At 41.6% G+C, this 72,089-nt stretch overlaps 2 protein-coding genes across 2 annotated transcripts; both read left to right on the top strand.

Moving 5' to 3' along the window:
• Window positions 1-35,928: 35,928 nt before the first annotated feature.
• Window positions 35,929-45,135, top strand: LOC103923854 (hyaluronidase-1-like). Its single transcript, XM_009332285.1, has 3 exons — window positions 35,929-36,801; window positions 43,797-43,886; window positions 44,707-45,135. The coding sequence occupies exons 1-3, from the start codon at window positions 35,929-35,931 to the stop codon at window positions 45,133-45,135; spliced, it is 1,392 nt and encodes a 463-aa protein (XP_009330560.1).
• A 13,982-nt stretch (window positions 45,136-59,117) lies between these two features.
• Window positions 59,118-63,621, top strand: HYAL4 (hyaluronoglucosaminidase 4). Its single transcript, XM_009332284.1, is given in 5 exon segments — window positions 59,118-59,218; window positions 59,220-59,631; window positions 59,633-60,004; window positions 62,023-62,109; window positions 63,217-63,621. Coding segments are annotated over 5 exon segments (1,377 nt in total).
• Window positions 63,622-72,089: the final 8,468 nt, after the last annotated feature.

The raw sequence follows: 72,089 nt of genomic DNA, 5'->3' as shown, positions 1-72,089 counted from the left end.
ATTCTGCAATTGAAAATGGAGTAAAAAGGTGAGGAAAACTTTCTACTTAAAGTTCATTTTTCTAGCGCTATAAATCGTAATATATTTTAAAGGTTTTATCAAAGTCTGAGTTATCTAAATGCAAGAAGAAGTCAGTTCTCTAAGGATTTATTATTTTTTTTTAGTAGTGTCACTGCATTTCCCAAATCTTGATTTTTGTCCCAGTGCTGAATTTAGGTCACACACTTTGGTTTTCTGATTTTCCGTAAGATGAAGAGACGGTCATTACACCAAAGAGCAAGCAGGCTTAAAGGAGAACGCGGCTCTCCATAGGCAAAAATTTCCTACCATCTCTCTTCCATCTCATGTTATTCTCAGTGACAAGTGGAGCAGCCTGGGACAAGTGCAAACCTTGCTGCAGCGACCACATAAGCATGGCTGGGGGAGATCAGGAGTGAGAGCGTGTGATTACCGTCACCGCATGGGAGGGGTATGTCAACACGGCAGCCCAGGAATGAGCAAAAGGGAGGAAGGGCTTGTTTCCTGCAACACCCTTTTTGGTTGGGCCTGTAGAAAACACCAGTCCGCTTACTGCAAAACCGCTTGTGGTAACCGAAAAAAGGAACTGTCTTTGTGGTTGGAAGTGGGTTTTGAGCTGTGAAGACAACAGTTCTCCTTTTTTTTCTAAGTAAACCACGTTGTTTTTCTCAACAGAGACCTCATCGAAGAGGACTGGGTTTGCATCGCTACTGAATCGATGGCAAATAACATATTAGTTATTTTAATGACAAGAGGTTCATTCACTTCTGTTCTCTGTGCGCTGAACCTTTAAACGTTTAGGAATCCCAGCCCTCTCTGGAGGTAACCGAATCATCTGTTAAGTTACGGCTAATTTCAGATTCAGTCACTGCATTTCCTTTCTCACAGAGATTTTATATTTGTTTCAGGTGGGTAATAGTCTGGAAGAAGGTTCTGGAGTCTATGGTAGTTTTTTTCTCTATATTGAATTTATATCCTGTAGATTTCAGTTACAGAAGGACGTGAAGTAGCCACAGAAGTTCCAAAGTTGACAAGTTTTATTTTAATTAGTCAGGAAAGCCTCTGCTAATTCCATATGGATGTGGAAGTGTAGTGTCAGTAGGAGGAATCCTCTCCTTTTGTGGGCCGGCCGCGCAGCAGAGTGTCCTCGCCGCAAGAGTGAGCAGGCTAGAGCCTGAGAACCAATGCCGTGGGACAATAAGTGCTTTCATTTCTTGCATGAATGCCGTCTTGGGTGCCAGCTAGAACTTTTTCTCTCCCTGTAGTGCCTGTTAACGCATGTCTTTCTGTTTGCCGTATCTTTTCTAGCCCCCATTTTTGACCTCAGACTGTTTACTTGAAGGAAAGTAATTTGTGCCCTTCCATTTTGCTCAGCAAAAGACAACATTAATTTTGCTTTGGATGTAGAATCATACTTTCAGTATGCTGGGGTAAGATATGAGCAATTCTGTTTTAACTTTGAAATCAGTTATGGGGAGATCTAGCTCTTTTCAAGAGCTTCTCTACAATTCCTTTGTGGTGTGAAGCATCGGACTGTACCACTCTCCTTTTCAGGACTGTGGAGAAGATGGGCCAAACAACATACTGGAATTCGAGGCATCCTCTCTCTCCTCTTAATACTTATTTATTGATCATTGCCTGCAGTAACTGTGGAACAGTTCTGTAGCTGCTCTGCAAATTAGAGGAAACATTTTTCTTTTCCCCAGCCCAGCTAGCATCTAGCCTTGCATCAAAGCTCATCTTCAAAATTGTATACCGCAGGGTTTGTTGAAACAATTTTTTTTTTCCTGCCTTTTTTTTTTATTCTCTTTGCTTGGTTTATACCTCAGCAGAGGTGTGACTTCTGAGTATTACACCCAGCAATAACCATGAGTGGAGTAAATAAATTCATTTTGATTTATCCACAAGTATTAAAAGGAATGTTTATTCCTTCTTCTAAGTTTCCTGACAGTTTTTAAATTCAATGTAATGAAATCTCCCTTCAGCCATTAATCAGCCACCATAAAGCTCAAGAACTTTACCAGTTAAAAAAAGAAAAACATGTTCTTTCCTTATTGCGATCTGCAAATCCGTTGTTAGAGCACAGTCCCTTAACACCAGAAATCTTGCTCTGGCTTGGAAACGTCAGTTCTTGTTTGCAGCGTGACTGACCTCCCACCCTGATCAACGTGATTCTGACCAGGAAGCCTCGTCCTTACTGAGTGGAGGGGGGCACAGGCAAGCGCATTCAAAATCCACCCTTTTTACTGTAAGTGCTACATATGGTGTACATACTCTCCCTCTAAGAGCTGGCTCAAGATCAGGAGTTTACTCCCAATAGGTCAATGAACAGCTGGCAAATATGTAATGCAACAATTGCAATTTGGATCCCGATGGATGACTTAATAACTTTCATGTAGTTTTTCTTTTTTTTTTTTTTTTTCTTCTTCTGTATCCGGCATATAACAACCCTCAGGAATAGGCATGAACCGCACCTTGGTTCTTGCTGGGGTTGTGCTGGGGCTCACACTACCAGATCCTTACTGCAGCCCTGTGGTGTGTCAGGCCTGGCCGCGTCCTGCCAGTCCTGTTCCGCTGCTGCTGCCCTCCAGGAGGCCAAAGAGTGAGGTCCCATCAAAGGTCAGCCTTCATCTGGCAGATGGGTCCAGACCTGGGGCTTCACTGTTGCATCAGACAGTCTCTGGTGCGTTAGTACTTCTTTAATCATCTTGCTTCTGTGTGGTTTTGCTAGTTGATGCAAATATTTAGGGAAAAAAAAGAAAAAGCAGTCTTTATGCACCAGTGTTCTTGAAGGCGTATGGCCCCACCTCATAAAGCAAGACTGAGAACATGCGTATCTTGATCAGCCTGATTTTTGTGTTCAGGGAGTTTACTTATACCAGCTCCAGGCCAGCTAGAGCCACTGGTGCAGTGAACTATATTGTTTTTATAGGAAAAAGAGAGTATGTTTAACAAATCTGGAAGCTTAACAAATATATGCTGTAGGAGCTTTAACAAATATAAACCAAATGAAATTGAATGTGCTGCAAACTGGCTTGAGAAGACAGATGAAAACCATCTATTTTATTTTTTTCCGAAACTGTATGTGCAGTCAATTGACTTGCTTATGCATATGATGCATCAACAAGAAAATCTGCAGTCTGTCCAGTTGTTTCACCTGAGAGGTAAGTCTAAAAGTAAACCTTTGTTTCTGATTGCATCCTAGTAAGTAAAGATAATCAAATTTCCTTAAGACCTTAGGATTACCTAGAATTTAGCACAGACAGCCAGGTTACTTTAATTGGCACTTTCCTAGCTACCCTATTATTACTTTCAATTAAGGACTCTTCCCGTGGTGTGTTAAGATGGCACATACAAATAATATCCGTGCTTTATGTGGATATCTACTTTGCTCTTGCTCATTAACTCAACCTGAAGGAGAAGAAGTTGTCCTATGAGAACTAATTTTTTTTTCTTTTTTCATTTTTCTGACTAAAATACTGCTGTGTGTGTAGCACAGTAGTGCTGCTGTACAGCCCCGTACAGATTTGGTGCCCAGGTGCCCTGTAAACACATATGAGAACCCAGCAGCTGATCCGGAGGGAGGTGACGTTAAACTTGGAGAACATCCACAGGAGTCCGCCTCCTAAAACTAACCATCCTTGAATAAATATTGATTCTGTGTGCCACAACCTGAAATAGAGAAATTTAGTTAAGTTCCTTTAATCAATTTTCTTTCTCTACTTCTTTGTGACAAATTTTGGAAGATGCGTACCTCTTTTTTTTTTTTTTGTAGATGCCATGGTTCTTCAAGCCTACCATCACATTTGTTAAAAATATTTATATATATATATATATCGGCCTTAGACCTATCATTTTTTAGCTGATAGGGTATTTTTCTGAATTTTGTGGGGGCCAGAACTGATTTTATTTGAACTCTAGGCTTGGTTTTGCAGTGTTTGCTGCAACATGCGATGCTGACCTGCTTTGTCCAGTTAGGTTTCTTGGCTTTGAATTTTCTCGTTTCTATTTAAAAGATGAAACCAAACGTCTTCATTTAAAATACTTCCACAATAATTACAGTACAACGAGTTGCTGTTCGAAAGCTAGAAACTTACAGTACAGTTAAGTATTTTCCCAGAAAGCCTTATTGCTACTGCCATAGCAGCTCTTTCACAGAGGTCATGGCGGGGAGCCAGAGGAGGTTGGTAGACAGCTAGGCAACCAGAAAAGAACAAGTTTGTCAGCATGTACAGCTGATTACCGTGAGAATAATTTTCCATAAGCATAGCCTGCAGAGTGTTTGCTTAAGGGGGGGTTAATTTTTCACTGAACTTCCTAAAAGCTAAGCCATTTTTAACTGTGGTAGAAAGTAATTTGTTCAAATCAGACGGAATGAGGCTCAGTACGATTTTTATACTATTTTAATACTACCTACACATTGCAGTAGGCTGAGGTATGATATTTCAGTATATATAGGCAAGATAGGATTATTCCCATAATGATACATTATGACAATTATTTTGGATAGGTGTTTTGATTTCTACTAGCTATAGTGATCAATTCAGAACAAGAAAACATGGGAAACGTTCTTAGTGGCAGAAGAGACATCCTTTAGTTACTATGTTCTCCTGCTTGTGAATGTCATCTAGATTGCCAACGTGTTACCGTAAGAAAGAAATTCACTTGCTTTTTAAGGTTGCTTACGGTTATAACCGTAGTGTAACCCTGTGGGAATATGGGTGGTCTTATAAGTTTTACGGTGCTCTGTAACCCAGAATCTCTAACCAAGTGTAACTGAATCATAGTGCCAATCTCCAAAGCAGGTTTAGGTGTGTTCAACTGCTGCACTGTATCTATACTTCTCCTTTTTCTGTGTGCAAGGTCAAGGCTGAAAGAGAGTATTACACAGGCCTGTGTCATATGGAGACTTCCTTCATGCCAAAGTAATCCGGTGCTAGCTGGTTGCCTAAGGAATGGTATAAAGCAGATGGACTGGAAAAAATGCATGAACTCTAAACTTTCAAAAGAGAAGACAAAAATCAATTCATATTTACACTGAAAAAATGTTTTTGATTAAATAATAACCCACTAAATTTTTAGTATCATTCTTGAATATACAGAATGTTTGTCAAAGTCTGTATAATCGTGTGGTTTATCTCAAATATGGTGCAATCCATAACCTGCAGCCTGCTTAATTTTGCAATATGAGCTGTCTTTATCTGTTATTTATTGTCTGTGAATATGAGGAGGATCAGAATATTGGACAGAAGGAGCACAGTGGCTTTAGGGATGAGTCACAACAATGAGATGAAATTCAGTAGTAAAAAGCGCTGTGCTTAAGTGTCTCGGTTGAGAACGACCGAGGGGGGAGGCCCGAGAATGGTTGGGAGCTGCCCTGGCAATGTGGCCTTGGAAAAGTGAATGCAAATCCCAGGGGCTTTGGGGGAGAGAGTCCCGCTAAAGCCAGGGAGTGCCGTTGTGCAAGGCCCTAATGCGCCTTATCAGAAATAATGATGTGCATGGTTTTCGCTGCCCGTTTTCTAGAAGATGAACTTAGATTGGAACAGGTTCAGAGGAAAGAGAGCATGTCTGGGAGAATAAGGAAGAGGAGATGAGGTATCACGGCAAAACAGAATGACAGAAGACCTGAGAAAAGATGTAACTGTTTAAATACAGTGTACTTCCTGATCATTGAGTAGATACAGTTTCTGTTGAACAGATATAATTTCTGCGCCTACATGTAATTTCTAAACAATCCACAATGACTGCATCCTTGTTTATCAGGTGATGAGGGACTTTACGAGGAACACATCAGAGAAGAAATACCTTTTTTTAAAGGAAAGGGCAACATTGGTTCAAGAAGAATGTTTAGAAATTAATAATGGATACATTTAGATATGAATAACTACATTTAGACAGAAATTTACAGATTCCTAATTGTGAGGATGGTCTGTAACATGTCTCCAGCAGGATTAATGGGGGCAAAAAACTGAACTACTTTTAAGCTGGAGCTCAAGACATTTGTCAAAGTGATTCTATAAAGTGTTGCTTTTAACACCGAAGGACAGGACTCAATAATTCAGAAAATCCCTTTACTTTTTCTGTTCATATTTGTCTTTTAGGTATCTTATCATCTAAAAAGTAATAATAAAACCAGTCACTGCTATGGAAGGAATTCAGAATCCTTCTGTCTTAAGTTGTGTAAAATAATAAATGATTTGGGGTCTGTTGGAGAACAGTAGCTTCTAAACAAATTCATCAAATCCTAATCTAAGTCTGTTTAGTCTGCAGCCGTAAAATTGCTCTGAATAGAAAATATGTGATAAAATACGTCTAACGGGTCTTGTCAAAAAGCTTTTTCATTCTATTTAGCACTTTCCAATAATAGACAATATCTACTGCTTTTAATAAAAAGTAATAAAACTGCTGAAGCCAGAACTGATTCCTGGTTAGTTTAAAACAAAAAAAGTTTGTAACCTCTCTTTACAGTGTACTGCTCACTCTCTGTTTCTAGAAGACAGTGGTTAAATAAAGTCTCTCTGGGAGTAAGTTTCCATTCTGAGTCATAAGCATTGGATTGACAACCTTTATAGAAATTTAAATGCAATCCTGTTAAACAATGCACTTCTATAAACGCTGAAGGGTAGATTTCTTTCGCTGGGTGCGGGGGCACTAAGCTGCACTATCTTGGAGAACGGCTTATAGAGAATTTGTGTAGCTATGAAAAGCAATAAGGCTGGGAACCGCTGGGCTAGAACACCTCTAGCATCCCATCAGGAGGACGGGATATCTAATGGTACAGGACCCACCAGCCTGCAGCAATTATCTAAATGGCGTTTGCCTGCAGGAATAAAGCAACAGCCACATAAACAAAAAACTGTTGGGTTTCAATATCTCATTGGAGCTGGATATTGTTCTTGCAGGCATCATTTGAAACAAGTATGTCAATAAAATGCAAATACTTCCTGGCGTGTATTTTAAATGTATAAAGTTTAGAAAAATAATTTCCTCTAAACTTACTTTGTGGATTCATCAACATTTGCTCTCTCTCTCGTAACTATCAGTTTGGCTTCATTTTGAGTTCACCCTCATGCAACTACAGAATTTGGCCACAGGTTTTACCCTATAACCTCTGGCTAACCTCTAAGTGAAAAATGTAAATGTGCTAAAAATGATAAAAAAATGCAGACACCACTCTTGTCACAGAAAAATAAGTTATGCATAGGGGAAATTAATTTTTCCAATATTAAAAATAATCATTTGGCAAATGTAAAGGTCAGTCAACCCACTCAGGATGCTGAGCATACACACCGAGGAGAAAACTAGAGATCACAGATGATGTTGTAATGATGTGAAGGAAGTATGCTGAAAAAAGGAGATGTGAAGATGCTGGACAGCTTTCTGGAACAGCAGAGAAGACAACACCAGCGGGCTGGGAGTGTGTGAGATTCCCGCTCTGACTGAATCCCCGCACTCGTAAGTGCCAGTGCACGATCGCAATTCTGTGAAGCTGCCCCGGTCGCTGGGCTGGGCTTGTGGTGAAGTCTTCGGGCACAGACACTCCTTGGTGGTGGGCAATTCTCAGTGCAGTTCTCAAAGCCTGCACAGCTACACGAGCATAAAAACCACCACTCCCAACATAATCCCTTCTGCCGACGGCTGGTCATGCATGCGATTCTTTGCAAGTCATTTCTTGTTTTCACCCTTCCGCTATCACAACCTCTAGATCGCTTAAGATACGGCACTGGTATCAGCTTCCTGGGGAAGGGTATCTCAAGGTGATTGCAAGCTATACGTGTGGGTGCAAACCCTGTACGGCTCGGCACTGTGCTTACCAGAAGAGAGGAGTGCCAAAAGAGAAATGCAGTGAGGCCCTGCTGCTGTTAGAGAGTACTTCTATCAACACTTTCTGTCTTGTAGCAATAATTTTGTTCACCATCTCCACTTCTACGTGTTATTTCTTCTTTGTTAATTTAAAGCAGACAGTTGCTTACTGTTAGTGGTCGGCTGGTCTAACTTTCCCTTCTCCCTCAAAAGCAAACTTAGTAATAAAAGTCGAAAGTTTGTGCTTTGCTGTACACCCTCATGCAACTACAGAATTTTGTTTTTCTCTTGATGAAACTGAATAGCTAAAGTTACGCCAAAAGTTTTAACAAGCAAACAAACAAACCCAGTAAACAATCTACACAAGTGAGTTGTGTTTCAACACATGCTTCTAAGCCAGCAATCAGAGATTTAAAATATTTGGAAACAAAATCGTCCATTAACCAATGCAGTCCATAAAGTTAATCAACCGTAATACACTCTCTGAAGATCGGCAGTACTTTCGCACCGGGGGGTAACCCCTCTTCCCCCCCAGCAGAACAGGCACTTTGCAAGTCAGCAACACATCAGTACTTCATGTCTCATGATAGCCCACAATCGGGAAAGCAGCATGCTCATCTACAGTTGGTTTCATTAAAATTGCCATGTATTGCAGAGATGGGAGCATTTGTTCATGTGTATGTATGTGTATGTTTATATATATATGTATTCGTACACATATCATCACTGATTTTTCTTGTCCTGCACTGCTATTCCAACAGTCCTGGCCACTTGAGTAAAGGAAAACTCTCATGAGAGAGAACCATTTGCCTTCAACAATCCTGAAGAGCATCGTTTGTCTTTGGCTTTCAAATGCATATTATGCTGGAACTTTTGCACCAGCTAAGGCTCTAACTAAACTTTTAATGCAGCTGTACTGTCTGGATGAGGTTTTATAGCCCAGGGCCTGCGGGCAGGCAGGAGTTCCAAGAAGGTAGAGCTTTTTCTTAGGAAGATTTGAATTGCTCTGCTTCTTCACATTGATTTTTGAAGTCGCTGCTGGTCATGCAAGATAATTTGAATCCAAAATCATGTGAAAAACCTCCTGCTCTCAAAGTGCCAATGTGTTTGCGGGTTTTGTAAGCAGCTGGCATGTAAATGTAAACTTCCTCCTATGGTAAACATTTACAATGAATCAGAGAGATCTGTAGTGGGTGCAAGTTGAGTTCAACAGGTATATGAGAATTTAAATGCACTGCGAACCTGACTGGTTCTCCAGTGTGTAGTCTTACCTGCAGTGAGGTAGATGAGTTTTTTACTAATGAAAGGTGTGGGAACAATCCTGGACCGCCAAACAGCCATAGCTCAGTGCTCAACCCTTGTGTATTCTCTTTTCAGCCACTGCCTGTTTTAAGACTTAAAATCCTAAACTATTCTACCAAAGCCCTTTTTGATACATTACTGAAAAGACTTCTGCCCTTCTTGAGCTTAATGGCAGACAGTGAAGGTATAGAGACCTGATAATAAATATTAAGATTTTTAAAATATATGATTACTGAATGAAGAAATTCCAAATTCTCCTGCTTTGGTTGTGTCTTGTGTTATTACCTGAATGTTAAATAAATATTTTTTGATTGATAAATCTTGATGATGATAAATCTGGATAAATCTTTTGATGTCTTCCATTTCATAACAATAAATTTATTTCCAGTGTTTCTAACGCTCCCTCATTTTGCCCCATCACAAATGCTGAAAAAGAGAAACTGTATTAAGGTGTTGCCCATTCTAATACAGGCAAATCAAGGAAGTGCAGAGAACGTGACAATTAACATGGCAATCAGCATGACCGATGATGGTGACCAAGCTTTCTGCAATTATAAAACTGGCTCTGGGTTCTCTCAGTCTCACTCAAAATTTTGTTCAAACTGATAAGACAATGTTTAAAGTTTAGCAGATTTTCCATTGAAATTACGCGCTTGCTTCATTCTGTGAAGATGGGCTGCAAATGGCAGGAGAAGAGATTTGGGGAAAGGTTACAGCTGCATCATGCTTGCTGTAGGGCCCAGGGTGCTGCAGGAACAGCTTCTACTCTCAGTGACATTTTCAACCCAAGAAACACAGCAGAAGATGAAAAGGTGGGTGGAGTGGCTAGCATTTAAATGAGCCAGACTGCTTCTAACATCAAAAGAGATTCAGCCCAAGAATTGGCCAAAGGGTCAACCTGATTCTTGCCTTGCCTAAGGCAGTATTTCCATAATGAATTTGGTCTGTGCAAATGCTTCTTACAAACGTGGAGCCAGGGAGCCTAGGCAAACTCCGAAATTTGCCAAGGGCTTTGTGTGGGGCTAGGAATTGTCCTCTTTCCTTAAACATTGGACATTTAACTTCTAGACGGTGTATCTTACCCAAATTATGTCTGTACTGTGTTTCTGTAACTTTTCATTTTTCTAACATATGTTCTCAGTTTATCGCACAAGGTTCTGATGTCTTTCCTCAACGGGTGAATAATTGGGCTGGTTTGCTATATGCATTTTTATTATGTCTTACTTAATCTCTAGACATTCACAGGTAGCTAATTACGGTCTTGCTAAATAAGATTTCGGGGAAGCATTTTCTTGATTTGCCTTTACAACTTTATCTCTCTCTCTCTCTCGCTAAGTATATCTCTTTATATTATTATGCTTCTTCATGATTAAATGCTGCCATTATTTTACAAGATGCATCCATGTAGTGCCGTGGAATATCACTTCTCAAGAGAAGAATAGATCATGGGAAGGAGATCTCAGAGAGGATATATCCCATCTGGAATCCCTGCAGGTATTTCCTGAGTCAGCAGTTCCGAAATGGAGACCTTCATCTCCTTGAGGGTAAGGTGCGGCATAAAGCCCAGATGAATAATTCCCTAGCAGCTTAACCTTCAAGAACTGGAAATTCTGAGACCTGTGTCCAGAAACACGAGGGTGCCAGGTGCGTCCATCCAGGCTTGTGCCTTGGTCCTGGCAGAGAAGCAGAGCTGGTGGTGACAAGGGTGAGGGGCAGAGAGCAGTCCCGGTCCTGTGGGGGGTGAAGGTGGCAGCACTTGGACATTGTCTGTTTTCCTGCGTGCACTTTGGGCAGCAGAAGGCTCCGAACTGCTGTCCTGTGTCACATCAGGAGGATGGACAAGATCTGTCCCACCTCTTCCCCTCACCAGAGATGATCTCCACACCTTGCAGGTGTAGGGGAACTGTTGGGCAGCAAAACCGACCAGCCTTCCCATTTTCTCCCCATGCTTCTGGGAGCAGCTAGTCCTGTGATGGGATCAAGGCAAGGGGCTGTACCCAGGTGCTGTGAAGTTCAGTCTTCTGTTCAGCAACAGGGAAACGGCCTCTGAGCTTTGCTCACAAAGGGTAATGCCAACGCAGGACCATATTCTTTGCAAGAGTATCTTATTTTGGAAGGAGGATACTCTTGTGCTAGGTTTTGCTTTACAGCTCAGCTCATACTCTGGCACTGATTTTGGAAAATAGTTGTAATTAACAACAAATATTTTAGGGTTAACTTGTATTTCAGGGATTAAAAAGAGCAGTTATTGTTACTTTGCACATTAACTTTTGTTAGTGCCACTTTGTACGTACACTTACCAAAGGCAAAAAGAACTGAAAACACTTCTAAATGTAAAGCAACCAGTGCTAAAATACATAGTTCCTCTCGTAGGTTCACCACAAAGGATCATGCCAACCTCCTGACACAGCGTGTGCAGCCTTATATTAAGCTATTTTAATGGCTCTTAACTCAGTTTTGATCTTTAGAGCTTGTTCTTGAAATCCATATTTAAGATAGTCTGTATTAACTCATTTGGAGTGCTGAATTAAATATCATCCACAGGGCTCAAAAAATCTTGATAATGTCGTTTATATGAAGCACAAGGGGTGGGATTCATTTGACTGCGTGCAGATCGCTCCAGGAGCTATCTACATCTATGCTAATCACACCATTTTCCTTTTATAACCAAAGAAGAGAAATAAGCACTTTAAGAGTATGAGTCAGCTGTTCTATTTCAGATATCTGGTATACGATGAGATGAACTGCACCTTAAAAGTAACTCTTATTCCCTAGTGACTTCAAAAGGAGCCTTGGTGACTGGTTCAGGTATAGACATTTGTACTGGTGATATCTAAAGAGAGGTGAATCCCGCTGAGACGATTGACAGTAATTATGGGCATGCCTTTAAATAAACGAGCTCAAGCACTACACATTTTACTCTTAGCTCTACAGCTGTTTGCATATTAAACAAGCCGGTAATACTCTATCGTCAACAATATTCTTGGTCTTCTCTTTTCTGTCTCCACAGTAGGTTGCTGACAAGTCTGACTAGTCCTTTAAAAGTAGAAGAAATTGAGGTATTTAAAAACAAAAAGACTGAGAAAAATGAGTCTGCGTCTTGGTAATTCTCAGAGTGAAGGCACTGGTCTCAGTTTTTAAGCAAACTGAAATCTTCTGTATGTGGATTTGAACAATTTTGACTCATTTCTGGGAGTAAGACATTGCCTCTGCAAATGTAGCCATTATTTTCTTGATAGACATATTTTAGCATGCTTCTTTTTTTTTTTTTAATTTTCTAGGGCTGACCTCAAAAGGGTTTCTCAAAAATCATTCATAGATATTAGACAATGTCTCCGAAATCTGTGTGGCATTGTAAGTTATCACAATATTGTGCACTTTTTGCATAATAGAGCACAGCTCTGCTCCAAAGTCTTCTGAAACAATGATTATTTTTTAGACTCAAAAGGCAACTCTGTAGAATTATGAGAACCAAAAAAGGGAGGGCCGGGAAATGAGAGAAAAGTGAAAACCAACTAAATTTACTAAAGAAAAAAACACTTTCATTTTCACCCACAAGATGGTGCCACTTCCTCAACTTAAAGTGCAATTGACCTTTGAAAACAATATAAAAATGACACTTACAAAATTAATCCCCATGAAAAGGATGATGGAGTGCAGAAGTCCAGCAAGTGCCTTTACAATAGCATTTAAATGGTATTTAAATGACGTATGGCCCTTGTGCCGGCCCTCTCCACAACAGTAAGCTACATCCTGCATGAATTCAGGGACATATTTGCTAATCTGCATGACAGAAATAACCTGTTAGTGCACATTGTCACTGCTAGCTCTTCAGAGTCACATCACTCAGTCTGAGTGGGTTTCTGTTTCTGTGCACCATAAAAATAATCATTTAGCAAATTTCAAAACGTTTTATCTAAGGAAATGTGCTGAAGATGGGTGATCTGCACAGATATAATTGCAATTTAAAGAGAGTGGGGTTGCCGATGTGCGGCTGAGAACACATCTGAGAGCCGTTGCCAGGAATGATTAATCGGGTGGAAAGCTACCAGTTTTCCTTTAGGTTGCTGCTGGATTTACAAAGTTGGCAGTTAGAAAAAGAAGACAAAACGTTGCTAACTTTTAAATTAAATGCAGAGGAAGAGTAAAAAAGCAGAACATTCACAATGTCATTTTTGTAGTCACTTCAGAAGAACCTTTTGTGATGGTAACTGCTCTTTATTATTATTGTCACCTTATTAAGGGTGAAAACCTGAAAGATTAAGAAACCAATTTATGGTTTTGTACAACACTTCACCGGTAAAAATTTCATCAGGTCAAATACTGAAATGGCAGGAGATGGCAAAAGAGGCAGCCCCTTGGCAGCTATCTGTCCCCGTTCTCAGCTGCCCATTGCTCGTCCCCTTCCAGTCCCTCTGGAGGCCCTGGCCTTTGCTCTCTTCTCCCACCCGTACTGCAGCAACTCCTACCTGCTTCCCTGGTTGCTTCCCCTCTCTGCTTCCCTTCACACTTATTTAGTAGCTGCTTCCTCTGTAGGGCAGCCAAAGAAGTGCAAGGGAGCAAAACAGCATGGAGGGTCTCCCTGCTTTTATCGGGGTTCAGGTACCCCAAAAAGAATGTCTAGTGATGTGAAAACATTGGAGAAACTTGACCATGTGCATCATTGCCAATTCAACCCATGATGAGAACATGTTTTAATTTACTAAGAATAGAAGTGTAATTTTGTGTTTTATCATGGAAATCCTAATCTGTATTTAAGGTGGAAAAATCAACCTTTTGTTGAAATGATTGTGTGCCTGATTCCTACCGAAAATCAAAACACACAGGCCTCTACATCTCTCAGGCAGTCTTTATGAGTTTTATTTGAGAGTATAATCCAAGACTGTTCTATTCACATGGTTGAATGACTGAAATTGTTTCAAGTGTTTTTATTGCCCAATGAACTCTTCTGAAATACAGAAACCCTAATACAAGTAGCTGGATGACAAAGCATGAATTCGCCTCCCAACCATGAAGCAAGTCATTGTCTCAAGGTAATTCCCCACTCACACCCAGCTTCTGCCTGGCCCAGGTGATACGGTGTCATACCTATGATAATCCCTAATTCTGGAGGGAACAGGTTATTCACCACCTGAAGCATGTTACCATCCCAATGGGTGTCAAAAGGGATCGTTTACTTCAAATAACGTAAGTATGGGATTTCGCATGACGCAGGGTGGTATGAGGGCTCCATACCTAGTTCTTTAGGCAAGCTGCGAGCCTAAGGACGTGTCCCAGCCTAAGTCACACAGGGTGTTTCTCCGATGTCTAAGTAATCCGGTTCCTTATGGGAGTTCCCCGTATGTATATGCAGCCTGTGCTTGAAAAATGAGAATTAGTTTAATGATGAGACACAAACTCTTATGGAAAATGACTGTACTACTTCCTTGATTTGCACAAAAAACTGGATTTGAGGTTATGTTGCAAGGCCCTTGGTTTTTACTAATTATGTAAGAAGGAAAATTATGTTTCATTTTTATTAAAATGCCAGAAAAAGGAAGATGAATAGAGAGAAGGGAGAAAGAAAACAGAAAAAGCTTCAAAATTTAGGTTAAGATTTTCAAAGAAGTTACTATAATTTGGGTTAAATCTTATTAGAAACCTCCATATACCATATTTCTAAATAGTTTCACTTTATAATATCATATTTTTTTATATTATAACATATTTTTAGAGAAAAACCCCCTCTCATTTGGTAGTCTTTAAAGTCATAATTAATGCCTCTTCTGTGAAAAAAAAAAGTGTTGATTTTAGACAGTGGCTTTTGTGTTAAGATTGAACCCTATTTCCTTGTAAAGCAAAACAAAGCCCTCTGGTAGGAAGGGGAAGGAGGAAGGAATAGCAAAGGCAGGAAAATATAGCTTCTGTATCTGGGTAGCTTTTGGAGCACATGATCCAAACTGTGTTCTTTGGGCCAGGAAAAACATTTGCCTTTTTGCTCTTATTTTCCTCTCTACAATTCATGGAAAACTTTTTTTTTTTTTAGAACTACATCTGATTGTTTGGGACTGGTTTTTAGCTTGCTGCACTAAGCTAGGTGTAGCAGGGTTAAGGCAATCTGCCTGGCTAAGATGGGTTCTCATTCAGGCAGAAAGGATTGAGAAAAAATAATGCAAAGAAGGAAAAGAAGCTGGAAAGGAAGTCCATACATTAGAAGGATGGTTTTTAGAAAGTGCTTGTGTCAGAGGCACGAGATGGCTCTCTCCCCATGACTGAGTGCTGCTGGCTTTTTGGTGTCAGGGCTGCTGAGCATCGCCACCCCTGCAGACGCATCTGCCCCGGGGTGCTACAAACATCGCCTGTTTGCTCTCTGTTTTAGCGTGGTGTAACGAAGGTGTGCAATGCTGGTGGAGTCTGGGTGCTGGTTCATGGCTCCCCCGTCCCTGTTTCATCTTCAGCACTTTTTAGAGTCTTTCCTCTTTCACTTATCCCACACAGAGCTTTTAAAAGGCCAAGGGGCATGACCAAAGCTAACACTTCTGCAAATATATATATTTATCATATTTCTACTAGCTGACAAACAACTTTTTGACAACATTTCATGAGCCTGAGTGTTCAACAAAGAAAAGGGCTAAAAAATTTCAGAAAAACAAATCTCCTGGTTTTATTGATAGCTTACTGTTACCCTCCCCACTTATCCAAGTTCTGGTTTACAGCACAGACTTTAGAAAATGAGTCTAAAGTATGAAGTGCATTTTGTGACCAGTGGCTTTCTGATTGTGATTTCTGTATATATATGCATATATATGTATATAGATAAGCAAAGACTTATTTTCCACAAAAAGCTTTTTCTCAAGTGCTGTCTAATTATTTTTTATTAGCATCCAAAAGTACTTATTGTGGAAGTAAAAAAATCTTTTTCAATATGGAGGAATAACCTGATGTCATGAGTTTTCTATGATCCTGCTTGTTTTCATACCATGTTAGAAAATCTACGAAAATTGTGGAGGTATGATTTAGCCACAGGGTCCAGCTTCTGCTTTCTGGCTATACAATAGAAACAGAAGAACATTGCCTTGCAAAAGTATGTGGGAAGTCATGGCTGTTCTTTAGCTTCCTCTTTAGTCAACATAAATTGACATTTTTTTCTCCTTATTAATTTCTCTCCTGCTGTTGCTTGAAAGTACCGTCAGCCGTACAAGCCTGTGAGTCAGCCACCTCTCTGCGTGAAGCTGAACAATAAATTCCATTTCTTCCTCCTTGCACTTTAAATATAACTTCATTCCTCCATTCAACCAGGAACGAGGTCTGTTACTTATTCTTTTCCTGTGTGATGAGATTATGAACTCGCTTTGGTGTGACAATAAAAATTCATCAACGTTCAGAAAAAAGTGAATGCACAATGTTTTTTTCTAAAGGACTGCCAAAATAATGGCAATATCACAGGAAAAAAATTAGGAAAAGGTCTTTGAGTAAAGTACCTCTTCAGGCAGCATCATCTCAGACCTGGTGACCCTTATCTTCAGGGAAATGTGTTCAGCGAGTCAGCCTGACTTTTCTCTGTTTGATAGATGTACCAAGAGTTGGGGAGCCACAGATCTGATTTTGTGAGAGTTGTTAATAAAGCATTTATCTCTCCAAAACTATGTTCTGAGTGTGATAAGCTTATAAATGTTTGTAGGCTTTGAGCTTTAAACACATTTTTATCTCTGTATTGTGTCTTTGTATTGTAAACACAACCATCGCCAGAGTAAGATCTCCGCTATCTAAGTGCAAAGGCCTAGTATGCTGAGTGTATTCTCAGGAGCTCCTTGCAAGAATACTTAAAAACTAAGATTGACCAAACCACTGGATACATCCAGAGAATGTTACTAAAGTGCACACTTTTTGCATTTACCCACAGAATTAAGTATTTGCAGAAATGCGGAGGCGTTGCTGTAAGAGGTTCTGTCTTAAATGGATTTTTAGGTTCTTCAGAAAACATAAGGAAAGTGAAGGGGGTTTATCTTTAATTTCTTACGCTTTGCGTTAGGCTAAGAGGGAACATTAGATGTTCCTGAGCCAGAACCTCTAACCTTATTGCAAAATTTCCTTGTAACACTGTTAAATCCCTGATCTTTCTCCTGACTAAACCAGCTCGCTAGCCCAAACTTTGCATTGGTGTTGGCTCATTTGTAATTGCCTTGGTATTCACAGGTCTGGCCTTTATTTCACCCTGAAGCTGTGCACACCCACTGTCCTTTCCTGTGTGGCAGAAGTGCCACTCACACGCAGGTTGTACATATGTTATTCAGAGACACTCCTACTGGAAAGAGTTTATATATATATATATATGTATGGTTTGTCATCTGTGGGTTGCGTTGGCAATTCAGCAGCAGGCAGTGTGATGCCTCCCAGCAAAATAAGTGGGGTAGGTTGGATTTGGTCCTGCAGCTTGAGAGAGGTGGATATGACACTGGGTGGGAGGCTGAGTGCCGGCAACCGGGGCCAAGCACTTTTCTGGCAGAGGGGACCTGAGCATCCTTAACTTCAGCCAAACTTCACTGAAAGCCTGTCACAACGGGGTGCTGCTCCCCAAAAAGGTGTTGGTGGTAAGCATTGACCAAAAGGCAGCTAACAGTCGGTACCAGCATCCCAAACTTGTCCCAGTCCAAACAGAAAGCTGGGAGAGGCAGCTTATTCTGTCTCATGGTTAGCTAGATATTTTTAGGGTGTGTTTTAGTTTTAGTTTATCTAGCCATAAAATCAAATGTCCAGTATTTATGATTAAATGTGTTCAGAAATGCAAGAGAGGAACCTAAACCTTTAACCCTCTAACCGTTGAAGGGATAGATTTATAAAATTACATAAGGGCTTGAAGTGCAGATAACTATCTAATAATATTTTCAAAAGCAACAAACCTGGTTCAGTTCTATCAGTCTTACGCCCAAAGATAGCTAGGTGCCTGACTGCGCTGAAATCACCAATAAACAGGAATTAAATATTTGAATAATTTTACAGATATGAGCCCTTAGTCCTATGAGGCCCAATCAATTCAACTGCTTTTAACAACGTCAGTAGGTGCCTGTTTGCCTCTTCAGGCAATGATGTGACTTGGAAATCTGTCCGCAGGGGCACAAGGCCTCTTACTTCACATTAACTTTAACTAAAATAGACCCTTAAGAGTGAACTTAAGTTCCAGGTACATGTCTGGGCTTGAAATGAAGCCCATAGCCCACAGGTCTAATCAACTTGACAACATTTATTTTAAACATCGGTTTTAAAACTCAGTCTAATACTAGCTTATTCCCACATCCCTTCTCAGCCTTTTTTTCCTAGCTATGGAGCATAAGGAGTTATTCTGTAGGCAGTGTTGAATTTAATTTCTTCTAAAACTCTTAAAAATAATTTTGTTATTAAATGTATATTCTTCATAGAATTGCTATATAAGTTCAGTTGTTTAATAAGGTGTGAGTTTTTTAGAAGCATTTATTGTTCAGAATGCATTTGTGACATGGCATAGAACCTGGATTATATTATATATCAGGACTTCATATTTTTCTTATAGTCTTTAAACACTAATATTAATAGCTACTTGGTAATTAATTAGGAAACATACATTCTAATTATTTTGTCAGTTATCTGAAAAAAAAAGAAAACCCCAATCAATTCTGTATTTAAGAACAGACTACATTTTATTCAAGTGGCAACCCATATTCTTATTGTGATTTCCTGAGGTGTTTCTCTCTTGATGCATAAGAAGCTGGATTATATTTATCAAGAATTAAACTTTGAAATAAAAATATCATTATTTTTAGACAGGTAATAAGAGGCTGGGTACAGCAGAGCTTCCTCTCCAGCTCTAAACAAATACCGCTCTACATAAAGTACAGCTTTCTTCCTCAAATTCCTTCTATTAAAGATCTTGGTTTCTTTTGTAATTCAAATAAAACCAAAGCATAAGTCTCTCTCTGAATTATTCCCCCAACAGTCTCTCCCTACAGTTGCCTCTCTCCTGCTGCAGCCCATCATTCCTTCTGTCCCACAGAACATTTTCTGCGTGGCTGGGGATGAGGTCCGGCTGCTGAGAAGGAGCAGAACTTGGGAAGGCTCCTGATGTAGATGCCCACCACCTGAGTTCAGGGAGACACAGCAAGGCTGCTCCAGGCTTTTGGATTTAGCAGAAGCTTTGTACGGCACAGGAAGAGGTTGGCAGGAGCTAGACTGCAAATCCTGGCGTCACTCTCCTCCTCTCTGTCAGAATTATGTACATACGCACACAGGCAACCCTTTGTCAGATAGCAAGAACTGATAGCTGCTGACTCATGGCAATTGTTGCACCTCCCTTGTGATCTCCATTTCTCAAATATCAAATGTAACTGCCATATCAAGTAAAAATAACAACAGCAATGAAACACCCTGAGATCTTAGTGCCCACACAAGTGCAAGTGGAAAGAAAGGTGAAAACCCGAAACCTTTGGTGGATTGAAGTATTACACTGACTTTTATTAAGTATTAGTATTGCCATCAAGTAGTATTGTAAAACAGAAACTACTTGTTCTCAAAGCTGCTTCTTCCATTCTGGGTTGTTTGGGGCTGTTTCATCATCCTGAACACATGCTTTTTGCTCTTGCTGGCTTTTTTTCCCCAGTGGTTGGAGGGATTTCTCTTGCTCCGGCAGCTCAGAGCGCTGCCCGAATGACTCGTGATGCCTTGAAGAAGCAAGTTCTTGAGTTGTCTTTGTCTCCCATTTATTCTGTAGGATTCACTTTTCTGTGTGGTTCTGAGTAAAACCCTGGAGTGGGTGGTATCTTGGTAGGTGCCAGCCGTTTATTTCAAAGTTGTTGTTCTTTCCCACTTTAGTCAAAGAAATGCGATACTTTCTACTGGTTATCGGAGTTGGTTTTTCCACCCTACCATTCTATTTTAAGTATGTTCAGGCCTATTTTTTTACTACACCAAAGATTTTACCTACATATGTATATAAACCAAATACATGTGCACAGCATGTATATATTTTACTCTTAATACTGATATTTTTAATAACATTTAAATGGAAAGTTGTTCTTCGTGTGGTATATTTGAACAGGTAGAACAAAGAGAAAAATGGAAATCAATTCCTTGTGAATTATGCCTCAGTTTGCTTCATATTGTTCCACCTGAGTGCAGGATAAGAAAAAGGAAAATGTTTTAGTGAAGTGAAATGAGACCCAGAACAAGAATGAAAGTAAAGGAGGGGTATCGCTGCAGGGCTGGCAAGGCTGAGCTGTGCAGAGCCGAGGCTCCAAGGGGATGCTAACCCTCACAAGTAGGGTAAGGGTGCAGTAAGGGGGAGGTGGGCAGCACCTGGCTTAGCAGCCACCGTCCAAGGGAAAGATGCAGCTAGAAACACATGGAGAAAGAGGCATTTCACACGTGCTTCAGGTTGGTCTCCACTCCCAAGCTTACAGGCTGAGATAATTGGGCTGAAGAGACCTTTACAATGGCTTAAAAAGGAAGATGGCTATAAGGCCAAATACGAAAAGCTGTCTGTTTAGCTTTACCCTTTGTCCTATGTTCTATTTTAGGCGAATAAATCGTGCTTTGTTTTAAATAAGCTGTTGCTGAGTCCTGGCAGGCGCTCAGGAAAAGCCATGGCGGGTGGGTGAGCCCTCTTGCTGCGCTCTGGGATGGGAACCCCGAGCACAGGGCTGTGGCACGGGGCTGCCGGACTGCAGATGGGCAGCGAGGGGCACCTCGGCAGCGTGGCAGGGGTGCACTGTCTGACCCGTGGCATGGCTAGGACAGCTGTTAAGTGTCCCCTCTAGCACATCCACTGAAGGTGCTGGGCCACAGTCAGTAATGAGAAGTTATTTTAGGGTTTCCCATTGTAGAAGGGATGCTAAAGCCCACGCAGAGCATGTAGATATGGGCACAAGTTTGTCTGTCTGTGTATTTGCATGTCCTTCCCTGACAGCAAACATCAGCCAGACACTCAGGAGGGGCTCAGGTGTCAGAGACCATCTCACCTCTACCCATTGATGGAAACAACCTGCTGCGTAAAAGGCAAGAAAAAAAGGGATCATGATGCAAGCCGGACAACCATCGCAGGAAAGATCTTCTGTACATGCCTCAGCCTCGGGAAACCTTGGTTTGGAGCTCAGTCAAGGATAAGACGCAGGCCCATAGGAAACTTGCCTTTATTATTGCCAGGGCTCAGGGAGCTACTTGTTTCCTATTTAATTCAAATAGCTGTGCAGATTTGGAGACAAATGTGGCAACAGCAACAACAAAAATGTCTGTAGTTGCTCCAATAATTCTCTGTACTTGTTTCCGGTATTTATTTCAAATTTAATACTTCAATGACAACAGTCATGATTGACAAGATGAGGAAATCCAGGGTTTCCTTCTTTTACACGTCGCTGTTCCCACATGGGAATGTGGACGTTTCTGACCTCCTTGTCTGCACTGTTACAATACAGAAATGCTCTTGACCATCATCCTTCTGTATGTAGGGACTCTTTCTATGCATCCCTATATATTTGATGGGGTTTTGACTGGTCGTTGAGGTAAGGTGTATCTGTTTAAGCTGTTGTCATGCTGAATCATTTTAAAAGCCTCTTTGAGGAGCACACAAGGGTGCTGTGATGTTGCTGGTCCCTCCTGCCCTGCTTTGGTCACTCAACCCATCCCACTGTGCTCAGCTGCCGGGATCAGGAACCAGTGGTCCCTGGGGTCTGCTTGCAGGTATCATGTTCAGGAAATAGCAAAGACTAAACACTTTGGGTTAAGTTTTAAGGAAGTTTATGCCCAAATCATAAAATCATAGAATCACTTGGTTTGGAAAAGACCCTTAAGACCATCGACTCCAACTCTTAACCTTACACTGCCGAGTCCACCGATCTACCCGTCTTTTAAATACTTCCAGGGATGGTGACTCGACCACTTCCCTGGGCAGCCTGTTCCAATGTTTAACTACTCTTTCAGTAAAGAAATTTTTCCTTACATCCAATCTAAACCTCCCCTGGCGCAACTTGAGGCCATTTCCTCTCGTCCTTTCGCCAGTTACTTGGGAGAAGAGACCGACACCCACCTTGCTACAACCTCCTTTTAGGTAGTTGTAGAGAGCAATGAGGTCTCCCCTCAGCCTCCTTTTCTCCAGGCTAAACAACCCCAGCTCCCTCAGCCGCTCCTCATAAGGCTTGTTCTCCAGACCCCTCACCAGCCTCGTTGCCCTTCTCTGGACACGTTCCAACATCTCAACATCCTTCTTGTAGTGAGGGGCCCAAAACTGAACACAGTATTCGAGGTGCGGCCGCACCCGTGCTGAGTACAGGGGCACTATCACTTCCCTGCTCCTGCTGGCCACACTATTTCTGATACAGGCCAGGATGCCATTGGCCTTCTTGGCCGCCTGGGCACACTGCCGGCTCATGTTCAGCCGGCTGTCGACCAACACCCCCAGGTCCTTTTCCGCCAGGCAGCTTTCCAGCCACTCTTCCCCAAGCCTGTAGCATTGCGTAGTGGTGTTGTGACCCAAGTGCTGGACCTGGCACTTGGCCTTGTTGAACCTCATACAATTGGCGTCAGCCCATTGATCCAGCCTGTCCAGATCCCTCCGTAGAGCCTTCCTACCCTTGAGTAGATCAACACTCCCGCCCAACTCGGTGTCGTCTGCAAACTTACTGAGGGTGCACTCGATCCCCTCATCCAGATCGTTGATAAAGATATTAAACAGAACTGGCCCCAATACTGAGCCCTGGGGAACACCACTTGTTACCAGCTGCCAGCTGGATTTAACTCCATTCACCACAACTCTTTGGGCCTGCCCATTCAGTCAGTTCTTTAAAATAACTCTTCCTGAACTATTTTGTTTGTTCAGTTTTGCAAGCATCCCTGCTTCTCCCTGCACCGCAGTGACTGAGCTGTCCCTGCTGTTAATGCCTGTCACTGCTGAGTCCAGAGCATGTAACTCTCAAAGCACAACTTAATTCTTCTCAAACACCAGTCTGGACATTCCCTTATCATGCCATAAAAGTAGGTGATACAAAATTATTATAGCAAGAGCCAGGCTGCTTACAAGTAATACGGCTAACTTTTTAATGAATTTATTTACTTATTTTGCAATGACATGACGAGTATTTAGGTAAAATTCTGCCCTTATCTTCAGATGCCCTCAGTTTCTCATTAGTTAAAAGCCCACTCATTAGGAAGAGCACATTCCTGGGACAAACACATCAGCTGTTGTAAATTGTTCCGCCAAAGTTTTCTGCTGTTCACTGATTTTATAGAGGTAAGTGCCATGTTATTAATTTTACTCAATTAATAATCAGTAAAGACAAGGTTTTCACTTCTGCTTATAGTCCACCAGTTAGGAAGGCTTTCTGTGTTATTTTCTGTAGCATGTCAATTCTGGACTGTATTTGATTTCTTTTTTTCTGTCAGATATTTGGTGCTTTACACTCCAATGTGTAACAGAAATTTTAAATTAGAAAACTGATCTTAAAATGCTCTCTGTGAATAAAATTCACGTTTGAAAAACAAGAGTAATGTTTTGACTTTAAAGGTATTTCAGAATTTGATTAATCAATTTAATACTTAAATGCACTGGGCTGTGCATGCAACACTGCACACCTAGAAAGCAGCTAATTGTACGTTGGTCGTGTATTTAATCCCGTATGAGAAATAAAAAAATACTTCTTTCATTGGAAGCAAAACATTTGGGGTAATTGTTTCAAGATGACTCACAGTAAAGCAGTCCATCACCTACAAACAGTGTATATTAAAATAATTTCAAAAGAAGCCCCAAAGAGGATGCAGTTAGCTGTTTGACAATGAGTTCTGTTTATTAATGATTTGTGTGGATATATTGTGCTGGGTATTTGTAGAGCTAGAGATATTTTTAATTCATTTATTTGAGACAATGTAGACGCCAGACAAGCTGTGTATTGGCATGCAAATAAAGTCTGAAGTTAATTTCACCTGAAATGCTTTACGCATATTTTTCAAATTGTCCTGAGTTTCTGTTCAGTGAAGTGTAATATTTTCTTTTGTGTTATCCAAAGAATAGGAATTATTTACTGCAAGCAGAGATTTACAGTGGAAATACACAACTGTTTTAAGCATTTCCCAACATATTAGTTTATTTTAGCTGACTAAAGGACACATTTTTCCTCTTACAAGATTATATATGCTTAATAACTCTATTAATTCAACTGGAATGTTTCCAGATTTACACCCCTCAATTAATTTCAATTGAATTTTCTTGAATTACACCATCTGAAAGCAGAATTTATCTTCGAGAGAGCTAAAGTTAATTTAGCTGACAGCATTTTCTCAGGAATAAGCCACAGCCTGATTGTAGGAATTGTCTGTGTTATCAATTTGACTTAATTTTCTCTTTTGTAAGTGCCTCTAATAACAATAAACCTTTCCGAAAATGAATGTGTGAATTAAGCAGATGGTGTGAAAGAAGCTAAACTATTTTAAATGCTTTGCAACAATGTAAACTCATGTATAATTTATTGTACAGTATTACCCATTCATACATTCTTATAAGCTATTAAAATTACATGCCACAAGGTAGGATGTATTCTGTTAGTGCAAATTAATGTTCATGATCTTCAGTTAAAAGTATTTAGTAATAAGTTAAAAGGAAAATCTATAAAACAGTAAGAACTTCTTTTCAGAATACTGTTGGTAGGCACTTTCATTTTCACCTATCAAGGGCCAGAGCCAGAAGAACAGGGTACTGAACACTGCCGAGGACATTAGTCTTAATTATTCAGGTAATTAAGGCTTTAACAGCTTTGACAATCAATATGGCTCCTTGAGAAGGCAAAAAAATACAATTTATTTTTTCCCCTTTATTCTTTGCATACGGGGAAGAAATAAATATTAAAATTGCACATAAAAGGTTATACTTTTAACATGAACTTTACAACTTTAAATATTGAGAATATTTTTTTCTAAAGTATGTTTGTCTCCAGTTGATAATGCAATAGAAGCAGGTGGAATGGAATTGAAAATAACAATACATCAAGCTTTTTAATAAAAAAATTAGTTCAGTGCTTCATATATAAGATGCAATCTAAATTCATGTATTAGCTATGTAAAATGGTATAATACTCTAGGTTTTATATAGTTTCATCCACTGAAAAAATACTTCTTTTACTCAATCATTCAGCAATTGAAAAATTGTTTGTGGCACATATATATTTAATCTCCCTCTGGTGTACCGACAGATTTAAACCTTATTACTTTATCTTTCCCTGGTATTCAAAGTGTCATCAATAATCTGCAGTGATTTAAAATGACAGGACAGTCTTTTCACTAAAACAGTACTGGGAACTGTGACCTGTATTTTAATTTACCCTCTGTCACTGATTTGCTAGTGAATCACTGAAAAGTTTCAGTATCCCAATAGGCAATGTTTTTCTCTCCAGCAGGAAGTTAAGAATTAACATTTGAAAAATAGTTTGAGGTCCCTGTGTAAAGGCAGTGGGGCAGTGAGGGAGAAGAGCCAGAAGGGAAGGAAATCCCTGGCCCTGGCAGTCTCCACTGCTTGTGTGTGAGCACGAAGCAAGGACAAGCTGACCCCGGCACACCCATTTGCGACTGAGCAGGCTGTACCCAGCCTTGAACGGCCAGATCAAAAAAAAAAGAGGATCCGGGCTCCAAAAGTGGGATGGGAAGGCATTTGGGACAATTTACAGAGTTGCAGCACTGGAGCATTGGACCAGTAGATGTTTAGGGTGCCTACACTGCACACGTGGAAAGGGAAAGGTCAAATATTTTACCAGTGGTGCTTTGGTGACAACACGCAGATGCAGGTATCTTTATCTGTGTCTGTGAGATCTGGAAGTGACCAGAGCCCAAGCCTTATCTGCATGGACAAAAGAGCACTTTTGATGGCAAAACCTAGCGGAATGAATACAGCTGGCTGTGGGCTATGCCGAGGGTTTGGTGCTGGTACCGGGGAGTTGGGATAGCCCAACCTTTCTTCCCTTTGCTAACCTGCACCATTGTTTCTTGCTTTTAAACACAACTAAAACCTCTGTAATTCTGGAAATGAAAAGTCAAACTGGAAATGCAAAGTTACGAGTCTCCTGGTTTTACTGAGGTTTATACCGGGGTGAAAGCAGTTGAAGGAGTGATTTGTACTTCTATGAAACCAGTCCTACCGCCAAAGTTGAGGTGAAACGCCATCACAGTTTATTGTGCTGAGTAGCCCTCAGTCTTGTTGGAATAATGCGATGACTTGACTTAAGAAACAATGTGTATAAAGATTGGGAATCATAGAATCATAGAATCATTAAGGTTGGAAAAGACCTCTGAGATCATCGAGTCCAACCCTCAACCCAACACCACCATGCCCACTAAACCATGTCCCTAAGCGCCTCATCTACACGTCTTTTAAATACCTCCAGGGATGGTGACTCAACCACTTCCCTGGGCAGCCTGTTCCAATGTTTAACCACTCTTTCAGTAAAGAAATTTTTCCTCACATCCAATCTAAACCTCCCCTGGCACAACTTGAGGCCATTTCCTCTCGTCCTATCGCCAGTTACTTGGGAGAAGAGACTGACACCCACCTCGCTACAACCTCCTTCCAGGTAGTTGTAGAGAGCAATGAGGTCTCCCCTCAGCCTCCTTTTCTCCAGACTAAACAACCCCAGCTCCCTCAGCCGCTCCTCATAAGACTTGTTCTCCAGACCCTTCACCAGCCTCGTTGCCCTTCTCTGGACACGCTCCAGCATCTCAACGTCCTTCTTGTAGTGAGGGGCCCAAAACTGAACACAGTATTCGAGGTGCGGCCTCACCAGTGCCGAGTACAGGGGCACGATCACTTCCCTGCTCCTGCTGGCCACATTATTTCTGATGCAGGCCAGGATGTAAGAGTCTGGCCTCTAACGACTATCTGACAAAGACGTTACAGGTAGACTCGGATAGACCAGGCCACATGAAGTATAAAAATGGTTATTTTTAATAGAAGAGAAGAATTATGGGTTCCATGGGAAGAATATCTTTTCAATACCAATTCTTTTCTCTTTCATTCCCATGCTTCCTTGCAGTCTTGCCTCTCAATTTAAGGCATGACATAAGCTGCACGTAACAGAAACAATAAAGCTAAACAGGAAATGCCTGAGCAGATCTCTGGCCCAAACATGACTTACTGTAAAACTGTGATACGCACCCAAGAATGTCCTCTGGCGTTTTCCATTTGCTTTAAAATGAATAATCCACAGTTTACAAAAATGTCAGCAGTGATAGCATAGGCCTGAATCCCCATGTCCTGCTCTTTGAATTTCTTTTCATATATTTTGCACAAAAATAAAGGGATGCTATTCCATGCCTTGCAACTTTGTATCTCTGTTCAACTATTGAAAGTGAACTGTAATATGAATTGCAAAGGAAAAGTCAATTGTATCTGTTTTGTACTTTTATTGATCTGTAAGGAAGACTGCAAAAGAATTAGTGTTATTCTTCTTCTGTTCACTTTTTAAGTTGGAATCTAGTCTCAGAAATATAGCTGGAGAATTAGGATGACGTGTGAATCGAGACTTTAAGAGATACTTAATCTCTCTCTAATGCAGTTTTACACTTTTGGACCATAGAAGGATTCACAATAGATATACAGTCTGTGTCCACCTTACCACCTTATCTAGTGCAAGCCATTTTTCAACAAAACCAGGAAAAGCAAGAGTTCTGACAAAATTTTGAAACAGAAGAATAAGAGTGGAGAGGGAAGAAGACAGGGACAGGATGGCCAGATTTGGTCTTTCTTTTATTTCCTAAGCAAACAGAGGAATATACATACATGTGTAGATAAATACACGAAATCTTTTAAATGCATATTGTGTGCATATAAATCATATCTCATAGAGAATGAAGTATCGGTGCACAAGATATTTCAAGTTATTTGCAAGCTACTTTTAAATGTGATTCTATGGTGAAAAAAATGTTTAAATACAGTTGAAATGTCCATATTTCTTAGCCACAATAATAATTTCTACCCAAAATGTAGTCAGCCTATGTTCAAAAAAGGACATTTCTTTTAGCTGCCAATTTTGCACATTCCTCAGTGGAATGGAAACAATCCAGTTACATTAAGTCCTTTTAAAGTGCCATCATATTTAATTTCTTTTCCAAGCAAAATGCTTCCCCACAGATATGAGAAATATTAATTGAAATGAATGTGTGTCTACAGTGAAAGAAAGTGCAGCGCTACACTCAGTAGTTGCAAGACAGGAGTCAATAGTGCACGTGAGAGGCTGAAAGCAAGCTTGGTAAAGTGTTGTAAACCTAGTTTAGGCCACAAAGCATGACACTTTTTTGCTAAATAAGATGGGAAAAATCACCTTTCCTCTACGATTTAACTGTACCTCTTTCCTATTCTGGATTTTAAATTGTGCTAGCCAGATACTGGTTAATGAGGGAATCTGAAGTGGCTGTTACTGTAGGAACTTCGGATTCTTTTCCTCTTTTTTTTTTTTTTAAATATATTTGTGAATTCTGAAATAATGATGGAGTTCAATGAAAGATGTGCAGCTTAACTCATACTTCACAGGTAAAACCACATCTCTGTTCTTACTTTCCTACTGCACATGACATTGCATACATTTCAACAGCCTTGAAACTAAGAGTGTAGTTTTCCCTTCTCTGCCTGAACTGAAGGAGTGAGATAAGCCCAGATTAGTCGTAGGGTACGGGCTTCCAGGTGTTACAATCATAATGCGATTCAGATCATCTTTACGGTATTTCAGAAAGATTGAAATGTCAGCTAAATCACTTTTTTAAATCCTACTTGAAATTACATCTAAATCTACACGCTTTCTCTGCTTCACTGCAACTTCTGCTTAAAATCTCTTTCCCCTTATGTCATACTTTGTCATTGTAGCTCTGGAGAAATTACACCGATTTCTTCAGAATGAGTACAATAATTACACAGATAACCTGTGAGTTTCTCACCTGACAGGTAAAGAATGATAATGAAATGAAATCTCCAGAACATCAACTGTAAAGTATACAGTGAAAGATTATTAAATTTTATGAAATGCTTATTTGATAGGAGAGTATTCTTTTCTTGTTGCCCATTGACATGAAACTGCATAGGCAGTTAAAACACTTAAGATGTCCCACTCCTGCAAGACAAATCTGAATAGCGAATATGTCCATACAAATGAGCTGTTCATCCAGAAGATATTATAAACCTTGGGCATCAAGAATAATTAAACTCAGCAGAAGATGAAAACACAGAATGGTATTATAGCTAAACATATGGATTATACTCCCTTGAAAAGTCAGCATACCGATGAGTACAAAATGAGAGGATGCATTTGCTGGCTATTTTGAAGTTGCATTGGCTGGCTATATGAGCCACATATGAATCATAATCGAAAGTACCTGCTGTAACATCATGTGTTGCAGTGCAAAGAACGCTGGGATAATTAATAAAAACCAGCAGAGAAGCAGAACTAGCCGTCTGGAGAACACCATTGGGCTGTATTGGAACACACGGTGTGCAAATAGGTTTCTTTAGGGTGAGAGTCTGTATTTTTACTAATTTTAGGCTGTTTATTTTGGAATCAAAGTGTGCAATTAAGATGTCTAATCAGCTGTTATCAGCTATTTGGAAATGGAAATATAGTGGAATTCTGACCAATAAACACAGTTAAAATAAAGGTTGGACTAAGTTAACAGCATTTTCTTGGGAAAAACAAATGTTTTCTTGTTTCTTTTTACAAGAAAGATGAAAGGAATATGCAGAAATGAACTCACTTTTTCTGTTCAAGAAATGGCGAATTTCACCACACTTATTAAAGGATATGTTGAAATCCAGCCATAACCTGCTTCATCCTAAACTGCATAGCAGAAACTGATGCAAATAGAAAACTACATGTTATTTTGTGCAGTGAGAACATGATCCAAAGTTTCCTGAATACAATAAAAAATATCTCATCAACTTAAATGGATTTGTGATCAGGCCCCCACTTCTTTCACTTATGAAGAATTCATTTTTCTTTTTAGAATATAGAGCAGAAACACTGAGAACAGATTCTGCTCTGAAAACACTGTAGTGCCTCAGAAAGCTATGTGCATCTTTGGGAAGTTAAATTAACCATGATAGTATGTCATTGAATCAGAAAAATGGGAGAATCTTGATCAAGGTTGATAATGAGCTTCAAGGAGGAATTCTTAATGTCTGTGCTCATTAAAAAGCAGGGATTAAAGCACTCCAATTAGTGCCCATGCATGAGAGTAAAAAGGCCATTGTACAAAGATACAGCAGTGGAAATTGTAATAAAAGATATTTTGTTCCTGTTTAGAGGTTCTTTCATGCATTTGTTAAACAACAGGTAATTTATTTTCCCCTCTTTCAGAACTATAGGCTTACCTGTTTCTTTGAAAACTTGTTTCACTTGGCTTCAGATGGCTTTTTAAAGAAAAAGTAAGCATCTGTAATTAAATTCCCAAGTGCAAATAACATCAGAATTAATTGCAGATTAATGCAACTGGACTGGAACTTTTTCAAAGGACATTTTTTTTGGAATTCTCTCCCCTCTGAGGAATTGTGTGTATGGGAATGTCTCCTGTGTGTAGTAGAAAGTAGCAGGAAAAGTGAGATGCTTTGCAATGAGATGCTTTAGCCATCTAAAAGGTACCCATGTTATCTACGCACTTACCTCCTTTTCTAGGGGATAGCTGGGTGACTAATTCCACATAGCTTTAAATAAGGAATTTATAGTAGCTTTGGGAGGTGTCCAGTATTCATTGGAGGACCCTGAATGACTGTCCTTGACCAGACCCCTAACTTCTAAACAGCTTGAACAGGATTAGACAGATTCCTGCCCTTTTTTGTGGGATTCAGCTTGCAGATGCAGACACCTGCATGTCTACAGTTGAGCAAGGTGTCCAGGCTTCTTCACAACTTCAAGGAAGATTTGGTCAATCCAGTCAACAGACCCTCGAGAATTATTCAACGTGTCCTGAGAGAAACACTTTCATTTTGTCACTTGTGGTGTTTTGTACATGGTCCTGAGCGACTGGCTCTAGGTGATCCTGCTTGAGCAGGGGGCTGGACCAGATGACCTCCAGAGGTCCCTGCCAACCTCAACCATTCTGTGATTCTGTGATTCAAAGACTTGTCAGGGACCTTGACAAGACTTGGCCAGGAACTAAAAATATAACTTAAAATTATCCTGCACTATTATTTCCTGGCCTATCTCTGTTATGATTTATTACCTGCAATGTTGTAATGCCTAGGGCTGTCAGATCTAGACAAGAACTGCACTGTATTAGTCATTAATACCTGACAAAATGATCTAATTATATGTACATAATAACACAAGACTGAACAATAACAGCATTCGGATTGTGGGAATAGGCAGCTGGGATCTTTTCCTGGATCTTTTCTTACACAGAAATTCACTAAAAGTCTTTTCTTTCTCTCCTGGTGCTCTTCCCATTTCATCTGAGCTATGACTTTTTGAGAAAATCTTTGTTTATGTTATGGGCTTGTTCTCATGTACTGCAAAGCAATCCAGTCCAAATCATGAAAAAGCACTTACAAATGTACTAAGTCAGTTTGCTGCATCAAGGAAGGAGTGCAAAGTACTGTGATGCATTCATCAGTTTGTATAAAACAGGAAGGGAAAGGCATTTTTTTGTGGCTTTTTGTTTGTTTGTTTGTTTTTTTCCCAGCCTATGACATTACTTAGATGATTATGCAAGACTCTCCAGGAAAACAGAGAAAAAGATACCAGTTGCAAGCATAAGACTTCTTTCCAGCAGATCAGTGGAGTGAAAATAACCTTTTCCAACAGGCACGCTTGTACATAGCACCAGCTTGACGGCCTGTAGCAATGGCCCATTTCACTCAAGGATGTTATCCTTAATAGGATCTAAAGGATTGTGAGCAAAGTTTTAAAACTTGGGTGCTTAATCTATATTTAGACATGCAAAGCAAGCAGCCAGAGAGCGGGTGAGGAAACAACAGGAGCGTAAATCTCTAGCTTGCAAATGAGGGCTTGTTCCTGGGGAGTCCTGTGTTGTGGCTTCTTGCAGTCCTGCTCTTCACTCATTGCCCCTAGCCATTGCTTAATGCAAATCGCCTTCCTCCAACTCTTGGGAAGGTGCTCTTGTACCAGACCACTGGCTGGGGGGACTCAGTGCTTTTCTGGGACTAAGGATGGAAAAACAGAAGACTGGGGATAGAGGAGAGAAAGGCTGTTCTGTAGGTGATAAAAAGACAAAGTAGAGACTTAAGGGAAAGGCAGAAGATCAGGAGAGCAGTGGCAGATAGGAAAAGAAACATCAAACCCTGAGGATGGAAAAATGGCGAGGAAGGACAAATGACAGGGGGAGAAATCCTGGATTATATAATGCATGATTGTTTTCATCATTTCAACATTTTTCAAACAATGGGAAAGGTTTTTTCTTTAATAAGTACTGCTGGCAGGTTTGCGTAGGGGTACCTGCAGCCTTCCTGTAGATTCGGCATCCCATTACAGATTAAAAGGCAATATCTGAGGAGAATTACAAAATCTAGTATTTAGAGTAGTGTGTGGTCTATACTGGTTTGGAAAGCAAGAAACCTAGTGATCCCAGCTGTGAGCTAATGGATGGGTAGGTGTGACAAGCTCTCCTTGTAGGGGAGGCAGCAAAATTGCAACCATGGACTTCCGGAGGGCGGACTTTGGCCTGTTCAGGACGCTGGTTGAGAGAGTCCCTTGGGAGACCATCCTGAAGGGCAAAGGGGTCCAGGAAGGCTGGACGATCTTCAAGAAGGAAGTCTTAAAGGCGCAAGAGCAGGCTGTCCCTGTACGCCGCAAGAAGAACGGGCGGGGAAGACGACCGGCCTGGCTGAATGGGGAGCTTTTGCTGGGACTCAGGAAAAAACGGAGAGTTTACCGCTTGTGGAAGAAGGGGCAGGCGACTCAAGAAGAGTACAGGGATCTCGTTAGGTCGTGCAGAGGGGAAATGAGAAAGGCAAAAGCCCAGCTAGAACGCAATCTGGCCACTGCTGTTAAAGACAACAAAAAAAGTTTTTACAAATACATTAATGACAAGAAGAGAGCCAGGGAGAATCTCCATCCTTTATTGGATGCGGGGGGGAACATTGTCACCGAGGATGAGGAAAAGGCTGAGGTACTTAATGCCTTCTTTGCCTCAGTCTTTAGCAATCAGACTAGTTACCCTCAGGGTACTCGGCGCCCTGAGCTGGAAAACAGGGATGGCGAGCAGGATGAACCCCCCATAATCCAAGAGGAAGCGGTCAACGACCTGCTACGTCATCTGGATACTCACAAGTCTATGGGGCCGGATGGGATCCACCCGAGAGTGCTGAGAGAGCTGGCGGAGGAGCTCGCCAAGTGGCTCTCCATCATCTATCAGCAGTCCTGGTTAACGGGGGAGGTCCCGGACGACTGGAGGCTGGCCAATGTGACGCCCATCTACAAGAAGGGCCGGAAGGAGGATCCGGGGAACTACAGGCCTGTTAGCCTGACCTCAGTGCCGGGGAAGATCATGGAGCGGATCATCTTGAGGGCGCTCACAAGGCAGGTGCGGGACAACCAGGGCATCAGGCCCAGCCAGCACGGGTTTATGGAAGGCAGGTCCTGCTTGACCAACCTGATCTCCTTCTATGACCAGGTGACCCGCCTAGTGGACAAGGGAAAGGCTGTGGATGTGGTCTACCTGGACTTCAGTAAGGCCTCGGCAGTGTGCCCAGGCGGCCAAGAAGGCCAATGGCATCCTGGCCTGTATCAGAAATAGTGTGGCCAGCAGGAGCAGGGAAGTGATCGTGCCCCTGTACTCGGCACTGGTGAGGCCACACCTCAAATACTGTGTTCAGTTTTGGGCCCCCATTTCAACATTTTTCAAACAATGGAAAGGTTTTTTCTTTAATAAGTACTGCTGGCAGGTTTGCGTAGGGGTACCTGCAGCCTTCCTGTAGATTTGGCATCCCATTACAGATTAAAAGGCAATATCCGAGGAGAATTACAAAATCTAGTATTTAGAGTAGTGTGTGGTCTATACTGGTTTGGAAAGCAAGAAACCTAGTGATCCCAGCTGTGAGCTAATGGATGGGTAGGTGTGACAAGCTCTCCTTGTCTAGGAAAGGAGTTAAGTGATTAACTGATGTTAACTGAGTGAGAAAATACCAGGGACAAGTGAAGCTAGGCTAATTATGATAGGATAACTTGGGTCTGACTCTACAGGCAAGGAAGGAAGTCATTAAAAATGGATGCAAAATAGGGAAATATCCAGTTTTTGGACATTTCAAAACTGATGTTAACTGAGTGAGAAAATACCAGGGACAAGTGAAGCTAGGCTAATTATGATAGGATAACTTGGGTCTGACTCTACAGGCAAGGAAGGAAGTCATTAAAAATGGATGCAAAATAGGGAAATATCCAGTTTTTGGACATTTCAAATTCACATGGCTAGTGCATGAATTGAACCTGCAATGCAGACAGTGATGGCAGTGATTTAACATGTGACTAAAATGGAGAAACTTGACAGGTGAATGGTAGAAGATAACAACTGAGAGGATAAACCATGTCATACTATAGATGCAGTAATGTTCATAAGAGCAAACAATTTTTATAATCTCTGGATTCAAGCTGATACATCAGCTGGACCCCACCGTGCAGTGATTGCTCATCAGCACCAATAATAGGTACCGTATTCCCCAGCAAAGAGACCTGAACAACAAACCCAGGACAGAGTTGAGCTGTGCTTCTTGGAGAAGGGGTAGGAGCAGGGGCAGATTCTGGAGCAGCCAACTGTGGGCAGTGGGTGAGCAGCTGCCCTACAGGGTGCAAAGTGGGAATGTGGGTGCCTGGGGCGCTAGCAGCCCTGCAGCTCTGCCAGCTCCCAGAGTATTAGTAGTCCCCAAGCCTGTCAGGGAAAACAGCAGACCCTGAAAGGAAAAATTAATACTAATAAGCCCCCACTTCTACAGACTATGTCCCTTTTTCAAAGATACAGCATGCTTTTCTGGCTAGTTCAGATCCACTTAACATAATTTATTTTCTTTAACATATTGATATTAATTTGCTTTCAGTATAGTAAGTAGCTTAAACCATTAAGTCATTAATAGTATCACCCTTCTAGCCTGCAGATTGATTATCACTCTTGCATCTATTCATTTAGAAAATGAAAATTAAATTCAGGGGTAGATAACAATACACTTTTTTTCAGATATGCTGAAAATTGCAGCGTTTCTGAGTTCTGTTGATTAACCTGTGTGAGGTAGAAGGGTCTGCATTTTGTTTAAATTGCCTTTCCTATTTTGACCATTAGCATATACAGATAGTAAAGAAGGCCTTAGCCCCACTATGATGATGTTCTAGGCAAGTCAGACCGACCGTAGCAGAACATGCTTGGAAACCGAAATTTCAAATGAGAGCATTCTTTTTTATACTGTTGTTTAAAATTAAGCTTTTATTAACTCGTTTTTTGTAAACATCAGGGAGCAAATAAGTCTTAAGGAAAGGTCTGAATCAACTGTGGGAGGTGTCTGGGTGAGAAGGAAAGCAAAAAAAAGCTGAGCATCAGAACACACTTCTGGACAGTGAAGTCTATCAAAAAGTCTTTCAAAGCATTTGAAATTAGACTTAATTTTTACAAGATCACAGTTTTGCACTTTTCTCTGTTTGCCCTGGGTACAATGTTAACAAAAGCAAATCAAACCAAAAGACATCCCTTTGTCATCCTATCTGCCTCCAGGGTGGCTACTGCCCTTCTAACATGTCGTCTCTCATTTTTGTTTTCAAGGACACATCATAACAATTTCCCAGAAAAAAACATACCATGGATGTTTGGATCAAATGGTCAGCAGTGATGGTGCTGCTTACCATGGCTGATGCTCAGCCGCTAAAGCCGGCACAGGCCCCTCTGGTTCTGCACAAGCCTTTCATGGTTGTTTGGAATGCGCCGACCCAGCAGTGCAGGCTGCGGTATAAGGTGGACCTGGATCTCAGTGTTTTTGACATTGCATCCAACACCAATGAGACTTTGAGTGGATCCAATGTGACAATCTTCTATCACACTCATTTGGGATACTATCCCTACTACTCAGATAATGGAGATCCTGTCAACGGAGGGGTGCCCCAGAACGAAAGTCTTATCAAACACCTTAATAAAGCAAAGTTTGACATTGACTATTGCATACCCGTGAAGAAATTTCAGGGACTTGCAGTCATTGACTGGGAAAACTGGAGACCGCAGTGGGATAGGAACTGGGGCAACAAAAGCATTTATAGAAATAAATCTCTTGAGATGGTTAGGAGACGGCATCCTCAGTGGTCAGAGGACAAAATTAGGAAAGTGGCTAAAGAGGAATTTGAAAATGCTGGCAAGAGCTTTATGAACACCACTATCCTTCTGGCTGAGCATATGAGGCCAAATGGTTTGTGGGGTTACTATCTTTACCCAGACTGCTACAATTACGATTACAAAGAACACCCCCAAACATACACGGGGAAATGCCCAGCCATTGAGTCTTCCCGCAATGACCTCCTGCTTTGGCTGTGGAAGGAAAGCACTGCTCTCTACCCTTCTATATACCTGGATTATATACTGAAGTCAAGTCCAAATGCACTAAAGTTTGTTCACTATCGGGTTAAGGAGGCAATACGTGTTGCCTCTATTGCTAGGAAAGACTACGTTTTGCCTGTTTTTGTTTACTCCAGACCGTTTTATGCCTATACTTTTCATGTTTTAACAGAGGTAAGCAGACAGTCTTCTTTAGAAACTTAGAGATTAGAAACAGCCTCTTAGAAAAAGTACTTTCTAAAAGTTTTCTTTGTATAAAAGCATTTATGCATTTGTTTTTCATATTTAAGAAAGACGCTCTAAAATGAAGTACTGTAGTCACAGTACAAAACTCTGCACTTTTCAGTAGTTACTATTGCAGTGCTTTGGTCTACTTCTGTAGGATAACATTGTATATTTTTAATGAGGGTCATTTAGAAAGAAAGTACAAAGAAATAATTTCCTTAAGGAATTAATTCATTCTGATATTTTAATTCTTCAGGACAGCTTGTGAAATGAACTTGGTAAATTTTCATGAAGTTTAAAACTAATTAGTGTAATGGCTTCATGAGAAAGGAGCCTCAGGGCTTGTTTCTTTATCCAAATGTACAGTCACTCAGTATAGAAATAAACCAGTCAAGTGAACTAGTCTGGCCTAGAGTTCCTAACTCCTGCATGATGAGCATTGGCCATCTCGCTTTTCAGAGGTACAACACATTCAAATATCTTCATGATCCAATGTTTAGTGCTAGCACTGTGGAGTCCTTTTAATAAAGGAACCAAGTCTTTGAGTTATGCAATGTCCCTTCAACTAATGATCAAGTGCAATAAATATATAGTGACCACAACATTGATGGTAAAGATATATGCATACAAATCCCAGACTTTCTGGATATGTAATGATGATCATGGCGCTGACTTTGTTTATGCACATAATAGAGAGGCACAGATGTTTATTGATTTCTCTAGCAGTTGTCCCAAGTGCCGAAATTTTTGCTTTGATCGCTATCAATTCCATGAGAGGGGTGGGGGGAAGAGGGGAGGAGATCTGGGCTAGCAACCAGGGACTCTTTGGAGCTGTTTTCTGTGTGATGTGGAAACTGCAGGTCCTAACTGACTCAGAAATCATGGGCAAATAGGCAAGGCTGGGTCCCACCGAAGGCAAGAACCACTGGGGTCAGCACAGGCAGGATTTCACACAGAATGCCTTCACTGAAGAACTCAAAACAGGCCATGAAATAAATGAACATTCTTCAAATGCAGGCTGTAATAATACATTTTTATAATATAAATCAGTCCTTTGATTGATATGAAAATACCACAAATGTCACTGAAAGCTAAGAAAACTAACATGCTGTTACCAATTATGCACGAGGTCAAAGTCTGTGGTTGTTTAGTGTTTTACCTTAAGCTGTTTTCTGAACAGTACAGAGGTAATTTGGAGTGACATTCCTCTCAAGTTATACTCTTTAACTCACTGGCCTGTGTTTCAATTGCATGTAGCCATTTACTTTTGGATGCTTTAAAGATCACTTTACAACTCTGCAGCCAGGGAAGATCCATGCATAGCCAGAGAAACAGCTTTGGGTTATGCTCCACTACGTATTTTCTAATAAGGGCAGTACCCAGCGCTGCAGGCAGCCATGGGGACAGGGCTTGACGTATCTCCAGACTATACACATCGTCTGTGCTAACAGCTTGGGACTGCCAAGAACTTTCAGGGTTGCACTTAGGAAAACTCTAAATAGGAATAATCAGGAAAATAATGTTCTTGTTTTCCTTCATAGCCCTGAATCCACAAAGGTATTTTAAATATGGTTTTGTATGTTCAGATTTTAGACTAGGCTGGAGCGTCTCATTTGACCCATGACATGCCCCTAAGTGATGCTCACAAACCTGCAAACAAGGCATGAAACCTCCGAGCTCCAGCAACAATGTGCATGAATGTGACAAGGAAAGGAGCCAGTGTAGTACAATGACATCCAGGCTAAATGGCCATAGAAAAATTGGGACAGTAGGCTAAGAGATACTTGAGGTCTGACAGGGACTGGGCCAGGAGAACCACTGTCCTGCTCCATCAAACTGTGCAAGAGCTGTGACATTCTGGTTCAACAGAATTAATTGCTGACACATTCAAACCTTGTGTGTAAGCCCTTCTGTACGCAGTATGAAAAATACAGTAAATATCACGGTGGAAGAAAACAGAAAGAATCGTTGTGAATCAGTCACTGAGGGAGAGACACAAGTCTAGCAGTCCTTCAGAAAGACGAAAGACCCAGGATGCTGTAGCTATTGCTGCTGTACCTTTCACCCTGACTGCACCTGGAAATCAGGTGAGTTGTGCATAAGGTATCTGAGAAATTCATCCTGCTTTTTTTCTTGGAAACAGTTTATAAATTCTGAATTGGGACCCCAATCATTACGAAAGGTTTCTGTATTTGCTAGAAACGCATATAAGCAGTTTGCCATCTGTAGACTATTTAGAAACTATCTGCCTTGACAATTCACTACTAACTGCGTGGGAGAGGGAAGTTGCACAGTAGCATCTGTGCTTCCTGACTAGGTGGCTGAAGTCATTAATAAAGCAGGATGACAACTAACAAATGATGAATAATGGATAACAACTTCTTTCATTCACCTACAGATAGTCTTCTCTGATGACCAGGTGTGCATGTGCACAGAGACCATTCCCTGCAACCACGCCAGGCTTGCACTACCATTCCTGAATAGAGAAAAAACATGTCTGAAACGAAGACTGTTCAAAATTTAAAGGAAAGATTACAGATGTACTTATTTTTCTTTCCTCAATATGTAACTAAAACTGACTGTCCTGTTTCCTCTCAAGCTCCAAAACTGAAGCAGCTTAGCTCACCTCCTATTTTTCAGTGTCCAATGCAGTGTCTTGGCTGATCAAGATATGGAGAAACATTGACAGAAACTAGAGCCTCCTCCTCTCTGCCAAATCAGCTGTGGATATAGCCCAGCATAACCTTGAGGATCTTCGGTTGTTGCACACTGCCTGTAAAAGCTTGAATGAGAATGAGCATCAGAAGGGAAGAGGCTTTGTTGACTTGTTTAGCACTTGGAGAAATACCAGACGCCTAAGTGGCAGCTGACCCATAAAGTTGTGTCTTCAGGACAGTCCTCTAACATGGATGGTCGCAGATCTGATACAAAGAGTGAAATAGGATTCCCCACCTAGACATATGCCAAGATGGTTATATTTAAAATGATGACTGAATTTTTTTAAACTTGCATGTTTTTTTCCATATGAGGTACTTCTTACACTCACACGGCAGAGCCATGCCAGTGAGCCCCTGCTAACGCCAAGCTGTGCTGTGTGAGGAGCAGCACTAGGTTCATTCCCCAAACCAGGACTGCTGTGTCTGAGGCCACTGGTGGAGCTCCTGTGCCTCACTTGGGGCTTCAGGGACGCACCTCCCTATCTCTGCTCCCAATTTGGCACTCTCAGCTATTATGTAAGAGAGGCACTTACATTTGCTTTTCTCAAAATGCCTCAATGGGGGGTGAATCATTTATTTCACTAACCCTGTCTGTGGCAGGGGTGGGTTGGCGGTGATGCCTCCCTCTTTGTGCGACCATCCGGTGGTCAGAGCACCCTGGTGCAGGAGCTCTCAGCTCAGTTCTCTTCCAGGCCTGCTCAGGATGAATCCAGCACCCTGTGTTAGACACTAGGAAAGAGTTAGGGAATCACCAGACCAAAAAGAACAAGCATATGAGAGAGAAAAAATAAAAGAAAGGGTGCAACCTCCTGTTCATAGGTTATTCAGGAAAGAGTCTTTCTGTGCTGACGGCTTTTGAGGTACTGAACATGAGCCAGTCATTCAGTAAAAGACACAACTATGCCTAGAAATGAGTCAGAAACCTTATTTCCTTCCTTGTGGGCAAGTTATCTAATTATTAAGCTGAATTAGTCATAAGCTGTAGTCAGGTTCCCACTTGTTTCTCTTGCTCTCCTTTGAACCTTCATTGAGTTGGTGCAAGGTGAAATGGCATCAGAAAGAGAAATGGCACCCCTCTAAACATTGTCCGTAACCTCACTGTGAAGATAACCCCCGACGGAGGGTTACCTGGAGGTGATGTACCTTTCAAGCATGGGGGAAGAGAGAAAAATTCAGCCCATGTCTTTCTAACTCTCTTTCCTCCTGGGGAGGACTCTTAGTACTCGACCTTTGTTTTAAAGAGTACAACAAGAGGAAAAGTAAGGTGGAAGGAGAGTGTTTACATGAAATCCCGTACAATTTTTTTTGCAGTGAGCTGCTGTTTTCTCCAGCATCCAACACCTGTGCAGGTGCTATAAGTGTCCTTTAAGCATCCCTAGGGAAATGTATCTTCCAATCAAATGCCAGATTTTGGCATTAGCCTGAGAAAAGTGCTGAGTTTCTCAGCATTGGCAAGGTGGTGATCCTAGGTGTCTACAAAAGGGGAAGTGTAGGTGTCTCGGGAACTTCAATTGTGAAATTATTGCCGCCATTGGACTTCACACACCCAGAGGACTAGGTGAACTTTAAGGGTCATGCTCTTGGATTTGATTATTTTATATCCATATGAATCAGACATGAAGTGCTGAAATCCCTTTGTGGATCTGAATCGAAACTATTTCTACAAGTAACAGAAGAAAGCTGTGGAATATGAAGGAATAAAAACTGGATTTACTGACTCCTGGTCAAGCACCCTAACTCCTAAAGCATATTAGTAACAAAATCTTTATTTTGGGTTTTGCTTGGACCAGATGACCTCCAGAGGTCCCTGCCAACTATTGATTATTTATTTTGGCTGTCTGAAAAGGTTTCACTAATTTGTTAATGAGAGCTGAACTATGTTAGTGCTAAATCACTCAACCATCATGTGGCTAATGTAGAAACACAGTTCAGCCTTCATATCTGGGTAATCTTCTGTCCTGGTTTCGGCAGGGATAGAGTTAATTTCCTTCCTAGTAGCTGGTACAGTGCTGTGTTTTGGATTTAGGATGAGAACAAAGTTGATAACGCACTGATGTTTTAGTTGTTGCTAGGTAATGCTTACACTAGCCAAGGACTTTTCAGCTTCCCATGCTCTACTGACTGAGAAGGCTGGAGGGGCACAAGAAGCCGGGAGGGGGCACAGCCAGGACAGCTGACCCAAACTGGCCAAAGGGACATTCCATACCATGTGACGTCATGCTCAGTACATAAACTGGGGGAAGCTGGCCGCGGGGTGCCGCTGCTTGGGGACTGGCTGGGCATCGGTCAGCGGGTGGTGAGCAATTGTACTGTGCATCACTTGCTTTGTGTATTATTATTATTATTATCATATTATTATTATTATCATTTTATTTCAATTATTAAACTGTTTTTATCTCAACCCACGAGTTTTTCTCACTTGTGCTTTTCCAATTCTCTCCCCCATCCCACCGGGGCGGGGGGGGTAGTGAGTGAACGGCTGTGTGGTGCTTAGTTGCCGACTGAGGTTAAACCACGACATCTTCATAAAATGCTTTGCAGATGAGGAAAGCCTGGGAACCCTCATTACCAAGAGGTCAGACTGTATTTCACATTCTCTTAACATTTGATATTTTGATCTTTAATTCACATATTTTTGGGTTTTTTTTACTCAAATTAATTCCCATAGGAAAAAAAACCCCACCATTTCCCACATGAAAGTAACACCTGCGGCCCACACCACTATCCTTTTATAAAACTAGCACCGGACTATACGCTTTCAAGAGTAATGACATTCTCTAAAAGACTGCTTGGATGATCAGCAGCAACACAAACTTCAGGCGAGAACAATTATACTTTATATCACTCTGAACCCTACACTAAGAGCCAGTAGGCAAGCTCTACTTTTTCAGACTTCTGCAGGTTTTCCTGCACTGTTTTGTCCAACCTTTTAGTTAAGGGTCAAAGTCACTGCTTGCTCTGACTCTCTGTAATTGTCTTCAACTCTTCAGTGGATTCTCCCTTTCCCAAAGCATTTATTTGTGCCTTCTTTTATATCTCTTGGGCCATAAAGGTTTCAGGAATGGGGACTCCTTATGGTAAATCAACAGGCCCACTTACACAGTGAAATAAATTATTTAGTAGTAATTAACAATAATAACATAGTTCTTCCACTCCATCATTTTGCATTTCTAAGGTGCCACCACCATACTATAATAATTTGGCTGGTCTTTTGGATTGTTTTCTCCTAAAAAGAGGTGAAAAGACTGTATTAAAGACCATCACTAACTTTTTAAAGGAATTTGTTTTTTCTTCATCAAATCGAGAAATATTGTAATATCTGTCATTACAAACACTGACCAGGAATTACTTTCTAATCAATTATTGTAGATAGAAATGGTTTTAGATGTAATTGAGCATGCCTTGATATTTGGGGGGTGGAAGAAGATCCTTCTTCCATATTTTCTAAGATTTAATTGCATTTCTCTTGACACAATATTCACAGTCTCGGGGAATGGCTTAAAGACACTTGCAAGGTATGTTGCTATGTTGTTGGCAAGGCACCAATGACTCCTGTTCTACACACAGTCTGTGCTCTGGTAGAGCTGCGTTACCACTGATAGCTGCAGCTCAACTGCTTATTGGTGCAGCTCTAAAAGTGGACATGGTTAAGTCAGTATGCAAATGTGTGCTTTTTTTTCCCCATTTGGCACTATGTAGCACTGGGAGAGGCTCAGTTTTCAAAGATATGTTTCCTGGAATAATGGCATTCACGCTGGTAGGAACAGCAGCTCTGTAACTGTATTGGCATGGCTAAAGCAGCACAAGTTAGACACCTGCCTAAAGCCTATCAACTGCAATCCAATGACGTGTGATCATACTTATCATCACTTGCCAAAAATGGTGCCTACGTAGCTATGGTAATCATTCAAAGACTGGTAGATAAAATAGATCATTCACTTCTTACTCCACCAACTTGGGGTTGGAGGACCCCTTGCGAATAAACTATAATGATTTCATTGTTTAGTAGTCCCACACATGAATGCAACCTATGCAAACCTTTGGAGACACACTGAAGATCTTTCTAAACTAAACAGCGATTTTATTGTGAAGAATATGCCACAGGACCGATGTCTCCTCCGGGGGAAAAAAAAAAAGTGATGTCCCTATCCTAGTGCTTTTTGACTTTTATTTTTATATCTTTGGTTTTCTGATGTCTGGTCTGGTTTTCCGATCCTTCTTTTTCAGACGGATCTTGTCAATACCATTGGTGAAAGTGCAGCCTTGGGAGCAGCTGGAGTTGTTCTCTGGGGCAGTATGAAATACGCCAGCTCAAAGGTAGGTCGTATCAGTTTCTTAGTATTTAGGAATCACCTCAGTACCTTTTCTCTGCCACCACACCCTCCGTAGCACCTAATTATCTTTGTCAATGTCATCAGCCAGCGACTGAGGACGATGGCTCAGTACTACTTTCAGGTCTCATTAGTTCTATACTCTCGTTAGGCTGAGAAGCCCCATTGCTTCAGAGCATATTGCTTTGGGCAGGTCATTTGTAGCATTGTGGCATAAGAAAGGCATGTTTTGAAGAAATAACATACAAATATAAGCACAGCTTGTTCTACAGTGTTCTATTTTGTAGCTATGGTGGTTTATACAGATCCACAGAGGAGGAATGGAGTCTGGAGGGAGGTATTTTCTCTGGTCACTAGTGTTGAAATGACACATGGAAAATAATGTTACCACAAGAAAAGGCCTAGTTCCTCCTCCCAGGTTCTTCAGGCTTTCACAAATAATCCTTCTTGAAGTGATGGAGGAGACAGGAGGCTGCACTGGGGTTTCACAGGAGGCACGGCAGGCTAGCCCCCGCTCCCCAACCTGGGCTGGGCTTTGGTGCCCACTCTGCTTTTCATGCAGTCTGCTCTCCTCCTCCTGAAGTCTCTGGCAAAGCACCACTGATTTGGGCAGAGGAAGAGGGAAATCTGAACTGGAACTTTCTAGCCTCACTTGCTGCAACTTCTGTTGGATAGATCCAACAAGATCTATGTCAACAGGTTTCTTTAGCCAAGAACAGTTTTGTACTAGCATCTTCTTAGATATAAGAAATTTGGACATAATGCTAGCTACTGAGAAATGTGTCACGGTCTTTTATTTTCTACAGGAGAGCTGTTCAACTGTGAAACGGTACATTGATGGACCCTTAGGACATTACGTCATTAATGTGACCTCAGCAGCCAAACTCTGTAGCAAAGTCCTGTGTAAGAAGAATGGAAGATGCATCCGCAAAAACAGCGACTCTTCTGCTTACCTCCATTTATCACCCACTAATTTTAAGATCCGAGCCCATCCCTCAGAGAGGGGGCCCAGGTTCCAGGTGACCGGTAAACCCAGCCTGGAGAGTATTGAAGCCATGAGGCAGAGATTCATGTGCCAGTGTTACCAGGGCTGGACGGGAATATTTTGTGAATTGCCTGACCAAAGGCTAATGCAGCGCTGGGTTGACGTTGTGTACAGTAGATCAAGAAAACAGAAGTTTTTTGTCTTCCTCTTGGGAGCCATGCAGCTTCTTCTGCTTTATACTGGACACTAAAGTCTTCTGAGGCAGTGCAAGGAAATAAGAAATGGTGCCACTGACTTCTGTTCCTTAGCAAGTTTTTATTACAAAGGGAAAAGGCTTTTTTGATTAAATAGTTTTATTCTGTTTTCTTCATCTCTCACTCCTGCAATTGCTTCAGACATGAAATATTTTGAAAGCAGCCCCCTCTTTTTTACCAGCTCCTTTACTCTTAACTCATGTTTTACTCATATGTTCAACAGATAAAGCTTCTGCTGCAACCGTGGAAGCTTTACTTGAGTAAAAAAGTTGAATAAACCTGTACAAGGATTCATCCATGTAGAAGCTTAAAAAAGGACACAGAGCCTCTTTGTTTCAGGGCAGGATGATTTAACATATTTAACATTGTGCAGTCACCCAACCAAGCTGGCTGGTCAGCAACTGGGAAACAGAACGGGCTGACAGACCCCACTGACGACATGCATCTCCATGCAGGGGAGGAGGAGATGAAGAACTCTACCTACTGGCAACGTTTTGGCTTGCAGCCTTCGGCTTCAGATGGGGACCTCTTTGGAGGTGTTGTACGTTAAAGAACCACTGATTACTGATTAATTTAGCATCCATAACACGCCATCCTGTCAGGTTGTGGCATGACCATTTGCAGTTATTCATTGATCCACGTTCATGTGTGAGCATATTTATTTCATCAAAGACCTATCTGTCTTCCACACAGCCTTTCAATGTAACAAACAATGAATGCCTTCATTGAATTGATGGTAACCCCAAGAAATTCCCTACATCTCTTTCTGACTTAGGGAAGATATTAAAATAATTTTCTTTTGAGTTTTTCGTATGATGTGTTGAACTGAGTATCGTTCCAGAGCATGGACACAGAAATTAGTAAGAAACCCACATGTGGGTCTAAACCACTTTTTTTACCCTGACTAGTGTCTGCATTGATCATTTGTGGCCAGATTTCATTGCTTACATTACACAGTATCCTATGCCTGTAGCAGTTTGGTTAAAATCAGCAAGGCTATGTGGAGAGGATACTCAACTGAGTAAGAAAGTCTGAATCTGGCTTTTAGCCAGGCCCCCTTCTTGATACTGCCCTAAATTACTTTAAACATTAACATGTCTCTATGCATTATAATCTGCTGGGGTGTCCTATGTTCTCTGTAATCTCCCGTTATCTCTGAACATTTCTTAATGGTAACCCCACAAAAAAACTTTCCTTGGTTTGCCATGACCAGATTCACAGCCGGTGTGAACTGCGATGCTCAGATTCACTCAAGCCAAAGACCCAGCTCTTAACAGACCTGCAGTGGATATGTTAAGGCTGCAATGATCCCTGTAAACCTAGACACTGAAATGGGACTGGCTTCAGTTAAATAGAGACTTAGTGCTAGCTATAGTGAGTCACTCTGTAATGATGTGCTGAGAAGCTACAGGAGAGCTTTGCCACTGACCTTTTGCTTTGTAGTGCATAATGGCAATGGATGACAGGAAAAGTGAAGGTAAAATCTTCATTATTTTGGTGTGGGAGAGAAGGGATTAAAATTAAAGTTTAGAGAAACTGACAGTTGTTAGGAACTATGCCTTTAGACTGAAGCTAGGGTTTTTACCTTTTCCAATATTTTTTGTTGATTATATATATTCTGCTTTAGCTCCTTTATTCAGTTCAGTTTGCTAAACTTCAAGGGGAACTTACTTACACATACTTTAGTATATTGAGAGCATAGAAACTATTAGCCCATTTTTGCTAAATACCTGTTGCTAGTGCAGGTCTGTATTTAAACTGGATGCTCCTGCTTTGTGTAATGCTGTCCTGTGTTCTGAAACCAGGGGTGATGTGAAAATGCTGTAATGACCATGCATTGTGTCAGTGAAATGTGTTTTTAAAATGTTGTGTGTTGCGTTGTAAAGTGTTTCCATTATTTCTATAGGCTTATAAGAATAAGCTGTGTAGAGACTTATATACACAATTTATTTGGGTAGCATAAATTCAATTAAAATGACATAAGGTCTTCATCAGCTAAAGTTCTGGTACTTCATGGGAAGTTTACACAAACAATGCAAATGCTATGGGTGAAGTGGCAATATTCCTGATTCAGTCTGTGACGTACATTCTCTATTAGGATAAACTGACAGAGCCCTACTAAAGTCCATAGGGCTCTGTCAGTTTATGTCAGGTGTAAATTTGCCCAATGGCTCTTCTTTAGTCTAGGTTACCACTTCACACGGAGGAGTGTATGAGTGTCTGTGGTAGTACATCTGCCTGAAAACAAAGGTCTTTGAATTTGGCTCATATATTTCTGTGAAGAACCGCAAGCCCAGTTCTGCATCCTCATCACCAGGTTGTCTTAGGTATAAGACCAAAATCAGAATTTGGTCTGGGCTTCTTAATAATTACTGATGGCACCAAGCATCTAGCGAACGTAATTTTACAGATTTTTTTTTTATATTTCACATAGTTAGAAACCTTCCTTTTGTAAAGAAAATAAGATTTACTATTAGGCAGTGTCCCTGGAAGTTCTTTACAACTACAGCTGCCAGTGGTGGTGTTGGAGACAGCCGTGCTGCTGACTGAGGGCAGGCAGAGGTTGCACAGATGCATGTAAGGGCTCCCATGCCTTGCGTGCTCCCATGTGGGACCGCTAATTATACCGGCCAGTACCAAAGTCAGGATGCATTTGACCCCCTTAGCTCCACAGGTGACTATGGCCTAGGTCTCCTATCAGGATAGGGTCACAGTGTGATGCTACATCAGTGCCCTGGAGTAGGGTGGGTGCAGGATGGGATCATGCAAGGCTGGCTGGGGCCTGATGTTCGGCAGGACCACAGAGCATGCACCACCCTGCAGGGCCAGCTGGCCAGCTGCCACAAAAGCAAAGGAGGCCAAACGCTCCTCTGCTCCCTTCCCTTCTTTTGTGGGTGCTTTGCACACATCGGGGGACTCAGCACCCTTCCAGTGGAGGATTTACTGACATCCTGGCGTCTTTTTTTTTTCCTCTTCCCTGTAGAGAAATGTGAAATACAGTAAAAAACACCGTAATGAGCATTTTTATCTTCTGTTAGCATTAAATTAATATTAGTCTTCAAAATATGTGATGAACTAATTGATTCACTTAATCCAGGTCTGAACACTGAAATCAAATTCAAATGGATAGGCTTTCTTGCAAAGCCCAGCTACCTGGAAGGTAGGGGAGATGCATCCTTTTTTTTTTTTTTTTCCTACTTCATTTATCCTCCCAAACAGTATCATATGGTTACAATCTTGACAATTTATTTCTTTATAAGTGCACTTCTGTCTTTGATGGTACTTTGGATCAGATGCTAGTGTAGTACACATAATAAATAGCAAGTAGAGAAAGCTTTGCAAAGTGCATTTTTCATTACAGCCTATTTAGTATTGTTGTAGGTCTTGCCTGATCATTCTGGTACACGTAATTTTACAAAGATTTTTTTTCTGGTCTAGTGGTATGGTCCAGCCTTTGGAAAGACATGATCCAATTTCTATCTGTGTTAGAATCGTTTGGAGGAGGGAGAGTCTGAAGCAGCAGAGGACTGTGCTATAACCTTTATGATGATGTCCTTAGCTAGAACCAGCTCTTAAAGCATAGTTGATCCTGGGAAGTGGGCACTGGTTTCTGGAGATAATAGGAACAAGGATTTGCTGTATTTCATCTGAACCACCTCTGCTTCAAGATGGTAATGGTCTCAGACCCTATATCTTTACTCTTCCCAAATGCTGAGCTGTAGAGTCTTCTAATCCTCTGCTGCTCGTCAGAGAATAAACAATACCAACAGAAGCACGACGGACATGCTTCCAGCTTTTCTCAAATTTGCTGATTTAGCATTCTAAAACTTTGAAATTTGGGGAAATGTTGTGTTCATTTCCTTTTTCTCTCTCACCACTGCTGGGTGTTGCACTTAATAAAATGTTGTATGTTCTGAGCAACTTATAAATGTATGGAAAGCCTGGGACTCATTTCGTTCCACTTTAGTCCGACAGGTAGATGTGTGGGGCTGCAGTCCCAGTTTGACCAGGTTTAGGTGCCACTGGCATCTTCTTCCCACTCCCAACCTTTCCTCTCACTCCCATCCCTGTATCGTGGTGTGCTGTCCCCTGCTTGTGCTGGCATGGCAGTTCGGGTGCCCTTGAGCTGACCTGGATTGGGAAAACATCCAGGTCAAAAGTTCCCGTGTTAAAAAAAAGGTGCGCCCCACAATGCTTTTTTTCTAAAGTCAGGTTATTTCCTCAATCTGACTCATATCACGCTGCTCACACAGCTGAGCCAGGGCTAAGGAAGTGGGCAAAACCCATAGGGAAGTGGTAGCAAAGCTGTAAGTTGAGTATTGCCACTCAAGACAATACATTGTGAGTAAGCAGCCTTGGCATGAAGCTGGCAGCATCGGCTGCAGCTCACCCAACCCATCCCCAGGGTCCATGTGGCAGGGGAGTGGCAGTGCCTGGCGGTCTCCCCTCTTCTCTGTGCCTCTGTGGGGGACAGAGGACAGCACATCGGTCCAAGGATGGGGGGTACTGCTGTGCCAGGGCACCTGCTGGGCTCCCCTAAAGCTGAGGGCTCCTTGGGGTGAGCAGCCCAGACCTCGGTGCCTCACCGGATGCCAAAGACAGGGCAGGTAAAGCTCGCCTGGAGCGGCACAACTCGGGAACGTTGATATTTATCATGTTTTCTGAAGTCCCCTTTTGCCATTGAGTCTTAAAGGACAAAAAAAGATGAGAAAGGCTCACCGGCTGAACATAATCATACCAGCATTTTTGTATTTCATCAGCTTTTTCCAAATGAAATGTTCTCTGCTAGGGTCAGTGGCTTTGTAAAAGTTATGGGAATTATATTATTATAGAAGAAAAGTGCTAACAGCCCTCACAAACAAAACCAACAGAATGAAATCTCAGACCAGTTTGGATTTGTAACACTGTATAAATATGCACGTGTGCATTTTTTTCTGTTAAAAATTGCTAAAATAAAAAAAAGTTGCTTAAATTAAAAATTGCCTCAGTTTTGCACTGAAAGCATTTGTTGTACGTAGTGAATTAAAACTGCACATCATGTGTAATAAGAAGACGTATGAAAGACTTTGCCAAAGAAACTTTGATACACTTAAGATGCTGTGGCTGCCACAACTTCTTTTTTGTTTACATTTCAGGAAAAGTAATTTCCTGTCAGTCTGGGCCGGACTCAGATTGTGGGAGTATTTGCAAACACAGGTTACTCTAAAAATAAGTTGGAAACGATAGTTCTGTACACTTTGAAGAACGATACTGTCTGGGAACAGTACAGCTTCTCAGAGACAAAAATCCAGACCTTCAAAAAACCCAAGGAAAAACAATGATGTCACATACTGCTTAATGAGATTAAAGCCCCTAAATTGTTCTTACTCAGCAATGGCACCTGTGCTTTCCACATACCATAGCGTGCAGCAGTAAGGAGCAGTTAGAGGTCACAGTAGAGAAGAGGGGAGAACTCTTTTGGTAGCTTCCCAAAGTAAGCGTGGGCTTGAGATTTAACTTTGCTGCTTTTAATAGTTAAAACACACCAGTTTATCCTGTGTATAATGTCACCAGAGTAATTCCAAGCTGGTATTTTTCTCATTCAATGAAAACCTTGTTTAAGCTGTAATAAGAAAACAAGGGGATATGTGTGTGTGTTAATATACATACATATGTACATGTGTACATGAATGAGCATATGCGTGTGTATATTGTAATACATGTGTCTGTAAGTTTGACCCAGCAGCAGCAGAACATTTATGAGGGCCGTGAGTCTTTGTTTTCTGCCTGGTGGGATCAGGCTCGGAGGCAGCTGTGTAACCTTATAGCTTGGCACGTATGGCCTCTGCTGCCGTGCGGATTAAGCCTGTTAGGTAACCGCGTTTATACAGGAAGCTAACAGCATCTAACAAGCTAAGAATAAGCAGACTTCTATAATTTCAAAGGACAGTATTTTAAACTTCGCTCATGCGACTGCTCTATTTCAACAATAAATGTGGCCTCTTCAGACATTTTATTTATTTTTTGCTTAGGATGATATTTTAACATGCTGGCAGCCTGTTTTCTCAGACGGAGTCAGAGCTCCTTTCTCATTTTTCCATTACAGCAAGAACTCTCCTGGCTTTTATTTAAGGTGCTCTCCAATATCTGTGAGAAGCAAAGCAGCCCAGAGTATCGGTCCTGCTTTTTCTCCTCAGACAGTCAAGCAGTCTGATATTTGTGGGCAGCTTTTGGAAAAATGATGTTTGTTTCCATGCTAGTAATAACCTTCTCAGTCAATTAGACAGCAGATTATTAAAAGCATTTTTTATATTGCTCCTTCAGATGCTGGGTTTCCAGGGCAGAACAAAAAGTATTTAGTTTTTCCCCTTGCTGAAGTTGCTCCTTACCTTGGCTTTGTGTCCACTCGCCTATGTGCTATGGAAACCCTATCGGACTGAGGTCTCACTCCTCAATGGCATTTCGGGCAGTGGGTCATGTACACAGAGGGCAGCTGGGTTTTCTTAAGCTGATGCTTGCGTTCACCTTGTGCTGTTAGCTCTGCCCCTCGTGTATGGCGGCTCATGCCTCTCCCTATGGGGACTGGAAGTGAGCTTCAATACGGGCATTTTAATGCTCAGTGCAAGGTTCCCGATGGAGATGTTAAAACAGGCTCACGCCAGGTATCGCCTCCCCCGCGCTGGGCTGCCTTGGCTCTGTGGGCACGGGGAGGACCCAAGGCGCTGGTGGGGGCTGTTTGCTATGGGGGTCCCCTACATGGGAAAGCACAGGCCCCAGTGGTGATGCTGATCTTTCTCCTGCTCCTTCTCACCCTCAGCGGGAGCCGTGGGGGCCCACTGCCCCTAAGCAAGATGCAAACTGGCAGGGCCAGTGCATGACACTTTGCTGCTCTATCAAAGGTGCTTCTTCAAGCTGGGTGAAACTGAGTCATGCACAAAGATCTTGCAAAGTTCTTGAGTACCTACAGTGGTAAATGATGCTGATCACGTGGGGTTAATTAGCACCAGCATGAACTGAAGCCCTTTGGAAACTTCGGACTGCTCCACAGACAAGTACTCTTTTCTTAAGTCTCAGCATCAAACTTTATTCTGAGGAATTTGGACAAATAACAATTTTTCTAAACCTAGAAGTAGGAATAAATAAGACAAGCTCTCCCTGGGCCTCTGTAGGAATTCAGGTACTGATGCACTTTGATTTGGAAGGAACAGTAATGTGAAGCACCGTTGTTGCATTCATACCTCATCAGCAATACTCAGCTTGAGTATACTTGGATAAAAACCCGACAATAAACTGACCTGATTGCAATGAAGATGCTAATTTGAGTGGTAGAGTTACTCCACTTTTGACAGAAATTACTTGATTTGTGATTTTCCAGAGTGCAATCTCCTATTTTAATTTTGTTGTGATTTCTCCACTCTTAAAGGGGCACAACCTCATCTGATGTAAGATGGTATATCTTTATTGATTTGCAGTAGCTGAAAACCAGGCATGAAATATTCATGTTTGCTTTGTTCACCCTTGGATTTTTCCTTTTAGGCTGGCATTAGTCCATTAGTTCCCAGCACCCACCAGATGCTGCAACGATGGTCAGCTGCAGTTCCTCAAAATATCCCCTCTGTGCTCCCAGCGAAGCAGCAGGTCATATGATGGCTGATGAGAGCTAGATGGAGAGGCTGCACTGGGGCATGGCCACTGCGCGAGGCTCATTAGGTTTGTTCAGAGTCTCCATCCATACATGAGGCTTACCAAGGTTTACATGACTCTTGGCTTAAAATAATTGCAGTAATCCCTTAGACTGACAACACTGAATTGTTGTATTTCCTCCAACAATAACATTTAGTTCTAATGTAATACTCAGCTGGTGGTGGGGGGAATCAAATGCTTGCTTTGTTGTTGTGTTACAATTATTCTGTAGGAGCAGGAAGAAAGGAATGTCACCCGAATCTGCTGGTGCTGGGTGCAAGCTGTAATCACTCTAGTGTGCGTGTGGGTGTTTGTTCTGCACAGTCTGGGGGCACGATCTTATCGTAGTGCAAATACAAAGTAACTCTGCTGGACTCCCAGGAAAGTAAGTGGGAGGAGAGGCAACTCCTTCCTATTGTGCAGGGCTAACCTTTTGTTTAATTTCTGTGAGAAGAACATGCTCAGAACATCAACCACCCTTTACTTAGTTTTCAGTTAGGATTTACCATACAATTGAATCAGGAAAGTGGATAGAGAGGAAAGTTACTTCTCAAAAGAATCAGTTCAACACCATTTTAAATGCTATAAGGAATAAGAGTAAGTCAACACTAATCTGTTGGTATTTGATCTTTTCTCTCAGTAACCTCAGAAACGTAGGAAAAGAGGATGGTAGTGACATGCCATGAAGCCCATATCTGGTCCGTGCTGCGTGGACACACCGTGTACTCAGGAGCTCCCTGGAGAGGGAGAGCCCAAGCAGTTCTGATGCCTTAAAATGGGCTCCCACTTTTTTCTAACGCAGCCTGAAGTCCGGTGGCTTAGCTATGCTGTATTGTGGTCTTCTAAGTATATCTCCCAAACGTGGCTCTTCGTGGTGTGGGTATTTTGAACTACAGATAAACAAGCAATGATGTGGCAGGAAACCTGGGCATCCTGGGAGTCAGTTTAAGCTAACTAAGTCAGTTTAAGCTAACTCCTGAACACAGTCTTCACGTCTTGAGGCTGACACACCCTCAAAGAATGTCAATCTCCTTGCTTTGCAGATGATGTAACCCATATAATTTTCTAATACGCTATCACATGAAGACAATGTGATAGCAATGCAGACCGCTCAGGCTATTCCAGGATTCAGGCCATTATGCTGATTCTATAGTATAAGCATCCAAAATATAGCCCCTAGTGCAAAGGCTATCCTCTTTGGAAAAGGGAGGTACCGGAAAAGCTTTGGGCTTGAAACAGGGTGAAAATTGTGGTATGGAGCACTGAGAACCTTGCCAGGCTGGACACAGGCCAAAGAAGCTTTGTGATTATTTCATTGTATGCCAGAAAATGACCCAGTCACTGGCATCAAAAGTATCACAGAAATGCAAGCTAAGCATGAAGACTGATTTTATGGATGTTTCAGTGGGCCATTAAATCAATCCATCAAACCACCAGCCTTTTTGCTAGGACTAAAAATAAGGCTAATCTCCCAGGCTGGACAACTGTCAGGTGCAATTATCTACAGATGAGAAACATCTATGCAGCATGAAGTGGAGGAGAAGTAAATTGCATAAGGGCACTTGATCAATTTTCTTCATTTTCGGTATTCAGGAGTCCAGCTATCTACTAGGCCACCAGAATGCAAGTGGTCTCATGTACATAATAAGAAAAGTCCACTATGGTGGCAAAAGGAACAGAGATGATAGAGGCCAGTTGACTGTCTGGATGAGCCTCACAAAAGACTTGTAGCTCGTCTGCTAAAATCTGCTCTTCTCTGTCCAACAGTCCCAATCTTTCATCATAATAAGTTAAATTTTACTACAAAATTGCTATCAGTACCTGCCTTCCAACCTGCCATACATGTGTTAAAATGCTGAATTATAGCTTTTGTTGCTTTATTCAACTTATTCCTTACAGTTGCTATGGGCAATAGGTCTGCTGCAACAGATTCGTACTTTAATTTGTAGCATTTTGAGGGTGCCTTGCCCTAAATTTGAAACACTATAAAATGTCCTTTGGCAGTTCATACTGCTCAGGATTCCTAGCACCTTCGTCGGGATCAGTGAAGTAGTGTACTAAAGGGGTTTGAATCTCAGCTATAATAAGCCACCAATGTCATTGGGTCAGTCAGATAATTGTGAGGTGAGGTTCTGTTCCATTTTTATTATTCATTATGCTGCATATTCAGTCCCCTGCATTTACTAACATAACAGAGATACTTTGCAAAATGTCATTGAGGCAAATCGCTAAAGGATGCCTTGGTCTAATAAGCTCCCATCCATATGAGGGAAGGTAGAGGACAGCAGCAATGCATCCTCACATACTGTCCTCCCTGAGGCAAGCTCTGCTGCTCTCAGGGTCATCTCCTCTGTCGCCAGCCTCTGAGCATGTTGCCTCCAAATCCAGATCTGGCACAGAGAGCAAGATTTGCTGCTGACAGCATGACTTCAACTGGACAAAACTTTTTCCAGCTCATGAGACTTCTGAGTGTATCAGCTTTAGCTTTGCTGATAAAAAGTCAACAAAAGGATTATTCTGTAAAAATCTAGGGATTTTACTGGATCTCTGTGGGTGTGAAAATTCTTGTTTCAAAGACCATGCACGTCTTTGATAAGGGTATTTGGCGATTGGCTTGCCTGTTGAGACAGCCTGTTTTAAGCCCATCAAGGTTGTCCTGCATCAATGTCATATTGTTGTAACAATGTTAACCAGAAAGGAGAAAAGATCATTGTCTTTATTCATCATTTGTAATTTTTCTAATCCCTTGATATGAATAGTGTAACATCACTGGAGGAGGATTTTTGTTACAAGATAAATGCCAAAGCTTGAAAGCACGTTCCTCAGCTCTAGATTAATTGGGGGAGAGGGATACAGGGTTTATATCATCTGATGAATGCTTAGTCTTTTTCTTATCATTCAGCCAGCTATTTTTTTTCAGCACTATCCTGTGATGTGATTCAAGTACTCTCTATGTCTATTCAATTCAGAACTGCCTGTTTTAAGCTGATTTTGCTCAGTCTTAGCTAGAGCTGTTTGCTGTCTAATAAAGACATACGGTTTCTACTTTCTCTCTGTTGGGAATTGCTGCCCACTGTGCATTTTCACTGTGCACCAAGATGTTGCCTTGGTTTACAGAGGAAAATACAACCAGCGGAAGAGGTATAACTGGATACATTCATTCTGTTTTTTTGTCAACTATGACAGATACAAATGAAAGAAATACCTAGCAAAAAGAGGTGGAGAATTTTTTAGCATGGTGCAATCCTGCACAACTGGAAGAAAATTTGAAAAGCCTGGGTAAAGGGAAAAATATTGAGCAGAGCTTGGGCACAGGACATCCTTCCTGCATGCTGCAAACAAGTGATTTCAGACCCTGCTCCCACCTGGAGCATGTATGTGCTTGTGTGATGGCTAAATGCATCAAATGGAATAAAATCAGCAGTGATTTCCCCTCACACAGAATATAAAATGGTAACTGTTTCCTCTTTAATAATAGAGCGACTACAAATATCGTTCTGTGTTAAGTCCCCCGTAACAAGTTTTTCTCAGAGGGGCAGGGTGGTCTGTCACTTCCCTGCAGTCTTCAATAACCTATAATATTATCACCACCACCATCATCATCATTATTCATTATTCATTATTCATTATTATTCATTATTATTTTCAGCTTGCTCATACTGCCTTTCCCATGTGTCAGCTCAGAGGGCCTTGGGGCAGCAAATCAGTATATCCAGCACACAGTAAAGTGTAGGGCTAATTACACCCCAGCCCTGACCGAGGAGGGACGTGCAGACCCACGGCGCAGGGCAGTGCTGAGCCTCCCCATTTCCCACCAGTGGGCAAGCCCCAGCAAGAGCAGCCCCCAGCGAGCCCCATGGGGTTTGATGCAGGCTGGCTGGGCAGCGCTGGGCCTGCCTGCCCCAGGGTTTGTGGTGCACTGGGCGATGCCATGAGGTGCGCCAGGGCACGGGTTGCCGCTTCACACGCTGCTGGTGTGTTGTGCCAGATGACACAGGTCCTGCGTGGGAAGTGCTCCCTGAAACCTAGGGTAAAACACCGGAGGGATGTGCCCAGCCCAGCTAGTGACACCTCCCCATCCAGACTGTGACAGGCACGGGAGCAGAGGGGCAGGGTGGTGGTACAGCTCTCACAGGGGGAACTCAACATGCTGCAATTCAGAATCACATGCTGCAATTTAAAAAAAAATATATATAATTGTAGGGATTTGCTGCCCCCTGGCAGGATTTTCTTACAGCTCTGATTCTCTGTGAACTGTGAGAGCAGCGCTCAGCAATCATGCACCAGCACAGCAAGGTCTCTGTATTTCCCGGTTGGTTGTAGGCAAAGCAGAGCAAACTGCTGGGCACCACCACTGCAGCCTCCTTGCAGCCCTCCTGGAAAGCCAGAAGCACATGCTGGCCCCAGGCAGGGGCTGGAGTAAGGGGCAGAACTGCTGGGCTGGCAAGACCCCTCAGTCCTTTCTCTCCATCCCTCTGGGGGAGATGGGGCAGCAAGCCTGACTCTCTAAAGCTGGTCCTTTGTTCCTTTGTTTGGTTGTCTCCTCAAAAGAGCCAGCCCACCATCTTCCAGCTTCGGCTGTACAGCCTTCTAGCAAGAAAATTCAGTCTGGCCTCTAATGCTGGCAAGCCATGAGTGGCTTTGCTGAGTTTGATTTCTTGGTATGGTATACGCTTTCTAAGACATACTCAGCAAATTGGGCTAATTTTCATTAACACTATTTCCCAAAAGGCCCATTAACACCAATATGGCACTTGTGGATATGTGGATAGTGGTTTTGAAAACCTGGGCCTCCTCTTCACTAAACGCAAAGTATTGTGAGTCTCATGGGGTGAGACTTCTCTGATGAAACGTTGAGTTCTGCAGTGTCTACACCGTACTGCACTGGTCCTGTGGACTGCCTGCCTGATCAGCAGGAGGAACAGGCACATCTTGGACACTTCAGAGTGCTCTGATGTCTCAAACTGTCAGATGACTCTACCCTAAAACCATCCATGGCTTATTAAAAGTACCTAGGTTGGTTACCTTAGATGTTGATATTTTTGCTGCAGGTACCTGAAATTAGGTCATGCTAGACCTACCCTAAAATAGTAAAGAAATGGGGGAGTGGGGAGGTCCAGAAAAGTACTCCAGATACGTAGCTATGACTGATTGTTTTTCTTTTTTGAGGTAAAGGAAGGATAACATAGATGTGCTATTCCCATTAGTATATGTAACAATCTGGCTGCCCATATGAAACCCATGATCTTCACCTCCAGCAGGTCACAGTCCCAGGAGAGATAAGCAGGTGAGGACTGAGGGAGAAGAGCTACAAGTAGGACTCAAATACAAATCCATGATCATCCCTGATGGTTGATTGTACAGCTGTACGGGATTTCCCCAGGGTTTTGAATGCAGGGGGAAGCCTGGAGTTGGAGGACAGATAAGACTCTCTCTCTCTCTTACATATAAGTATATAGGTTCTGCTGTATATGTGGTTTCTTTTCTGCTTAATACACACATAACCAGCAGGGACCTTGTGACTAATTATTCCGCTTGTAGCAGCGGCCACAGGCCTTAGCATCAGAGTCCACATTGCACAATGCACGCTGTGCAGAGCTATCAATCAGAGCTGGTCTGGAAGGCACTAGCTCCTTGTGATAGTGCAGCCAGGCTAATAAATAGCTCAGAGCAAGCTTTCATGGATCTGCTTTATTGCTGTCAGGGGTTTGAACTTGTATCCCTTTATGGTACTGCACAATGACAATGAAATATGTGTGCTTATTTAGAGCTATTTGGAGTATCTCTGGGTGGCACTGTACTAGACAGGTCAGGGATATTCATGAAGCTGTGAAGACGGTGATAAAAGCCAAGGCTTGATTTTATAGTTACCTTTGTTATTACTGAGAAAGCTTGAAGAATAAGAAAACCATTTGTTCATCAACCTTTCCAACTACAACAGCCACAGCCACTATGACACCCTGGGGCCCACTGAAGTGATGGCAACATCTTCAGCGATTTCAGTAAGACCTGGATTGATGAGACAAGCGACTGTGGTTACGCTGACTTCCACAGACTTACACTAATTTACTTCAGCTGGGAATCTGCCCCCTTTCTTTGGGTTAGATTGTGCCCACTTTGTTTTTTCAGTGTGAGCATGGTAGATACCTTAGAAGCGGCAGATACCAATTCATATAGCTACATATGGAATAAATATTAATGCCTCTTCTGTTATGTTCTACAGACAAACTGGGAGATCTGCCTAATGTTGTCTCTTAAGTCATGAAAATACTGCCTGAAAATGGGACGATGTAATGCATCATTCATCTTTCAGCCCATGGCATGGCTGCGCATAGCACTCACCTGGATTTCCTTTGCTATGAAACCAGCCTGACCACCGGATTGGGAGAGGAAGCCTTTTGTAGCCACCTGGATGACTGACAGACCTGTGCTCCCTGAGTTACGATGTCGTACTGAACCTGGAAATGTTTCATATAATTGGAAGCCCATTAGCTAAAGCAAGAGGGCAGAATGTGACCATATTTTATTTTAATAGGCTTGGCTATTATCCTTGGTACACATCACAAGAAGTTGTTAACGGTGGCCTACCCCAGAACTTCAGCTTGCAAACTCATCTGGAAAAAGCCGTCTGTGACATTAACTATTACACCCCAGCTAAGGACCTCAGTGGATTAGCTGTCATGGACTGGGAGTACTGGAGGCCTCAGTGGGACTGCAACTGGGATGCAAAAGATGTCTACAGAAGAACGTCCAGGAAACTCATAACCAAAATGGAAGGGAGTATTTCAGCAAATGGTGTTGAACATTTAGCCAGGCTCTCCTTTGAAGAAAAGTGCAAAAGCTTTTATAAAGGAAACAATTGCATTAGGAATGAAAAGCAGACCAAAGAGCCTGTGGAGATACTATTTATACCCTGACTGTCACAATTACAGTTTCTGTGATCAGAACTACACTGGTTACTGCCCAAAGAGTGAAGTTTTGAAGGACAACGAACTTTCCTGGCTCTGGGATAGCAGTGCAGCCCTATATCCTTCCATTGGCATTAAGAAATCCCTTGGAAACAGTCAAAACATTTTGCACTTTTCTCAGTTTAGAGTGAATGAATCCATAAGGATTTCCTCCATGACATCCCAAGACTATGCTTTGCCTGTATTTGTGTGTACTCAACTAGGTTATAGAGATGAACCTTCATTTCTCTCTATGGTAAGCTTTTGCTGGAACAATATGGGCTGCATTTACACTTTAACCATTCTTACAGATGGTGCATCAGGATGGAAAACCTCCTACTTGGGCCAGCTCTGCTGGTTCATGTTAATTGTCCACATGCCTTAAAGAGCTCAATGTTCTGAAGAAAAAAAGCAGCCTCAAATATCTATTCTTTTTGTTTTAGTTCATCACCATGCTATACTCAAACATGCATTTGCATGGATTAAAAGGGTTTCAGCAATTTGGTGTAGTACGTAGGAGGTGGTTAATACATAAATCCTCCCTGATGTACTTTCTTCTGCTCAGGTATGCAATCACTAACTAATCCCTAGACAGCTGCCCCTTTTATAGAAGGGAAACTGAGGCAGAGGTGTTAGCAACTTGCTCAGTGTTATGTCAGAATGGGAAATTGAAGCCAGCAGTCTTTCTGCATGCCTCCATCTCAAAAACATTTAATTTAGTCCCACACCTACCTTGGAGCAGGCAAATGGTGCACCAGAACCAAGGAGTACTGCTCACATCAGCTGAACACACACGCACACACACACAAGTATTTTCAAGTCCTACCCTAGTTCTTCTTTATGTGATTCTGGACATCCTCCCAGAAACTGGATGAAGACAATAGTTTTCTTGTGAAAAAGCAGCATAACCTGTCTGTCACAGCCCTGGCTTAGTTCTCCCCTGTAGACAGTGACTACACTACCAGCAGGTCTCAAATTCTGTTTCAGAGTTTAGCAAGTGAGCTGTATTCACTTTTTAAAGGCTATGTTCAGTCTTTCAGCCCAGGAACAGAGTCTGAAGATGGCACCTTGTCTGGGAAGGAGCATTAGCTCCCTCTCCTATTTGGTCCCACTACTTCCCTAGCACTACCATCACCCACTACACTTCCCAGTGAGGGGCTGTGCTTCTCTCCGGCTTGAAGGCAAATGGCTATTCTTAGGCATTAAAGGAGGTGTAGGCACCTGCTTTGGTGTTTTTATTCAGCCTGCCCTTCCTTAACTTTGCAAGAAGAGGATAGATGGACATCAATAACTGCTGCAGGCTGGTGTGCATCCCCTTTGCAAGTTTCTGTCTCTTTTACCCCTTAGGCAACCAAACCCTGTGAAGTTTTTCTACTTTGATTCTTGATGTTCTGTGGCCCTCAATCTCCCTTAAATCAATGATGATGTCTAGGGAGTCACTTGCATATCAATGGTCTTTCATCTTCAGTGCTTGTAGCATAGTAATTCACTTGTTGCTGATCCTTAATCACTGTTCAAATTAAGGATGAACATCCAAGCACCAAATACCCTCCCCTTAAAGCCTGCGATATGAGGAAAAGGTACAGTGAAAGACATGTCTCTGAAACAAACATAGAAAGAGCACAAAAACTGAAACTGAAATTCTTAAGATTCACGAAGTGTTGCATTTTCCCTTTCATTTAAGGTTGCACAATGCCAGCATTCTCCCTCCTATAGTGTGTGCCTATTTACAGTCACTTTTTCTAAGGTTTTTATAAGAAGCTGAGTGAGCTCCCAGGGAAAGAAGCAAGAACAATGCATGCCTTTGGAATCACAGCTTTCAAATCGGAGAGGGATGGGGAAAACAGCTGATTGACAGGGCAGAATGGCTCTCTCCGTCCCCTTATCAGCAAAAACAGAACTGAGGGAATGCTTTGGGGAATTCTCATGTTAAAAATCCCATTTTAATGAAAAGATTTTAGTTGCTTCTAGTAATCGATGAGATATCAAATAATTACAATTAAATTTTGCATCAGAGTAAATTGTATCCCAGTGTTTGTTGACTTGCTTATTACCAACATCTCAGGCAGTACCTAAGTTTGCAACTTATGTTTAATAATCTTTGTTCTCTGGACAGGAAATCTTTAGCCACAATAAAATATAGTTCATAGGGACCAGAATGAAAAGAAAATGTAGTTTGAGGGACAGCCACATAACAAACCATTGGATTACTTTAGAAAGGCTGTGAAATGCTGAATTAGCCTGACAGTGATGTCTTTACTCTTTTCACTGTAGCAAGATCTTATTAACACTATCGGAGCGAGTGCCCTGGGAGCTGCAGGCATTGTTATTTGGCAAGATATTAATTTAACTTCTTCAGAGGTAAGCCGGTGCCTGATTTAAATGCAGTGTGCAAGATCCTAATTTTATCCTATTAATTAGACACTGTCTGACTGCACCAGTTCTGAGTACTCGGTACCAGCAAAGCTGACTGCTTAACCAGTCTTTGCTGTCCCCCAGTCAGGATGACCATGGAACATGGCTCAACAAGGTCTTGTGAGGCTCACAGGCAACCAGTGGTAGGGAAGGAAGCCAATGGCTAATACCAGGCATTCTGGAAGACAGTTCCTCAATATTATCCATTCCAGCTGGATAAAACACCAGGAAATGAGCTAGAGCCTGATTAGCACATCAGTCAGACCAGATTAGGTATACCAGTGGTGCCCAGCAATTTGTCTGGTTATGGGAACTCTATTTGTGCCTGTGTGTGGGCAAGTAAAATGAAGCAGGCTGTTGCGATTAGATGGAGTGGCTTTGTACTGTGTGATAACAGACCTAGCCACATTAAAATCAAAGATTGATTTCTGAGGCTTCGTCACATCCTGGAACTTTCAGACAGCCACACATAAAACTTTGTCATGAGAAAAGACTTCGTCCTTAAAGCTGTGTGAAATGGGTGTTCCTGCCTGCTTTTCTCCTGGCAGATAGCATAGAAAACCCAGCCAGCATGAGAATGAGTGGCTGAAAATAAGTGTTCAGTTGTCCTCAGTAAATTCAATTACATCAGCCAATTTTTGTAACTATTTGCCTGTGGTTTCTGTCAGAGTGAATGTGAATAGGAGGGTGAATTTCCTCCCAACTCAGTCAAGTGACAAAGGCAAGACCCTGGAGCATCAGCTCTGGACCCCCACACTCTTGCCAAACAGCCATGCTGTCGTCACTTGCATTTCTAGCATACATCATGGCTTCTTTGTAGATCTACAGGCTGTGGTATTTTCTGGGGAGTGCAAGTTGCTAAAGCCCTTTGCATCTCCATTGGGTTATATTTTCTGTATAAAACTTCCTAATAATCCTTTTAAAATCAAATTTAAATTATCCAGCATGAATTCATTAATGTTACTTACATATTGCATATTTTTCAGAAAGAGAAAGGAAAAAATAGAGTGGTTAGTTTGACATCAGCTAAAATTTATTTTCTACCGTTTACAGAGTAACTGCATAAAAGTGCAAAAATTCGTTGATTTGGAATTAGGGCCCTACATCATCAATGTCACAGCAGCAGCTGAGGTGTGCAGCAGACATCTTTGTCAGGACAATGGATGATGTGTGTGAAGAACCTGGAGAGCTTTGACATATCTGCATTTAAATTCTAAGAGTTTCAGGATAGATGCCTCGGAGGACCAAGGATTTATTGTGAGAGGAGAAGCAATGAATGAAGATCTGGAAATAATGGCAGAGACATCTGTCTGCCGCTGTTATCAGGGTTATGAATGAACTGACTGTGTGGAAGTTAAAGTTGCTGATGACCACCCAGGGAGCTCTGCAGACTCTGTCCCACCCAGAAGATTTGCAGTGATCTGCCTGCTTCCTTTGCCTTTGATAGGTCCTTTCTAACTGTGCTTAGTCAAAGGGCTGGTTTCAGTCAGTCGAGAGGGATGGTAGAGTGGATCCAACAAAAAGTGTCACATGCTCTGCAGCTGGGGACTGGACATGTCATGGTCCCAGACGTAACCCAAACCCTGCAGCTGTGCCCTGAGGCGTAATGCCCATAAGGCATGGAGAGAGTGGGGTACCTTGAAGGCTGAGTCAGAGACACACAGGTCACAGGAATATGCCTTCATCCCATCTTCTGAGATTAGGCTGTTTACGAGGCTAGAGGTCAGGTTTCTGCCTGGCTGACAGCCACAACCAGGACAGCACAAGCCTGCTACTACTGGAAAAAATAGTGTGAGGTTCACATTTTCCCTTTGTAAAGAGAGGAAGAGTCTACCCATATCTACCTCTTACTGGATGGCATACTGGATGGAGCATCCTCCCAGAAAATGGAAAGTGGGGGGGAGGTTTCTAGTTTCTTTTCCATTTGAGTGAATTCAAGTCCATGTTTTCCTCTTCCATGTCCCACGTGAATGGAGCTGTTCGTGCTTTGAGCCCTCCACTAGGTAGAGAGCAATGAAGAAGTCAGGAGATCAGGAAAAAAAAGGACAAGCCGCACTCTGTTGATTAGTATATTTACTGAGAAAGGAATGCGTATATTCTAATCCAACAACAAAGGGTTTTTTTATGCCATGACTATTTAAAATAAAATTAATAAGTAGTGCTGGGAGCAGGAACTCCATCTCAGCCAGGTCTACTTCCATCCTGAATCTATGACGATACTACAATGACTTTTAAATTTGAAGCTAATGAAAGTACCCCATGGCTATTATAGAGATGCAATCAACAAGGACCAGGCAAGTTTATCATCTTCGACAAGAAACTTATTTATGTCCCAACTGCCATTGTAAGATCTGTCCTTTGGAGAGGGTGGAAAGGCTCCCAGGGCTCTCCTTCCAGTCAGCAAGGAGAAGAATGCTCTTCTAGAGGTGACCATGAGCAGAAAGCATACCTGGCACGTCTCCAGGGCACTCTGTCAACCTCCAGCTTCTCAGCTTCCCAGCTTCCCAGGGGTTAAGTATTCTTGAAAGGGAATTTACTTGAATGAAACAATTACAAACCATTTGGTTATTAATAATATACATGAAAATAATATACATCTCCAACAGCAGGCGCTGTTGGAGATGGCAGTTTTGGTCAGAGGACATAGACTTGACACTATGTCCCACCTCAGTGTCAAGCCAGGCATGTAAGCCCTTGTTTGGATTTGGGCCACGTTTCCTCTTTAGGCAGAGGTACAATAGCTTTTTATCAAAGCACAAACCAGCTCTGTCATATTGCTTCCTTCCATTGAGAGAAAGAGGGTTTTTTTATTTTTCCCAAAGACTCAACTATTTGTGTCTTTATTTAAAGACACAAATAAATAATTGTGTCTTTATATTAGAATATCTGTAGCTAGAAAAAGAATAGACAAATAGCCATAAGACAAATAGGGGACCTATGAGACCTGTGTTGAGTTCCCTGCTTTTTTCTACTTGACCCAGGAGACATCTGTCTGCCGCTGTTATCAGGGTTATGAAGGAACTGACTGTGTGGAAGTTAAAGTTGCTGATGACCACCCAGGGAGCTCTGCAGACTCTGTCCCACCCAGAAGATTTGCAGTGATCTGCCTGCTTCCTTTGCCTTTGATAGGTCCTTTCTAACTGTGCTTAGTCAAAGGGCTGGTTTCAGTCAGTTGAGAGGGATGGTAGAGTGGATCCAACAAAAAGTGTCACATGCTCTGCAGCTGGGGACTGGACATGTCATGGTCCCAGACGTAACCCAAACCCTGCAGCTGTGCCCTGAGGCGTAATGCCCATAAGGCATGGAGAGAGTGGGGTACCTTGAAGGCTGAGTCAGAGACACACAGGTCACAGGAATATGCCTTCATCCCATCTTCTGAGATTAGGCTGTTTACGAGGCTAGAGGTCAGGTTTCTGCCTGGCTGACAGCCACAACCAGGACAGCACAAGCCTGCTACTACTGGAAAAAATAGTGTGAGGTTCACATTTTCCCTTTGTAAAGAGAGGAAGAGTCTACCCATATCTACCTCTTACTGGATGGCATACTGGATGGAGCATCCTCCCAGAAAATGGAAAGTGGGGGGGAGGTTTCTAGTTTCTTTTCCATTTGAGTGAATTCAAGTCCATGTTTTCCTCTTCCATGTCCCACGTGAATGGAGCTGTTCGTGCTTTGAGCCCTCCACTAGGTAGAGAGCAATGAAGAAGTCAGGAGATCAGGAAAAAAAAGGACAAGCCGCACTCTGTTGATTAGTATATTTACTGAGAAAGGAATGCGTATATTCTAATCCAACAACAAAGGGTTTTTTTATGCCATGACTATTTAAAATAAAATTAATAAGTAGTGCTGATGCAGGAACTCCATCTCAGCCAGGTCTACTTCCATCCTGAATCTATGACGATACTACAATGACTTTTAAATTTGAAGCTAATGAAAGTACCCCATGGCTATTATAGAGATGCAATCAACAAGGACCAGGCAAGTTTATCATCTTCGACAAGAAACTTATTTATGTCCCAACTGCCATTGTAAGATCTGTCCTTTGGAGAGGGTGGAAAGGCTCCCAGGGCTCTCCTTCCAGTCAGCAAGGAGAAGAATGCTCTTCTAGAGGTGACCATGAGCAGAAAGCATACCTGGCACGTCTCCAGGGCACTCTGTCAACCTCCAGCTTCTCAGCTTCCCAGCTTCCCAGGGGTTAAGTATTCTTGAAAGGGAATTTACTTGAATGAAACAATTACAAACCATTTGGTTATTAATAATATACATGAAAATAATATACATCTCCAACAGCAGGCGCTGTTGGAGATGGCAGTTTTGGTCAGAGGGCCCTATGTCCCACCTCAGTGTCAAGCCAGGCATGTAAGCCCTTGTTTGGATTTGGGCCACGTTTCCTCTTTAGGCAGAGGTACAATAGCTTTTTATCAAAGCACAAACCAGCTCTGTCATATTGCTTCCTTCCATTGAGAGAAAGAGGGGTTTTTTATTTTTCCCAAAGACTCAACTATTTGTGTCTTTATTTAAAGACACAAATAAATAATTGTGTCTTTATATTAGAATATCTGTAGCTAGAAAAAGAATAGACAAATAGCCATAAGACAAATAGGGGACCTATGAGACCTGTGTTGAGTTCCCTGCTTTTTTCTACTTGACCCAGGCAAACGTGAAACATACCATCCAGCTCCCACTGGCCTCCATTATTCCTTTTGTCCCAGGACCGTAAAGATCCCATCAGGCTTAGGCCTTTGTGATTTTGCACCTTTTAGCAGCTTTTCATTCTTCAAACATATGCTATTATCCTCATATCCAACCTCAGTGAGTTATTGCTATAATAAATATGTTAAATGATTGTAAGGTGAACAAACACTATGTTAATAGAAGTCTTGAAGGCAAGTGAGAAAAACTTTCATTAATTTTTTTGACAGAACTCCTTTGTAGAAAGAAATATTTTAAATTCCATTTAAGTTAGAGGAGACTGTGACTAAACCACAGCCAATCAATAAGAAATAAATTGAGTTTAGCATGACCCTTCTTTAAAAGAAAAAAATATAAATGAAATTCAGGCTCTTTCTTTAAAAAATAAATTGAGGAGATCCACTAAAAATTTTCTATAGCATATTTTTATAGTGAAGAAAACTAGAGAGATTCTGGTTGAAATTTTTTTGATGGAACGGCTTTTTCTCAAAAAAATGCCATTTGTTAAAATTGAAGTGCTGATTGTGTCGGATTTTTCAAGGGAAAGGTGTAAAAATGATTCATTTGACATTCTGTTTGTGCTGTAGGACTGAAGTACATGCTAATAGGAAACAAAATGTCTCTTAATGTTTTCTGAGCAGCATTGGATTAGATGTTAGTTTTGACTCTTCTTGCTGTCTTCGTTAAGGTCACATCTTACTGCTCCTAGTAACAAAACAATGGGAAAGAGAAACAGTGTTTTATAAAATCAAATTTCAAACTCTTCTGCAAATGTGTTAAATTAGCAACTGTCCGTAATACATTAATGCATCTTATATAAATGTTATGATAATCCTTGGTATCTAAACATGGATCCAGGTACACAGGCCCAGATTTCTCCCACCCAATATATCCACTGAAGTGGGACAACTAAATTAGAAGCTAAGCCGCTAGGGGGGAGGGCACCTCCTGAGGACCACTTTAAGTGCAGTGGGGTTTAGCTGGTTTTGACATAAATAGAACTTGCACAGGCGCTGTTGGAGATGGCAGTTTTGGTCAGAGGGCCCTATGTCCCACCTCAGTGTCAAGCCAGGCATGTAAGCCCTTGTTTGGATTTGGGCCACATTTCCTCTTTAGGCAGAGGTACAATAGCTTTTTATCAAAGCACAAACCAGCTCTGTCATATTGCTTCCTTCCACTGAGAGAAAGAGGGTTTTTCTATTTTTCCCAAAGACTCAACTAATTTTTCAAGTGCTCTCCTGCTATTCTGCATTCAGATGAAGACCTCAAAATCTAGATTACACTGAGAATTGTAATTCTTAATTATTACAGCCCAAGTAGGCAAACAACAAAGCACAGGCCAGTAAAACAAAACAGGGCTTTCAGATATTTTAGAAGTATCTATCAAATTTCAATCTCTCTCTCAACAGTATTGGCAGGCCAGATGATTTTGTGAGGATAAAGTAGCCGAGATCTTCAGTGTGCCAGTGACCACCTGCAGGATGGTACAGTGATGACTTCCCAAACCACAGCAGGTTACCCCCCACAGCAGGGTATCCCACATGCAGAGCCTGTTCTCACGGGGCAAGCTGAACCAGGTGCTCCTTCTGACTCCTCTGCTAGCATCCCTCTCCTTGTGAAGCTGGAGACTCAGGCTATGTGAGATCTGGTGTAAATTCATATCAGCTGCACCTCTAAGATCAGACCACCTCTCTTCTGTTCTCCTGTGAGAAGCATTTCTGATTTCCAGTTTTATAACTTTTTGGTTTTCTGTTTTCTTCTCTTTGTGTTTTCCGTTGGCTACGTTTCACGATCCTCAACTGACGTGCTGGTATTTGCAAATTTATTTCCCAGGATCTAACTGTCATAGAGCATCTTATAAAGAATTAGACTGCTTAAACTTCAGACTGTGGTTTCCTCTCTGGTGTCCAAACCCTTAAGATTTAGGCATGCCAAAACTGAGTGTTATGGTGACTACATTATGTTATGGATTTCAGTAGGAGTTAGGCACCTAAACAGGCCTGAGAACCCGTGCCTGGGCTCTCAGCAGCTGCATAGTTAAAACTGTCGCACATGGTATGTAGAACGTAATGCAGCATGTCATAATAAAACTGACAGTGAAAAAATTATTCTAGCTGTAAGCTTTTTCCCTGCAAAGGATTAGAGATAATTTTATGCTATTATACCTACTAAATGGTAGTGATAAAATTAACTAATCTCTGTAAATTCATGAGAATGGGTGCTTTTAAGTATAATAAACATACTTTCTCTTATTGTAGTACAAATTGTGATTCTTCCTTTCATGTTTTGAGAGGCTAAACATTTCTTAGTAATATAATGTGAAAATAATAATATATGAAACTAAAGATCAGAGGAAAGCTGATAAGCACAGAAATATTTCAGTCAGTGCTTTTGACGGTCTGACCCAAAGCCAACAGTAAGCTTCCCTTGGTTTCAATAGGCCTTGCATAGAGCTGGGATGCCTCCCAGGGAATTACACCACAAGGGTCTTGAGACCCTGATGGGTGCCTCTTCCATGGTAGAACATTCCTAAAATAGATCAGAAGGCATGCATTACAAGCAAAAACAAGTTTTGAAGAAGCTTGTGTAGGCACCTAAACACAAAAGATATCTAAAAAGCATCTAAAAGAGCTTATTATCTAAGTTGTTAAAGGTTTTGATAAGCTACTAAGCATTTAGATAACCAATAAATATCTTATGTGATTTGGTATTTAACAATATTTATTGGTATAAGGTATGAGAATAACCTTAAATGTTCTTTCACCTAGCCAAAAGCTTAACAAACAGTCAGCTAAAAATCTGCATGTATCTCACTAATAATTGAAACCGTGTACAATTTTTAGTACATCTAGTGTTTTAGCAGGGGCAACCAAGGTTATTGAAATGGGTTTGTAGTTGTGAATGAGAACAGGACATAAGGAAAACTGCTCTGACATTATTGCCTGCTGATCATCCTCCTAGGCTCTTCCATGAGTCACTGTGAAATGGGAAATCAGACACTAATTATGAATTTCAGGTAATTTGGAACCTTCATTTGTGGTATTCTCTGTTATTGACATGCTGTACCACAGTTCCCACTGGCTTTATGTTAATAAAGATATCTTCTCTTTTTGCTTCTTTTTACTGTCATCCTGGCAAAGGACAGATGTTTGAAGCTGGCACCTGGTTGCAGTCATACCATGAAGTGGCTGTAAAATTCATGGCCTTGTTCCTTCATCTAGATGCAATCAGGCAAAGCCCATCTGCATGTGTAGCCAGTTAGGAGGTACAGATCCAAGTGACAGCAAGGTTATGTTAGTGTTTCAAATTAAATCAGAAATTCTGATCTTGTAGGCAGCCCCTTGTCTCAATCATCCAAATCTATTCAGTACTAAACTATTTTCCTCCCATTAGCCTCGAGGCAGCTGAAGGGTAACGCTGCACCTTCTTGCCCATTTCTGCTGTTTGATCTTACAGACAGGAATTTTTCTTTATCACTCAACCAGTTCCAGATGTCTGGATGTTGATCTTAATCCCAAGCTGGGGCTTTGCTGCAAATCAGTTTGACAGTCAAGTGCAAAATAGATTTGCCTTGGCATAATTCAGGTGCCTACCTCCCTGAAATGATGGTCAAACTCATAGCAATAACACTATTAAATACAGCATTTTAGACACAGTACAGATTGCTTTGCACATTCATTTTTAATTGTTTTAATTGTATTCTGAATTGAAATTGATGGGAATAGGGCTCCTAAGTACACTTAATGAGTCAGATTAATAGTTTGGAGTTTGTTTCTATTATTCTCCTCTATGTAGAGGGGATTAAAGAGTAACTACCTATCTGTGCCCTAGTACTCTGAGTTATGACAGATTATTTTACTCTTATATTGAATAGTTTAATCACCACTGTCATTGCATTGAGAAAAGTGGAACGAATTACAGATCTCTTGTATCTTTTTGCATATACTTCCACCTTGTGCTCCACTGGTGGAAGTCTGAGGTATGCCATTTTCTGAAAATTACAGAATTGCATTTAAATCTTAATTTATCTTGAACCCTAACTTGCTGAATTAGTACCTCAATTTTCTACTGGGCCCCCACTTTAATGCAGGATTTTCTGAACAGGCCCATCAAAAAAAAAAAAAAAAAAAAAAAATTCAAAGCAGATTCAGAGGTAGTCTGGCTTTCGTCTGCTATGTGAACTTAGTCGATGGGGTTGCTTACTCAGATCACTTTTCACAGACTGGTATATCCTATGAACTCCCTACAGAAAATGAAGTCTCAGCTACACGTTACTTCCTGTATTTACAAGTGAGATATTAACTGTTTTTACAGCCTTGTGTTCTTCTGATTCTTTGGGAATTTGTGTATGTGTTTTGCCTACAGACAGGTTTTGAGAGTGGGAAAGGAGAAGCACAGCATGAACTAGAACAGCTGATCATCACCTATTAACACACGCGGCAGGACATTCAGATTCAAGTTCTTTCCTTGTTTTGACAGAAGTGTCACACCACCATCCTATCCAAAAAAGATGTTTCAGATTCTTATTCAAACAAGATTTGTAGTTCAGCCCATGCCTCCCTATAAAATAAAGGTAAGTCTCCTGAACAGAAAGTCAACGCTCTGCTATTCCAAGGATAGTAAAACCGTATGTCTTAATGATGGCAATTAATCTATTTTCTGCTAGGATTCTGGGTAAACAGTAATTCTTGAAAGCAGGAGCTTATTAGCTCTTCCTGAAATCCATGTTTCTGTAAGGATTCTCTCTCAGCAGACAAGCAAGATTATGTTGAAATCTGCTGGGACTGGCTGCAGTTACAGCTTAGATGTGACTGCGGAAAACGTGGCTCTTTCTTTAACCCTCACTGGATGTGGTCGGCGAAGGCTTGAGCACTGGTTCTCTGAAGACTTGTTTAGGGCTGGAGCAGCTCTGCGGTTTCCTGCTGCATGGGGAATTTGCTCTTCAGCAAAGAAAAGCCTATCCTTTTTCCAAATCTTCAGGCACAGGTCATTGAAATGATCACTGTACGGAGGGTGAAGGCTTTCCTAGTCATGGCACCTATCAGAGCCATCTACGTTAAACAAACGGGACACTGGCTTGTTTCTCCCAGAGAGTGGGAGGAGGGATGGCAGCTGTGCATTTAGGGGAAAGTCCTTAGTTTAAAAGACTGGATCTCTGAAATAAAGACTACTACACGCCTCTGCTACCAAGAAAATCACTCTTTATTAGAAAGCCACACAGACTTAACTAGCATTCA

Source organism: Pygoscelis adeliae, unplaced genomic scaffold (genome assembly GCF_000699105.1).
Source record: "Pygoscelis adeliae isolate BGI_AS28 unplaced genomic scaffold, ASM69910v1 Scaffold9, whole genome shotgun sequence".
NCBI classification, from domain to species: domain Eukaryota; kingdom Metazoa; phylum Chordata; class Aves; order Sphenisciformes; family Spheniscidae; genus Pygoscelis; species Pygoscelis adeliae.
Note: the sequence above shows the minus strand (reverse complement) of the source record. Positions and strands in the feature narration are given on the sequence as shown.

What these genes read in the sequence shown, in the direction of transcription:
- LOC103923854 (XM_009332285.1), top strand. Translation starts at nt 35,929, where the DNA reads ATGGCTGATGCTCAGCCGCTAAAGCCGGCACAGGCCCCTCTGGTTCTG. An exon ending in CTTTTCATGTTTTAACAGAG is followed by an intron (nt 36,802 to 43,796) that starts GTAAGCAGACAG and finishes CTTCTTTTTCAG; the next exon opens with ACGGATCTTGTCAATACCAT. An exon ending in TGAAATACGCCAGCTCAAAG is followed by an intron (nt 43,887 to 44,706) that starts GTAGGTCGTATC and finishes TATTTTCTACAG; the next exon opens with GAGAGCTGTTCAACTGTGAA.